Source organism: Macaca mulatta, chromosome X (assembly GCF_049350105.2).
Source record: "Macaca mulatta isolate MMU2019108-1 chromosome X, T2T-MMU8v2.0, whole genome shotgun sequence".
NCBI lineage: Eukaryota > Metazoa > Chordata > Mammalia > Primates > Cercopithecidae > Macaca > Macaca mulatta.
Genome location: NC_133426.1, coordinates 140,627,045 through 140,699,133, shown reverse-complemented (window position 1 = coordinate 140,699,133; position 72,089 = coordinate 140,627,045). Strand labels below are relative to the sequence as shown.

The 72,089-nt window shown below is 39.1% G+C and overlaps 6 non-coding genes across 6 annotated transcripts; all 6 read left to right on the top strand.

The window, feature by feature from the left end:
- The first annotated feature begins 53,392 nt into the window (after nt 1–53,392).
- Nucleotides 53,393–53,473, top strand: MIR106A (microRNA mir-106a). The gene has a single exon (NR_032100.1). It is a non-coding gene; the product is annotated as a microRNA mir-106a (primary transcript).
- An 86-nt stretch (nt 53,474–53,559) lies between these two features.
- On the top strand, nt 53,560–53,630 carry MIR18B (microRNA mir-18b). The gene has a single exon (NR_032372.1). It is a non-coding gene; the product is annotated as a microRNA mir-18b (primary transcript).
- A 163-nt stretch (nt 53,631–53,793) lies between these two features.
- Nucleotides 53,794–53,862, top strand: MIR20B (microRNA mir-20b). Its single transcript, NR_032373.1, has one exon. It is a non-coding gene; the product is annotated as a microRNA mir-20b (primary transcript).
- Nucleotides 53,863–53,904: 42 nt separating this feature from the next.
- MIR19B-2 (microRNA mir-19b-2) lies at nt 53,905–54,000 on the top strand. The gene has a single exon (NR_032101.1). It is a non-coding gene; the product is annotated as a microRNA mir-19b-2 (primary transcript).
- Nucleotides 54,001–54,058: 58 nt separating this feature from the next.
- Nucleotides 54,059–54,133, top strand: MIR92A-2 (microRNA mir-92a-2). The gene has a single exon (NR_032388.1). It is a non-coding gene; the product is annotated as a microRNA mir-92a-2 (primary transcript).
- Nucleotides 54,134–54,218: 85 nt separating this feature from the next.
- On the top strand, nt 54,219–54,293 carry MIR363 (microRNA mir-363). Its single transcript, NR_032488.1, has one exon. It is a non-coding gene; the product is annotated as a microRNA mir-363 (primary transcript).
- Nucleotides 54,294–72,089: the final 17,796 nt, after the last annotated feature.

Sequence of the window (72,089 nt, the reverse complement as noted above, 5' to 3'; positions counted from 1 at the left end):
GGATGGGTAGACAAATTTACTTGATTTTGGTAATTGTGTTGCAATGTACACATGTATCAAAACATCACATTGTATACCATAAACAGATACAATTTTTTTTTGAGACAGTCTCACTCTGTCACCCAGGCTGGAGTGAAGTGGTGGAAACTCGGCTCACTGCATCCTCCACCTCTTGGGTTCAAGCGATTCTCGCGCTTCAGCCTCCTGAGTAGCTGGGATTACAGGCACGGGCTACCACGCCCAGCTAATTTTTTGTGTTCTTAGTAGAGACGAGGTTTCTCCATGTTTCCCAGGCTGGTCTCGAACTCCTGAGCTCAGGCAATCTGCCCACCTCAGCCTCCCAAAGTGTTGGGATTACAGGTGTGAGCCACCACGCCTGGCTCAATTTTTATTTGTCAATTATATCTTATAAAGTTGGAAAAAAAGTTTTGCTGTTTTGCCTATGGATGTCTGATTGCTGCAGCACCATTTCTTGTAAAGGCTTTCTTCCATTGAATTGCTTTTGTTCTTTAGTCAAAAATTAGATGGGTATCTGCTGGGCATGGTGACTCATGCCTGTAATCCCAGCACTTTGGGAGGCCGAAGCAGGTGAATCACTCGAGGTCAGGAGTTCGAGACCAGCCTGGTCAATATGGTGAAACTCCATCTCTAATAAACATACAAAAATTAGCCAGGCACGGTGGTGCACACCTGTAATCCCAGCTACTCAGGAGGCTGAGGCTTGAGAATCGCTTGAACCTGAGAGGTGGAGGTTGCAGTGAGCCAAGATTATGCCATTGCACTCCAGCCTGGGTGACAGAGCAAGACTCTGACAAAAAAAAACAAAAACAAACAAACAAAAAAAAAACAAAAAAAAACCAAACAAACGAAAACAATAAAAACAAGGAGATGGATATCTTTTTGTTGGTGTATTTCTGAGTTTTGTATTCTTTTCCCTTGATGTATTTGTATATCCCTTCTCCAAAACCATACATTCTTGATCACTATAGCCATATAAGACTTAAAATCAGATAGACTGATACCTCTCAGTTGATTTTTTTCAACATTGTTTTATTATTCTACTTCCTTTGCCTTTGCTTATATTTTAGAATAATCTTATTTATGCCTACAAAATATTTTGCTTAAATTTCTGTAGGAATTGCACTCAACCTATATGTCAACTTGGGAACAATTGACACCTTTACTATGTTGGTTCATCCTATTCATGAGCTCATTTGCCTATTCTGGACATTATATACACATGCAATTATAAAATATGTGGCCTCTTAGTCTGGTGGCTTTAACTTAATATGTTTTGAAGGTTGATCCATGTTGTAGCCTGTATCAATACTTCATTCCTTTTTATGGTTGAATAAAATTCCATTGTATGGCTATATCACATTTTCTTTATTCATCCATCAACTGACAAACATTTGGGTTGTTTCCACTTTTTGGTTATTATGAGTAATGCTGCTATAAACATTTGTGTACAAGTTTTTGTGTGAACATACGTTTTCAGTTCTCTTGGGTATATATCCAGGATGGGAATTGCTGGGTTATATGGTAACTCTACATTTTCACTTTTAGGAACTGTCAAACTGTTTTCCAAAGGCACTAAACCATTTCACATTCACACCAACCATGCATGAGGGTTCCAATTTCTCCAAATCTACACCAACACTTATTGTTTTCCATGTTTTTTTTTTGGCGGGGGAGGGGGAGGGACACAGTCTTGCTCTGTTGCCCAGGCTGGAGTGCAGTAGCTCAATCTCAGCATACTGTAACCTCCCTGGGTTCAAGCAGTCTTCCCACCTCAGCCTCCTGAGTAGGTGGGACCACAGGTGCATGCTACCACGCCCAGCCATTTTGTGTGTGTGTGTGTGTGTGTGTGTGTGTGTGTGTAGATGGGGTTTCACTATGTTGCCCAGGCTGTTCTCGAACTCCTGGACTCAAGCAATTGGCCCACCTTGTCCTTGCAAAGTACTGGGATTACAGGCCTGAGCCCAGACTGTATTTTTTTGTTTTCTGTTTTTTGTTTTAATAATAGCCATTTTAGTGAGTGTGATATCTCATAGTTTTGATTTACATTTTCTTAATGACTAATAATAATGAGCATCTTTTCATGTGCTTATTGACCATTTGTATATCTTCTTTGGAGCTATATCAATTCAAATTATTTGCTCATGGCTGCTCTGTCGATGGGGTAGCCATTCTTTTCTTCCTTTACTTTCTTAATAGACTTGCCTTATGAATTCGCCTCGAATTCTTTCTTCTACGAGATCCAAGAATCCTTTCTTGGGGTCTGGATCAGGACCCCTTTTGGGTAACATCTTTTTGGTGACCACAGAGGGACAATAGAGAAGAACCCCCACCCACACACCCAAAGGCTAACTTACAGTAAGTGGTGGGGTCTGGTAACATCTTTCTGGTGAACCATGGAGGGGATGATACTAAGGAGACCCCCGACCCAAAGAAAAATCATCTGCGCCCACCAATTGGCTGACTTTGGGTAAGTGGGGTGGATATACCCAGGTAAAGGATGGGATTGGGTTAGAGGCCCAACTTAGGGGAGTTAAGAGTCTCTCCTAAGACAGAGAGGGTTAAAGGCCCCTCTTAATAAAAGGCAAGGATGATTGACCTAACTTGAAAGGTTAGAGCCCTTCCTATGATTTAGGGGGTTAGAGGCCCCTCTGGGTAAAGTTCCTCTCGGCTAAGAATGGGTTTGGCACTATGGGGTGTTAACTGCTATCCTCTTTGGGTTAATCTGCCTTGCACTCTTTGCTGATGATTATGGGTGGCAGAATTAGGCATGTACAGGACCATGGGACATGGGGGGCTTTTTCCTCCACAAAAGGGGAAACTTGAGAGCTGATGGGACTGCTGGAAAAGATCCCTTCACGACTGACAAGTGGCTGCCTGAACTTTTCAGTGTCGCTGCAATCGGTGGGTCTTTCTCTGGCCTCTGTGAGTTGCTTGCCTTCCGCACCCCACTGCAGGGAAGGCTCTTCTCCCTTTCTCTGCTTTTTCTTTCTTATTTTTTCTATTACTTAGAGCGACCATCTTGCCCAGAGACCACATGATGAAACTCCTAGTCCGAAGTTGGATTGACGATGACAGAGCCTAACTAGGGGCGAGTTTGAGCCTTGCCGGTTTGATATTGGGTGCTAAGCAGAGTGACTAATGTCTATGTTTTGTCACATGTATTTTGCTCTGGCCAGAACGGAAAAACATAATTTTCCTTTATGTTTTGGCGTGGTGATGCAGTCAGCTGGGTCACTAGGGCCACTCAGGGAAAGGGAACCCAGAAGCCTGGCATCACAGCAAAAGGATAAGAATTTCTTACCAGTCAGACTTCTGGCCTCTCTCTCTCTCTCTGTCAGAACCGGTGGAATGAATGGTAAAAATCACTGTTTATCTCCTCTGTAAAGTTTTGATTACTTTGAAAAAGGATTTGTAAGGCTAGTCTCAAGCTGTAGCAAATCTGTTGTACTTTGTGCTATGAATTTGTCTTTCTGTATCTTTCTGTAAGAAAGAGTGGTACCTTATGATAGAACACAGGCCTAGGACCCCATAAGCCTGCTGTTCAAGACAGCCCAGCAAACTGGTCAGTTATAAACTTTGCTGCAGGTCCCTGGGTGGTGGGGAGCGGGGTGGAGTGGAAACAGGATGAGGTTCTCCTCTCGTCTCCTTCTATGTCCTTGGGGAGCTTGACCTTGTAACCACGTGGCAGTACTTCCTCTTGGTCTCAGGGTTCAATCCCTAGCTTAGGGGATGAGCCTTTCTGATTGTTATTTGGGTGACCTTTGCCATGTTTTTATTCTCTTCCCCTCCACAAACTGTCTTGAATTTCTTTTCTCAGCACCTGTGAGGTTACTTTTCATAAAGTTCAAAAGCCAGAAATATTGGTCATTTGGACTGACTAGTTGGGCAATAAAAGATTTAAAAGGACTTTTTTTTTTTTTTTTTTTTTTTAAAGAGTGCTATGGTTAAAAGTCAGCTTAATTAAAAGTGGTTATTCAAGCTGTAACAGCCTGGGACTCCTTGAGAAAAACAGAGGAGGTGCCACAGACTCCATTTTGGGAAAAAACTGTTTTCTTCATGAAACTCCAGGAATTAAAAGTGGATAAATCCCTGTCAAAATCTAAGGCTCTGTTCTGGTTTGTGTTGAATTATCTGATGTTTTTGACTTTGGGGGTGTGGTATCAGAAATTACTTCACATTATGAGAACTTTGTTGTGTAATAACCAGGTAAGAAATATACTTTGAGGGACAGCTAATAGTAGTTATGGGGAGATACTCAGTTCTGCACGTTTGGATCAGAGAAGCACACTCTTGGCCACCTAGGAAATATGGAAATGTCCCCACCCCACAATGAGAGATAAGACTCCTATGGGAGATGGATTAATTCTCTCTTTTGGGGATCCAGGATCTGGTATAAAAATGGGACCCTTAATTTCTGGAGATCTGTTTTGCCTTCCAGCTGTGCCTGCTTATTAGGCCCTACAAACTGCATACTTTAAAAAGAGAAACTTAAACATTGGCAAATGAAACATGTTGCTACTACTGGATCTTCTTCTGTCTGACTGTGTATTTACATGCATTGTGTAAGTGATATGAAATAGCTTTGATTAACTGGTTTAAAAATAGTAAGTGCTTAAATCAAATATTTTGTGAGAAAAGTAAAAAGTGTAATGCCTTTTAGTTCGTGTGAACTAAGTAATCTTTGTGAAATAAAAAGTGATACATATGAGGCGTGTAAAGAAAGTAAAATGTGTTTTTGGTAAAAGATTATAAGAAACCATGGAAACGTGGATTTTTTGGCCTAGACTAAAAGGTTAAAGGATTGTTTTAAGTTAGACAGAATAAAGCTGAGTGTTTAAGCAAGTTGTGGAAGGTTTGTGAAAAATTAATTGTAAAAGAGGTTCTGTGTAAAAACATATTGGCCAAAGTTAAAGGGGTATTACTCAGTTTTTCTGTAAATTGAACATTGGAATAAAGCACAACAGGTTTCCTTAGAGCACTAATCTGCCCTTTCACAAACATTTTTGTAAAGGGTTATAAAAGTTTTATGAAAATTTTACCTTATGGTCAAACATTAAAATTAGGTAAATATGTCCATAAGGTTTTATTAAGAATTCAGTTTAACAGTGATAGTACACTAATGCAAAGGATGAAATTTGTCTTTCTCCCTTGAACAATATTTTCATGTTATATTAAAAAAAGAAAAAAGATTTTGGCTGGGTGCGATGGTTCACGCCTGTCATTCTAGCACTTTGGAAGGCTGAGGCAGGTGGATCACCTGAGGTCAGGAGTTTGAGACCAGCCAGGCCAACATGGTGAAACCCCATGTCTACAAAAAATACAAAAATTAGCTGGGGGTGGTGGCACGTGCCTGTAATCTCAGCTAGTTGGGAAGCTGAGGCAGGAGAATCGCAGGAACCCAGGAGGCAAAGGTTGCAGTGAGCTGAGACTGTGCCATTCCACTCCAGCCTGGGCAACAAGAGCGAAACTCTGTCTCAAAAAAAAAAAAAAATTTTTTTTTTTGTCTGCCCTTTCAAACACATTGTAGGAAAAAGAAAGGAAAAAAGAGACGGATTGTTTGAAAAGCTGAGTCTTCCCTCTATTAATGAGTGAAGGTTTTTGCCTTTTTAAAATTTTTGAGTTGTCATTTTGGCTAAATGAATGACTTATAGTGTGACCTGGGATTCTATTTTGTGACATCCAGTGTTTTAAACCTTTGATATTTGACAAAGTTTCCAAAATCAAATTGTAAAATTTGTCTTTTTCTGACCTAATTAATCTTTTGCATATTACATCACCTTAAGTCCAAAATGACATATTTGGTTTATGTGGTATAAAAATCATATAGGTGGTCTGCACATGTATCTCAGAACTTAAAGTATATTTTAAAAAGTATATAAAAAAAGAAATAAGGCGAGGCAGGGTGGCTCACGCCTGTAATCCCAGCAGTTTGGGAGGCCAAGGCGGGCAGATCACCTGAAGTCAGGAGTTCAAGACCAGCCTGACCAACATGGAGAAACCCCATCTCGACTAAAAATACAAAATTAGCCAGGTGTGGTGGTGGGCGCTACTTTCTGTGAGAAAGTAATCCCAGCTACTCAGGAGGCTGAGGCAGGAGAATCACTTGAACCCAGGAGGCAGAGGTTGCCGTGAGCTGAGATCACACCATTGCACTCCAGCCTGGGCAACAAGAGGGAAACTCTGTCTCAAAAAAAAAAAAAAAAAAAAAAAGAAAGGAAAAAAAATAAATATAAAATTACAGATAGATAATGCTATGCTTTCTTCCCTCTTTCTTTTCCTTTTTTTTCTGCAGAGGAACCGATAAAATTAAGGTAATGTAATATAATGTAATGTAATGTAATGGGCCAGGTACTTGTTTTACTTAAAAATGATATATAGAATTGCTTGTAAACTAGCATTGTCACTCAACATTAAATCATTTTTACTAATAAAAAAAACCATACAGGAAGCATTGTCAAATATAAAATGGTATTTGGCTTTCTTTGGGCTCTATTTTTATAAATATGTTACTCATATGTGTTCCAAAATTATGGAAAACTCCTATAATTCTTTTTTTTTCCCAAGACAGAGTCTCACTCTGTTGCCTAGGCTGCAGTGCAATGGCACAATCTTGGCTCACTGCAACCTCTGCCTCCCAGGTTCAAGCGATTCTCCTGCCTCAGCTTCCTGAGTAGCTGGGATTACAGGCACCTGCCACCACACCCAGCTAATTTTTGTAGTTTTAGTAGAGACAGTATTTCACCATGCTGGCCAGGCTGGTCTCGAATTCCTGACCTCATGTGATCCACCCACCTCGACTTCCCAAAGTACTGAGATTATAGGTGTGAGCCACCACACCCAGCTGGAAAACTCCTATAATTCTAATATGACTTAGTGTGTGTGTTATTAATAATTACCATGGTTATGTCAAATTGTTGTATGCCACAGAAGTAACCAAAATTCTTTGTCAATTGTGGCTTTAGTAGTGGTTGTCCTAAGACTTTTTGTCATTCACAGACAATTGCTATCTTGTTTTGATTCCCTTTAAAAGGTGATTTATAATTAACTATAGAACTCTAACAGTGTTCTTAAATAAAGGTTTCTGATAACTTTGGAAATTGTGATATTTGAATAGAGGAAAAAACTTTCAGGACTCCCTTGGAGAGCTGGAATGTTCATGAATATCAAGCAGAACAGGAGTTAACTGCATGGACTAAACTAGTGGAAGTCTGAAGTAATTTTTTTGATTTTGCTTAAAATGTTTCTGATCGTTTTGTTATTCAGAGTCAAGAAGACTTTTCTTTTGAGCTATATACAGCTTTTAACAACTGAGTAAGGGATACTCCTGTGAACAAAATTTGGAGCATATTTGTTTCTCTCTACCTGATTTCTCCAGAATTTGGGAACTACTTGTGAGTATTCTTAACTTATGGCAACATAATTATTTGCATGAGTGCAATAAGAATCTGTTTTTGCCAGGCGTGGTGGCTCATGCCTGTAATCCCAGCACTTTGGGAGGCTGAGGCAGGTGGATCACAAGGTCAGGAGTTTGAGACCAGCCTGGTCAATATGATGAAACCCCATCTGTACTGAAAATACAAAAATTAGCCAGATGTGGTGGCAGGCACCTGTAGTCCCAGCTACTCGGGAGGCTGAGGCAGGAGAATCGCTTGAACCCGAGAGGCAGAGGTTGCAGTGAGCCAAGATCATGCCACTGCACTCCAGCCTGGGTGACAGAGTGAGATTCCATCTCAAAAAAACAAAATCTGTTTTCTTTTGCAACAGGGCACAATTGGAGAAACTGGTTATCTTACCAAGGCTTTGACTGGAATGGTGTACTTTTCTTTAAGGAATCAAACTTGACTTGTAACACTAATAACAGCGCCTTGGGAAAACTGTCCTCATACCTTGTCTACACAGTCCCCGTGCACAGCTCCTGACCTATGGTAAGTAAAGAATGTCACTTTCTGACATGCCCAGGAGTCCCAGGTTATCTTGGGATCACAAGAGGAGAGAAATTTTCCCAACTCATAGGTATTTGAGGGTACAAATTGATGGCTGGGCCCAGCTTTTTAAAAGTCTTATCTGAGATTCCTTCTATGGAACAGAGTTCCATCAAAGCCAATTTAAAAAGAGCTGATGTAAAAAATAATTATTCTTGCTGCACTTTACACAAATAATCAGACCAAGTAAAATAAAGCAAATCGGTCTTACCATGATTTGTCTTTAGTTAAAATGGGAAACTGCAGAGAGAAATTATTTTTCAAGAACTATGGTACACTTGTTACTCGATTCTAGTCTCATCCGTTGTTTTTGAGGTTATCCCTGCAATTTACACTACCCCTGCTTATTCTTGTGAACCAACCAGTGATCTCTGGCTGCACCTCAGAAGAAACAAAAGGGTTGGGTAATGCAAAAATCTGGATCAATATTCTAATTCTGGGCACATATTGGAATTGGCTAGCAACTCCATATCTGTTTGGTTCCAACAGTTGCCCAATTCATGGAAAGCCTTCTTATTTAGCTTACTTGGGATCATTTTACTTATCTTGCTTTACTCTTGTGGAATATATTGTTGTTGTACTCTTTGTGTAGGAACGCACAATAAGCTCACTGAATATTTTCTTAAACTGAGCACTTATTAATCTTCCAGATACTTTTTTTTTGTTAGAACTTGGAGTTATGAATGGCCCTCACCATACTGGTGCTTTCTGACTGAGCTCCTCTCTACCTGCATACAAGAGACCCTAATAGTTAGGCAGGAATATCGTCACCCCTATTCAGCCTGAAGAAATTACAGTAGATGAATCTTCATTCTCTACAACTCTTAGGATTAAGCATTCTCTTATAAAAGGAAGGGGAGAAATGTCAGAGGTGTTTGAACCAGAGCAACCCCATCTTGAATAGGGGGTGGGTAAAATGAAGCTGAGACCTACTGGACTGCATTCCTAGATGGTTAAGGCATTCTAAGTAACAGGATGAGACAGGAGGTTGGCACAAGATACAGATCATAAAGACCTTGCTAATAAAAGAGGCCACAGTAAAGAAGCCAGCTAAAATCCACTAAAATCAAGATGGCGGTGAGAGTGATCTCTGGTCATCCTCACTGCTACACTCCCACCGGTGCCATGACAGTTTACAAATGCTATGTCAGTGTCAGAGAGTTACCCTATATAATCTAAAAAGGGAAGGCATGAATAATCCACGCCTTGTTTAGCATATAATTAAGAAATAACCATAAAAATGGGCAACCAGCAGACCTTGAAGCTGCTCTGGCTATGGAGTAGGCATTCTTTTATTTCTTTACTTTCTTAATAAACTTGCTTTCTTAAAAAAATTATTTGCTCATTTCCTTATTTGAGTTATTCTTGAGTTGTAAGAGTTATTAATATATTCCAGATACTAGACTCTTGTCAGATCCATTATTTGCAAGTATTTTCTCCTATTCTGTAAATTGTCTTTTCACTTTTTTGATAGTATTCTTGGGAGCGCAAAAGTTTTTAATTTTTATGATGTCCTGCTTCTGCTTGTGCTTTAGGTATTAGATCTAAGAAACTGTAGCTTAATCCAAGGTCATAAGATTTACATCTATAATTTCTTCTGAGAGTTTCATAGTTCTAGCTCTTACATTTTGGTCTTTAATCTCTTTTAAGTTAATTTTTCATTGTCATTTTTTTAAATTTGGAAGGCAGGCTTTAAAAAAATTAACACCTTTATTGTGGTATAATTCATATACAATATAATTCATGCACTTCGAGTGTAGAATTCAATGGTGTTTTAGTCCATTTTTTGCTGCTTATAACACAGTATCTAAAACTGGGTAACTTATAAGGAAAGAATTTTATTTCTTACAGTTATGGAGGCTGACAAGTTCAAGGTCATAGGGCCACCATCTACTAAGAGACTTCTTGCTGGTGGGGACTTAGCAGAGTCCCAAGGCAGTGCAGGGAGTCACATGATGAGGGGGCCAAGCATGCTCAAATGCTTGTTCAGGTCTCTCTTTCTCTTCTTAAAAAGCCACCAGTTCCGTTCCTATGAGAGACTGTTAATACTGTTACCCGTTAAACCGTGATCCGATCACGTCTTAAAAGCCCCACCTTTCAAAACTGCCACATTGGGGGTTAAGTTTTTAACAAATGAAATTTGGAGAACCTATTCAAACCATAGCAAATGGTTTTTTTTTTTTTTTTTTTTTTTTTTTTTTTTGAGGCGGAGTCTTCACTCTGTCGCCCAGGCTGGAGTGCAGTGGCACCATCTCGGCTCACTGCAAGCTCCGCCTCCCGGGTTCGTGCCATTTTCCTGCCTCAGCCTCCCGAGTAGCTGGGACTACAGGCGCCCGCCACCGCGCCCGGCTAATTTTTTGTATTTTAGTAGAGACGGGGTTTCACCGTGTTAGCCAGGATGGTCTCGATCTACTGACCTCGTGATCCGCCCGCCTCGGCCTCCCAAAGTGCAGGGATTACAGGCGTGAGCCACTGCGCCCGGCCAGCAAATGGTTTTTAGTATAGTCATAGTTATGCGATCACCACTGCAATCACTTTTAGAATACTTTTATCACCCTAAGAAGAAATCCGGTACCCATTAGTAGTCTCTCCCTATTTGTTTCCAACCGCTCCCAAGCCCTAGGCAATCATTAATCTGCTTTCTATTTTTATAATTTGCTTATTCTAGGCATTACATATAAATGGAATTCTACAATATGTGGTCCTTTGTGACTGGCTTCTTTCACTTATTAGCATATGTCTTTGTTCACTTAGCATATTTTCAAGGTTCATTCATGTTTTAGCATGTATCAGTAATTCATTTCTTTTTATTGCTGAATATTTCATTGTATCAATATATCACATTTTATCTATGCATTCATCAGTGGATAGATATTTGAATTATTTGCATTTTATAATGCTCTATAAACACTCATATGCAAATTTTTGTGTGGACATAAGGTTTCATTTCACCTTGAAGTGGAAATGCTGCTCATATGGTAATGCTATGTTTAACCTTTTGAGGAATTACTAGATTGTTTTCCAAAGAAGCTAAACCATTTTATATTCCCACCACCAATGTTTTAGGGTTTCAGTTTTTCTACATCCTCACTATCACCTGTCTTTATCTGTCTTTTGATTATAGCTATCTTAGTTGGAGTGAGGAGGTATCTCATTGTTTTGGATTATATTTCCCTTGTAGCTAATGATGTTGAGCATCTTTTCATGTACTTGTTGATCATATGTATGTTTTCTTTTGAGAAACGTCCATTCAGATCCTTTGGCTATTTTTAAATGGATTTACTTTCTTATTACTATTGTAAGAGTTCTTTATATATTAAATATACAGTATTATCACAGATATTTTCTCCCATTCTGCGGGTTGTCTTTTACTTTCATTATGGTATCCTTTGAAGCACAAAAGTTTTAAATTTTGATAATACGATTTTTTTTCCATTGCTTAAGTGTTTGGTGTCATCTAAGAAATGATTGATAATCTATGTTTACATAGGTTTACACCTATGTTTTCTTCTAAGAGTTTTATAGTTATAGGCTCTTAAATTTAAATCTAACATCCATTTTAAGTTAATTTTTGCATGTGATGTGAGGTAGGGGTCCAGTCCTTTTGCAGGTATCCACCTGCAGTGTCCCAGCACAATTTGTCAAAAAGGTTTTTGTTTTTGTTTTTTGGTAACAGGGTCTCGCTCTGTCACCCAGACTGGAGTGCAGTGGCACAATCATGGTTCATAGCAGCCTTGACCTTCCAGGCTCAAACAGTCCTCCTACCTTGGCCTCCTGAGTAGCTGGGACCACAGGCACATGCCACAGTGTCTGGCTAATTTTTATTTTTTTATTTTTTATTTTTATTTTTTTTTTTGTGGAGAGGGTGTCTCCCTATATTGCTCAGGCTGGTCTCAAACTTCTGGGCTCAAGTAGTCCTCCTACCTAAGTCTTGGAAAGTGCTAGGATTGAAGGCATGAGCCACTGTGCCTAACCAAAGCTATTCTTTCCACATTGAATTGTCTTGCCACCCTTGTCAAAAATCAATTGACTATAAGTTTGAAGGTTTATTTTTGGATTCTCAATTCTATTCCATTCATCTATATGTCTATCTTTGTGTCAGTACCATAGGACACTATTACTATAACTCTGTAGTCAGTTTGGTGTGTAAGTCCTTCAACTTTGTTCTTCTTTTTCAGGATTTTTTTACTCTTTTGATTCCCTTGAATTTCCATATGAATCTTAGGATCAGCTTATCAATTTCTGGAAAAAAACATTTGAGATTTTGATGGGAATTGCCTTGAATCTGTGGATCAAGTTGGGTTTGGTTATATTTTGTGGTGTATATTTTGCTATTCTTTTTCTTTCAATCATTTTGCTTCCTTATGCTTTTTATGTGTCTCAGTAAATAACTGATTGTATTTTTCGTAGGTCCAATCTGAAAATCTTTATTTTAGTTACTTAAATATTTGGGTTATATCAACCACCTTATTTTTGTGCTATCAGTCCCTCTTTTTTTCATGTTTTTCCCCTTCTTTCTTGCCTTTTCTTATTCCACAGTTTTTCTGTCTCCTAATTTCAAGGTTATGCCAGCTAATTCTAATTTTTGATGGTTGTCCTAGAAACTGCAATATGCAAACTTATCAAAATTTAATATTCTTTTCCCAGAAAACAGAAGGACCATTAAATACTAGATTTAATACTAAACTCCCTGTCAGTTTATGTTAATCACATATTTTAATTCTATATATGTATATACTTTAACCTTGTAAAATATAGTTAATTTTTTATACAGTTAGTACTCATTTAGATTTATCCACATATTTTTCTCTTGCTTTGCTCTGCTTCCCTGTCTGCATCCTTAGTATCTGCAATAACTTTTATTCTACCTTTGGAATTTCCTTTAATGAGGCTCTACTGCTGGCAATATCTCCCATTGTATTTCATCACCTTATTTGAAGGATTATTTTAGAAGGCATACAGTTAGGTGTTGATAGGTATTTTCACCTTGGCACACTAAAGTGATCATTCAATTGTCTATTGGGTTCCACTGTTGCTGTTGAGAGTCAGCTGTCAATTGGCTATCTAGTGTCTATCCTTTCTTTGAAAGTTATATGTTCCCCCCACCCCCTGGCTGCTTTACTCTAGTGTCCCTCCTTAGTTCTGAAAAGCTCTTAGATACTAATTCTTAAAGTATTGATTCTGCCCTGTTCTTCCAGTCCTTTCTTTCTAGAACTCTGATTAAATGTATATTTTGACTTTCTGACTCCATCACACTAAATTCCAAGTTTCTTTCTTTCTTTTTTTTTTGTTTGTTTTGTTTTTGTTTTTGTTTTGAGATGGAGTTTTGCTCTTGTTGCCCAGGCTGGAGTGCAATGGTGAAACCTCCACTCACTGCAACCTCCGCCTCCTGGGTTCAAGCAATTCTCCTGCCTCAGCCTCCTGAGTAGCTGGGATTACAAGCATGGGTCACCATGCCCAGCTAATCTTTTTTGTATTTTTAGTAGAGACAGAGTTTCTCCATGTTGGTCAGGCTGGTCTTGAACTCCCAACCTCAGGTGATCTGCCCGCCTCAGCCTCCCAAAGTGCTGGGATTACAGGCATGAGCCACCATGCCTGGCGTTTCTTTCTTGTTTGCTTCTCTTTTCTTTCTTTTTTTTTTTTTATTATACTTTAAGTTCTAGGGTACATGTGGATAATGTGCAGGTTTGTTACATATGTATACCTGTGCCATGTTGGCGTGCTGCACCCATCAACTCGTCAGCACCCATCAACTCGTCATTTACATCAGGTATAACTCCCAATGCAATCCCTCCCCCCTCCCCTCTCCCCGTGATAGGCCCCGGTGTGTGATGTTCCCCTTCCCGAGTCCAAGTGATCTCATTGTTCAGTTCCCACCTATGAGTGAGAACATGCGGTGTTTGGTTTTCTGTTCTTGCGATAGTTTGCTGAGAATTATGGTTTCCAGCTGCACCCATGTCCCTACAAAGGACACAAGCTCATCCTTTTTTATGGCTGCATAGTATTCCATGGTGTATATGTGCCACATTTTCTTAATCCAGTCTGTCACTTTTCTTTTCTTTTCTTCTCCTTTTCTTTTCTTTCCTTTCTTTCTTTCTTTCTTTCTTTCTTTCTTTCTTTCTTTCTTTCTTTCTTTCTTTCTTTCTTTCTTTTGTTTTGTGTTTTTGTTTTGTTTTTGCTTTTGAGACAGAGTCTCATTCTGTCACCCAGGCTGGAGTGCAATGGCATGATCTCAGTTCACTGCAACCTCTGCCTCCCGGGTTCAAGTGATTCTCCTGCCTCAGTCTCCTGAGTAGCTGGGATTACAGGCACCTGCCATGACCCCTGGCTAATTTTTGTAATTTTAGTAGAGATGGAGTTTTATCATGTTGGTCAGGCTGGTCTCAACCTCCTGACCTCAGGTTATCCACCTGCCTCGGCCTCCCAAAGTGCTGGGATTACAAGTGTGAGCCACCCTGCCTGGTATTTGCTTTATTTTATTCTTTTTTTTTTCCCATAAACAACTTCATTAACATCTATTAGATACAACTTGAATGGAAACTTACCAAACACTGGCAAAGTTTGTCCAGAAAGTAATTTTGTACCCTCATTCATATATTGCCTTTGCCTCTCTGTGCTGATTTCTGAAATAATTTTTTTCTGAACTGTCTTTCATTCATTAATTAATTGTATCTAAGTTGCTGCTAATTTCTTTAGTTTATTGAGTTATTAATTCCCACCATGGTTTTTATTTTCACTTCCAGAACTTCAATGGGGTAATTTTTCACATGTGATTATTCTTCAGTTTTTTTTTCCTGCATATATTTTTATTTCTTTAAATTCAGCAAGCAGACAGGCATAGTGGTTCATCCCAACACTTTGGGAGACCAAGGGAGGCAGATCGCTTGAGGCCAGGAGTTTGAGACCAGCCTGGGCAACATGACAAAAACCCGTCTGTAGAAAAAAACACAAAAATTAGCTGGGTACGATGGCACACACCTGTAGTTTTGGCTACTCCGGAGGCTGAGGTGGGAGAACAACTTGGGCCCAGGAGGTTGAGGTTGCAGTGAGCTGAGATCACAGTACTGCACTCTAGCCTGGGCGGTACAGTGAGATCCCATCTCAAAAAATAATCAGAATGTGTAGTTCTTCATATTCTGTGTTTAATAATTCTAGTATCTAAATTATTTCAGGGTATAGTTCTGCTCCCTGATACTCTTGTTGATTCTCATTTGGGGGTAATTTATTTCTTTGTTTGATTAACTTTGTTGTGAGCTGCTTAATTTCTTTATAAAATAATTTGAGTAAATTCTTTGAAGTCTAGGACAAAGGTGAATTCCCTCACAGAAAATTTATATTTGCTTTTGTTAGGTGTCTTGGAAAACTAACAGGCCAGGGTCACTTTAAACTTATGACTAGAGGTTTCTCAATTCACCTAGGGACTGTGAATTGGAGCCGAATGATTACAACTTCTAGGTTATTTTTTCCCTCCCTCTCCTGCTCAGCACCACCAAGGAAGTATTCTTTGTAGTCTTTTGGGGTCGGGGTAGTGGATAAGAAAGCAACTTAAGTTTTCCTTTACTGAGGATGTATCCTCCTGGGTACCAATTTAATAGAAAAAGGACCCTTGTTAGACTCTCCACCTTTAGTTGGACCCCAAGCTTGTGTCTTTTACCCTTAAATTTTGAGTGGCTTTTGCAAAGCTGAAATTCTCAACCTCTTCAAATTCTGCAGTTTTCTTCAGTACAAAACTGAAGTACTTCAATTCTCTATGTTCTCACAGTCTCTAGATTTATCCTGATAATTCCTTACCCATCTTTGAGATTTTTAAGATGTTTTCTTATCCATTAATTAAGTGATATAGTCATGCATCACTTAGTAACTAAGATATGTTCTCAGAAATGTATTGTTAGGCAATTTCATCACTGTGCAAGCATCATAGAGTGCACTTCCAGAAACCTAGATGGTATAGCCTCTTACACATCTAGGCTATATGGTACAGCCTATGGCTTCTAGGCTACAAATCTGTACAGCATGTTGCTGTACTGTATACTATAGGTAATTATAACACAATGGTAAGTATTTGTATATCTAAACATACCTAAACATAGAAAAGGTACAGTACAAGTATAAAATAATTTTTTAAATGGTACATCTTTACAGGACACTTACCATGCATGGAGCTTGCAGGACTCACTGGGTGAGTCAGTGAGTGAGAGGTGAGTAAATATGAAGGCCTAGGACATTACTGTACACTCCTGTAGACTTTTCAAACACTGTACACTTAGGCTACACTAAATTTATTTTTAAATAGTTGTTTTATCATCAATAATAAATTAACCTTAGCTTACTGTGACTTTTTAAATTTATAAACTTAATTTTTAAAACTTTTTGGCTGTTTTCTAATAACACAGCATAAAACACACATTATACTGCTGTACAAGCTGTATATTTTATATCCTATCTTATAAGCTATTTTCTATTTTTAAATTTTTTTCTTTTTCTTTTTTACTTTTTAGACTTTTTTTGTTGAAAACTAAGACATTAACATACACATTAGCCTAGACCTACACAGGGTCAGGATCATCAAGATGGCACAAGGCAATAGGGATTTTTCAGCTCCATTATAATCTTATGGGACCACTATTGTATATGCTGTCCATCATTGACCAAAATGTCATTATGTGGTGCATGACTGTATTTTTTTGTTGTTTTCAGCAGTGATCACATGCCAGAAACAGAAAGTCTATAATCCCTCTATGGTCCACTTCAACTTAGCTTTTGGACCCACTAAAATTCCTTTCACAGAGGTCAGAAAAGATCACCAAGCTGCCATATCAATTTGACATACTTTTCATTCCTACCTAATTCAACCTCTCCACAGTTTCTGACAAATGATTATTCCCTTTCTCTCAGAACCAAGTTTTGGCTTCCACAGAGCCTCCTTTTCCTATACAATGCTTAAATGACTATTCCTCAGGGATCAGATCTAGGTCTTTTCATTTCTACACTTCTTCTGCCACCACTGAACTTTATGCTACCAATATCTATCTCTTATATCACTTCAATAGCTTCCTCATTGGATGCTTTCTGCCCACTCTTCTCCTCAATCAATCCCTTCTCCCTCTAGCAACCAAAGTGCTCTTTTAAAAATGAAAATTCGAATGTGTCATTTTGCCTTGGTAAAACCCTTCAAGGTACTGCATTTGAACTTCAAATTTCAAACTACTTAACATTGCCTATAAAACCTTGTATGATCTAACTGCTGCCTTTATACCCCTAATTGTCCTCTTATACTATAGGTGAACTGACTTTTTTTTTGAGACAGAGCCCCCAGGTTGAAGTGCAGTGTTCATAACAGTATCATTGATATATGCTATATGGATATGTGACATATTAATACATAATAATGATATTATTGATAACTTTAGCAAGTTAAGATTAAAATTCTTGCCCAAGACACGTTATTGTTGTTTGATACCCTCTAGGATGTTTTCTCATGTAAGGCAGAGTATGGATTAGAATAAAAATCTTTTCTGAATCTTGATCATAAATTTTCTAATCTGAATCATTATTAGACAAATCAGTAAATGTGTTTTTCATTCTTCTATATTTCAATTCTTCATCGAATAAAATATCAAGTTCTTCTCATTCTTATTACCTTACAGGATGTAGTTGACTTTTCTCATCAGATACAGGCATTGATTCTTTCTATTTCACTGGGGGTGGTTGATGATTCTTCCTTACTTCTTTTTTTTTTTTTTTTTTTTTTTTTGCGATGGAGTTTCGCTCTTGTTACCCAGGCTGGAGTGCAATGGCGTGGCCTTGGCTCACCACAACCTCTGCCTCCCAGGTTCAAGCGTTTCTCTTGCCTCAGCCTCCTGAGTAGCTGGGGTTACAAGCTTGCGCCACCACGCCCAGCTAATTTTGCATTTTTAGTAGAGACAGGGGTTCTCCATGTTGGTCAGGCTGGTCTCGAACTCCCGACCTCAGGTGATCCACCCACCTTGGCCTCCCAAAGTGCTGGAATTATAGGCATGAGCCACTGCACCCAGCCGATTCTTTTTTACTTCTATCCAACTACTGTAGCCTGAATGTTTGTGCCCTTCTCAAACTCATGTGTTAAAATCCTAACGTCTAGGGTGATGGTATTAAGAGATGGGGCTTTTAGGAGGTGATTAGGTCATGAGGGTAGAGCTCTCATGAATGGGATTAGTGTGTTTATAAATGAGTTCCAAGAATGACCCCTCACCCTTTCCACCATATGAAGGCAAAATGAGAAGATGCCATCTACGAAGCAGGCCCTCACCAGACATCAAATCTGCAGGTGCCTTGATCTTGGACTTCCTGGCCTCCAAAACTGTGAGAAATAGTTTATGTTGTTTATAAGCCACCCAGTCTATGGTGTTTTATTATAGCAGCCCAAATGGACTAAGACACCAAGGCTCTGAGTCTAAATGGGGTAAATTGGTAGACAAACTTCTAGATATTTCTTGAAGATTACTTGTTTCAGTATTTTCTTTGGACTCAGTGGACTTCCAATTCTTGGAGAATATAGGACAGACTCTCTGTATGTTAGCCAAAGGCTTGGCCTAGTATGAATTCTGAACAATTGATCAGTTGAAAGAAGTCTGTGGCATACTTGATAGAAGACAATCAGGAAAGGGCTATTTATCTTGTTCTATCTTTTTTCTCATGCTCTCATTCACAATTTCCATTTCTGTGCTATTGCTTAATGTCTCTAAAATAAGATTAAGCTTTATAGTGAGTCTGAATGTGGTGGAAACCAGCTGTCAGGGAAATAGGCAAGAAGCCACGTTCATACATCTTTTTTCTAAGATATTTCCACTCTGAATTTTTTTTTTACCAAAGTAACTTTTTAATTTGGTGCTTAATATACTCTTGATGCAATATTTCTTTTACAGGATATACCTGTATGTATGCCTGTAGTATCATCATAGTAATATATAATCCTGATATTAAGTTCTGCTTGAAATGGTTGATCAACTTTTTTACCACGTTCTTGATAACTATATGAATAATGAAATAATCCTCATTTGAGGATTTCCTCTGCCTCATTTTCATTCTCATCTCTGTCTTTGGCCTGGCCTCGTCCCAAGTCTCTAAAGGAACTTGCCACCCTCATTTATACTGGAAAATTTATATTAATCATCTATTTTTGTCTCTCTTGCCTTCAATTTTGTATAACATTTTGCCTATTGTTATGTGTAATTTATTTGCTTCGGGTTTCGGAATCCTGTGAGATGTTTAGGATACTGGTCTTTATTGATTATGTGGTCCTACATCATCAAAGTGGAGTGGTACCCACTTGTGCTTATTAGTTCTCTTTCCTTAATTATTGACTGAGCCTCGTCTTCATTGATGTTTTCACCAGGGCCATCAAGTTTTCTTTTATGGTTTGTTCTCACTGTGGTTTTTCTCTTCAACCTTCTCTTCTTTTCTATTTTGTGTCTTCTTTTTTTGGCTAATGACCCTCTGACATCTAGTGTTCACCAATTCTCTCCATATTGCTCAATTTGCTATATCACTGAAATCACTAGCCTCATTGTGTTTCTTGAGTTTCCTTTTATAATTTTAGGGGAACTGAGCTCAGCCCCTTCCTTTGCCAGGCCACCACCCATGGTAGCTGGCTGACAAGCCAATTTGCATGCTGCTGGCCTAGGAGCTGGCCCTACCCCTGAGTTAATTTTTTTATGTTGTGAGGAAAGAGTCTGATTTTATTATTTTGCATGTGAACGTTCAGTTGTCCCAGAACCATTTGTTGTAAAGATTGTTCTTTCCCTTTTGAATTGTCTTGGCACCCTTGTCAAAAATCAACTGGCCGTAGAGGTATGAGTTTATTTCTGGACTCTCTATGTTGTTTGGTTGACCTATATGTCTATCCTTATGCCAGTAACACAAAGTCTTAATTACCATAGCTTTATAGTAATTTTTGAAATCAGAAAGTATGAGTCCTCCAACCTGTTTTTGTTGCTTGTTAAATGTATTCCTTAGTATTCTATTCTAAGAATTGTAAATGGGAATGTTTTCTTAATTTCTAGTGTAAATGAGATTGTTTTCTTAATTTCATTTTTGGGGTGTTCATTGCTAGTGTATAGAAATACAAGTGATTTTTTGTATATTGATCTTGTATCCTGCAACCTTGCTGTACTGGTTTACTCATTCTAAGAGGTTTTTATTTTTCTGTTAGTTATTTAGGATTTTCTGTACAAATTTGTAATTTAAAAATTTCCCCCCACCAAAGAAACTCCAGGCCCAGATCGTTTCACTGGAGAATTCTACCAAATGATTAATGATTTAATTCCAATTACGCATAATTTCATTCAGAAAACAGAAAAGGAGGGAACCCTTCCCAATTTATTTTATGGAGCTAGTATTACCTCTGACACCATCCCAACAGGGAAGGGAAGGAGCACCTCACTACTGCTACAAGTGGCAAGTCTAAGCTCTCCATGTGATCTCCGTTGAGATCCTTGGGGGAAAGCTTACTATGGGTCAACAGAGATGACAGTCCTGGCTCCCGACTTAGCATTCTTTGACACTTCCCTGGTGGGGTTGTTGCAGCACCTCTTTACTGCCTTGTTAGCGTGGAATTCTAAGCTCCCCACCTGGCATTTGTTTATGCGGCTGGGGGTGGGACCGCAGTTTTTTTCTGTGGTCTTTGGCTGGAGTACAGTAGTTATTGCAAAATGTTTTCTTTTTTCTTAGGCTATCCCTTTCCTGGTACTTTGACTAGAGAGCACAAGTTTTTACTGGGGCTCTTTTTTATCTGTTCCTATTGGTATTTCCGGGTTGCCAGTTTCTTCATCACCATGTCTAGGATATATGAAGCAAAAAGAAAACCCAGGGAACTCAACACCGTGTTCTTTGTGTCTCAAGATCTCTAGCCAAAAGATCTTGCCTGTCTTCTCTTCAACTTTCAGAGTCTTCTTATGTTTGTTTTATATATAATGTATAGAATTTTTACTTGTACCTAGAGAGAGGAAGAAAGACAAGTGTGTCTATTCCATATTCCTGGAAGAGGATGTCATTTTGATATTTAGCCAAAAGATCTTGCCTGTCTTCTCTTCAACTTTCAGAGTCTTCTTATGTTTGTTTTATATATAATGTATAGAATTTTTACTTGTACCTAGAGAGAGGAAGAAAGACAAGTGTGTCTATTCCATATTCCTGGAAGAGGATGTCATTTTGATATTTTTTAAAACAAAGAAACAAAACACTTTAATTCTCAATATTTCTAATATTGTGTTTAAAATTACAGTATACTAAAGTTTTAAATTATAGTATACTAAATAAATATTCATATATTATAGTTTTTTCATTTCCCTATACATTTATAAATGATAGGCAAGTTTTTAATATTTTGACAAAAAATTTCAGGGTCACTGAACAATTGTAACTTTTTCATTAATTATTAATATCTCTTTGCACAGTTCAGCTTGCATGGTCATTTTTACAGTTTAGCATTACCAAACAAAGAGAAGACTTCCTGTACTACATCTCTTTTGTTTTGTTTTGTTTTGTTTTGTTTTTTTGAGACGGAATCTTGCTCTGTCATCCAGACTGGAGTGCAGTGGCGCGATCTCTGCTTACTACAACTTCTGCCTCCTGGGTTCAAGCGATTCTCCTGCCTCAGCCTCCCGAATAGCTGGGATTACCTGTGTGTGCCACCATGCCCAGCTAATTTTTGTATTTTTAGTAGAGATGTGGTTTCGCCATGTTGGCCAGGCTGGTCTTGAACTCCTGAGCTCAAGTGATCCACCTGCCTCGGCCTCCCAAAGTGCTGGGATTACAGGCATGGGCCACCACGCCTGGCCCTATATCTCCTAAAAAGCAACCACTCAGGCCAGGCGCAGTGTCTCACACCTGTAATCCCAGCACGTTGGGAGGCCAAAGCTGGTGAATCACCTGAGGTCATGGGTTCGAGACCAGCCTGGCCAACATGATGAACCGTCGTCTCTACTAAAAATACAAAATTTAGCCGGGCATGGTGGAGCTTGAACCTGGGAGGCAGAGGTTGCAGTGAGCTGAGATTGTGCCATTGCACTCCAGCCTGGGTGACAGAGCAAGACTCTATCTCAAAAACAATAATAATAATAATAATAATGATAATAATAATAATAAATAAATAAATAGTAAGCCAATAAGGATATAATAAATGAAACATAATCCAAAAGAAGGCAGAAAAAGGAAAAAGGAACAAAACAGAGAGGGGATAAAGAGAGATACATAGTAAGAAGGTAGACTTAAAGCTAAGCCTATCAATAATCACATTAAAAATAAATGGTTAAAACACCTGAATTTTAAAAAGTAAGATTCAAGTATATGCTGCATCCAAGAAATGCTCTTTAATCTAGACACTAATAGGTTAAATCTAAATATATGGATAAAGATATGCCAAGTTGCCACTAATCAAAAGAAAGCTGAAGTGGTTGCATTAATATCAGACAAAGTAGGTTGCAGAGTAAAAACTATTATCAAGGGTAAGAGCACAATTTCATAATGATAAAGGGGTCAATTATTCAAGAGAATGTAATAAGCCTTAATATTTATGTGACTAATAACAGAACTTAAAATTATATGAAGCAAAAACTGATCAAACTATAAGAAAAAAATAAATCCCCAATTGTAGTTAGAGACTTCAACACCCTTCTCTCAATAATTAATAGAACAAATAGGCAGAACACCATTAAGGATATAGGAGACCTGAAAAACACAATCAGCTAACTTCACCTAATTGATGTTTACAGACCATTCCACCACCAGGAGCAGAATATATATATTTTTTAAGTACACACATTGACCAAGATAAGATATGTTCTGAGCCATAAAATAAGTCTTAATAAATTTTAAATGGTTCAAACAAAGTATGTTTTCTGACCACAATGGAATTAAACTAGACATCAGTAACAGAAAGACATTGGGGAAATCCTCAAATATTTGGAAACTAAATAATATACTTTTCAATGACACATAGGTCAAAGATCTCAAAAGAGTTTTAAAAGTCTTTTGAACCAAATGAAAATGAAAACACCAAACATTAAAATTGTAGATATGCAGCTAAAACAGTGTTTAGAAGAAAATTTAGAGTGCTAAAGGCCTATGTTAGAAGAGAAGCCAGTTCTAGGTTCTCAAATCAATGAATTCAACTTCTACCTTAAAATTCTAGAAAAAGAAAAAATAAAGGCCAAAGTAAGTGGAATGAAGAAAATGAAGATTAAAGTAGAAATCAGTAATATAGAAAAGATAAAAACAATAGAGAAAATCAATGAAATTAAAAATTGGCTCTCTGAGAAGATACATAATATTGATAAACTTCCAGCCAAACTGATCAGAAAATAAAGACAGAAGACGCTAATTAGTAATATGGGATGAGAGAAATTATATTACTACCAAGTTTACAGGTATTAAAAGGACAATAAGGGAATATTATTAACAACTTTGTGCCAATAAATTCAACACCTAGATGAAATGAACAAGTTGTTTGAAAGAAACCTCCTGGTCAGGCACAGTGGCTCACACCTGTAATCCCAGCACATTAGGAGGCTAAGGAGAGCAGATTGCTTGAGCTAAGGAGTTCGAGACCAGCCTGGCCAAAATAGGGAGACTCCATCACTACAAATTTTTTTTTTATTATACTTTATGTTCTAGGGTACATGTGCACAACGTGCAGGTTTGTTACATATGTGTACATGTGCCATGTTGGTGTGCTGCACCCATTAACTCGTCATTTACATTAGGTATATCTCCTAATGCTATCCCTCCCCCCTCCCCCCACCCCACAACAGGCCCCAGTGTGTGATGTCCCCTTCCTGTGTCCAAGTGTTCTTATTGTTCAATTCTCATCTATGAGTGAGAACATGTGGTGTCTGGTTTTCTGTTCTTGCGATAGTTTGCTGAGAATGATGGTTTCCAGCTCCATCCATGTCCCTACCAAGGACATGAACTCATCCTTTTTTATGGCTGCATAGTATTCTATGATGTATATATGCCACATTTTCTTAATCCAGTCTGTCATTGATGGACATTTGGGTTGGTTCCCGGGATTGTAAACTAGTTCAACCGTTGTGGAAGACAGTGTGGTGATTCCTCAAGGATCTAGAACTAGAAATACCATTTGACTCAGTCATCCCATTACTGGGTATATACCCAAAGGATTATAAATCATGCTGCTTTAAAGACACATGCACACGTATGTTTATTGTGGCACTATTCACAATAGCAAAGACTTGGAATGAATACAAAATTTTTTTAAAGAAATTACTGGGCGAGCCGGGCGCAGTGACTCACGCCTGTAATCCCAGCACTTTGGGAGGCCAAGGCAGGCAGATCACAAGGTCAGGAGATCGAGACCATCCTGGCTAACACGGTGAAACCCTGTGTCTACTAAAAAATACAAAAAGATTAGCCGGGAGTGGTGGTGGGTGCCTGTAGTCCCAGCCTTGGGAGGCTGAGGCTGGAGAATCGCTTGAGCCCAGGAGGCGGAGGGTGCAGTGAGCCGAGATCGTGCCACTGCATGCCAGCATGTGTGACAGAGCAAGACTCTGTCTCAAAAAAAAAAAAAAGGAAGAAAGAAAGAAAAAAAAAAAAAGAAATTAGCTGGGCGTGGTGGTGCATGCCTATAGTCCCAGCTACTTTGGAGGCTGAGGTGGGAGGGCCTGCTTGAGCACAGTAGGTTGAGGCTGCAGTGAGCTGTGATTGCATCACAGCCTCGACAACAGAGGGACACCTTGTCTCAAACAGAAAAAAAAAAAATAAGGCCATTTCTATTGTAGAAAATCCTCCAATGTAATTGACCAAAAAGCTACTAAAACTGATGAGTGAGCTTAGAAAGCTTAGTAAGCTTAGTAAAGTTGTAGGATGCAATATCAATATCCAAAAATTAATTGTATTTCTACATATTAGCAATGAATAATGGGAAATTCAAATTAAAAGACAATATTTTTGCAATAAGATAAGAAATATGAAATATTTAGAGATAAATCTGGTTAAAAATGTGAAAGATCTGTCCACTGTAAACTACAAAATGGTATTGACAGAAATTTTAAAAGATCTAAATAGATGGAGAGATATATTGTGTTCATGGATTAAGACTCAATACTTTTAAATATCAGTTCTCCCTAAATTGATCTAGAGGTTCAACACAGTTCCAATCCAAATCTCAGCAGAGGTTTCAAATAGAAATTGATAAGCAGATTCTGAAATTCATATAGAAATGTAAAGGACCTAAAACAGTAAAAACAATTAAAAAATGTTGGAGGGCTAACACTACTTGATTTCAAGATATAAAGCTACAGTAATCAAAAGAGTGTGGTATTGGTGTAAAGACAAATAGATCAATGTGACAAAATGTAGACAGAAATAGATCCACATGTATAGGGACGATTGATTTTTTTACAAAGTGCAAATGCAACTCAATGGAGAAAATATCATCTTTTCAACAAATGGTACTGAAACATTTTAATATCCATATGCAAAAAATTTTATCCCTACTTTACTCAATATACAAAAGTTAATTCCAAATGTGTCACAGACCTAGTCTAAACTACAGTCCTAAAACTAAAATTTCCAGAAGGAAACTTTAGAGAAAATCTGTTTTGAACTTGGGTTAGACAAATATTTCTGAGATATAGTAACAAAAGCACATCTACGAAAGAACAAATTAATAGATTGGATTTCATCAAAATCTAAAACTTCTGCTCTTCAAAGTATACTGCTTAAGAGAAAGTAACAAGGCATTGACTAGAAAAAAATAATTGCAAATATTATATTTGATAAAGGACTAGTATAGAGAATATATAGAGAACTCTTACAGCTGAGTAATATAAAGACAAGTAACCCAATTAAGAAAAAAGGGACAAGTTTTTGTTTGTTTTTGTAGAGATGAGGTCTCATTGTTGTGTTGTCCAGGCTGCTCTCAAACTCCCAGCCTCAAGCAGTCCTCCCATCCCAGCCTCCCCAAATGCTGAGATTACAGGCATGAGCCATCACAACCGGCCAGGTAAAAGTTTTGGGTTGTTGTTGTTGTTGTTGTTGTTTTGAAACAGAGTCTCACTCTGTCACCCAGGCTGGAGTATAGGCTGGACCTCCCAGGTTTAAGTGATTCTCGTGCCTCAGCCTCCTGAGCAGCTGGGATTTCCATGCTCAGCTAATTTTTTTTTTTTTTTTTTTTTTAATTTTTAGTAGATGGGCTTTCACCATGTTTTCCAGGCTGGTCTCAAACTCCTGGCCTCAAGTGATCCACCCACCTCGACCTCCCAAAGTGCTGGGATTATAGGCATGAGCCATCGTGCCCGACTCTGAGGCAAAATTTTTGAACAGACACTTTGCTAAAGAAAATATATAGTTCGCAAATGAATACATGGAAAACATGCTCAATGCCATTAGCCATTAACAAAATGCAAATTAAAACCACAATGAGATGTCACTGCATACCTATTAGAGTAACTAAAACTAAAAAGACTGATTATACCAAATGTTGACTAGGATGTGGAAAATCTCTAACTGCTGTATACTGCTGACGGGAATGTAAAATGGTACAACCACTTTGAAAAACAATTTGGCAATTTCTTCAAAAGTTTAATGTATACTTGTTACATGATTCAGCCATTCTACTCCTAGGTATTTATCCAAGAGATATGAAAACATTCAAAGACTTGCACGTGGATAGTCATAACTTTGTTTGTAACAGCCACAAACTGAAAACAACTCAAATGCCCGTTCACAGGTGAATTGATAATTTCTGGAACAGTCACAAAATGAAATACTATTCAGCAAGAAAAAGGAATGAACTTTTGTTACATGCAACAGTATGGATGAATCTCAAAATAATTATCCTCAGTAAAAGAAACCAGACAAGGGGCTGGGCGCAGTGGCTCACGCCAGTAATCCCAGCACTTTGGGAGACCAAGATGGGTGGATCACGAGGTCAGGAGTTCAAGACCAGCCTGGCCAAGATGCTGAAACCCCGTCTCTACTAAAAATACAAAAAAATTTAGCCAGGAGTGGTGGCACACACCTGTAATCCCAGCTACTCGGGAGGCTGAGGCAGGAGAATCGCTTGAACCCAGGTGGCAGAGGTTGCAGTGAGCCAAGATTGTGCCACTGCACTCCAGCCTTGGTGACAGAGCAAGAATCCATCTCAAAAAACAAAACAAAACAACAACAACGACAACAAAAGGAAACCAGACAAGATGACTAAATACTGCATAATTCCAATTATATGAACATTTTTAAAGATGCAAACTAATCTACAATGACATAAAGCAGGTCAGAGGTTTTCTGGGGATGAGGCAGGCAGAAAAGGGGCACTATAGAGGAGCAGGAGGAAAGTTTTAGGGGTGATGAATATGTTCACTATCTTGACTGTGGTGATAATTTCGTGAGTATATACTTATGGCAATAATTATGAAATGATATACTTTGTTTTCTTCAACTTTTTTTTGTTTTTGTTTTTGAGATGGAGTCTCGCTCTGTCGCCCAGGCTGGAGTGCAGTGGCCGGATCTCAGCTCACTGCAAGCTCCGCCTCCCGGGTTTACGCCATTCTCCTACCTCAGCCTCCCAAGTAGCTGAGATTACAGGCACCCGCCACCTCACCTAGTTTTTTGTATTTTTTTAGTAGAGACGGGGTTTCACCGTGTTAGCGAGGATGGTCTCGATCTCGTGACCTCGTGATCCGCCCGCCTCAGCCTCCCAAACTGCTGGGATTACAGGCTTGGGCCACCGTGCCTGGCCAACTTTTATTTTAAATTCAGGGGGCACATGTGCAGGATGTGCAGGTTTGTTACATGGGTAAACAGGTGCCATGGTGTTTTGCTGCACAGATCATCCCATCTCCTAGGTATTAAGCCTGACATCCATTAGCTATTCTCCCTGATGCTCTCCCTCCCCACACTCCACAGGCCCCAGTGTGTGTTGTTCACCTTCATGTGTCTATGTATTCTCAGAAATGATACACTTTTTAAATTAACAAATAAAATTAGATATATTTATGGTATACAATATGTTTTGAAATATATATACATTGGTGGATAGTTAAATCAAGCTGATTAACGTATGCATTACCTCACATACTTGTCAATTTTTGTGTTGACAGTACTTAAAATCTATTTTTTTCAGCAATTTTCAAGAATGCAATACTATATTGTTATTAACTATAGTCACCACGTTGTACAATAGATGTCTTAAATTTATTCATCCTCTCTAACTGAACTTTTGTATCCTTTGATCAAAATCTCTCAATCCCTCCACCGCCCGTGGTAATCATCATTCTACTTTCTGCTGCTATGAGTTTGACTTTTTTAGACTTCTTATATAAATGAGATTGTGTGCTATTTGCCTTTATGTGTCTGGCTTATTTTCTGTAACATAATGTCCTCTAGGTTCATCCATGTTGTCACAAATGACAGGATTTCCTTCATTTTGAGGCTGATTAGTATTTCATTGAATATGTATACCACATTTTCTTTATCCATTCACCCATGGATGGATACTTAGGTTGATTCCATACCTTGGCTATTGTGAATAGTGCTATAATAAACATGAGAATGCAGATATATCTTTGACATACTGATTTCGAAATGATAAACTTTTAATACATACAATTCATTTTATGTCAATTATACCTCAATAAAGCTGTTTTTAAAGTATTGTCGGCTGGGCGCAGTGGCTCACGCCTGTAATCCTAGCACTTTGGGAGGTCGAGGTGGGTGGATTGCCTGAGCTCGGGAGTTCGAGACCAGCCTGGGCAACATGGTGAAACTCCGTCTCTATTAAAATACAAAAGAAATTAGCCGGGTGTGGTGGCGTGTGCCTGTAGTCCCAGCTACTCGGGAGGCTGAGGCAGGAGAATTGCATGAACCCAGGAGGCAGAGGTTGCAGTGAGCTGAGATCATGCCACTGTACTCCAGCCTGGGCAACAGAGACCCCACCTCTAAAAAATAAAAAATAAAAAATAAGTATGTCAAAAGAGGAATAAGGATTTTGAACATTCTAGACAGCCTGATTCTCTTAAAGGAGATTGTAGGATAAGATAGTATTAATCCTAAGAAACATGTGTGTTTTGAAAAGAAAACATTGTTTTGTCACAGTACCATTATTTGTTTGTAGTAACAATATTTCCTTCCCTTCCCTTCCCTTCCCTTCCCTTCCCTTCCCTTCCCTTCTTTTTTATTCAGAGTCTTGCTCTGTCGCCAGGCTAGAGTGCAGTGGCGTGATCTTGGCTCACTGCAACCTCTGCCTTCCCAGGTTCAAACAATTCTCCTGCTTCAGCCTCCCAAGTAGCTGGGATTACAAGCACTGGCCACCATGCCCAGCTAATTTTTGCATTTTTTTTTTTTTTTTTTAGTAGAGACAGGGTTTCTCCATGTTGGCCAGGCTGGTCTTGAACTCCTGACCTTGTGATCCACCCACCTTGGTCCCCCAAAGTGCTGGGATTACAAGGGTGAGCCTCCACGCCTGGCCAACAATATTTATTTTCAAGTTTCAAACAGCACTAAAGGAGGACATGACATTTTTAGATGTATCAAAAGAGCGGCATGGGTTTTAAAGGTTACAAAATTAAAATTAAAAAGAACTTTTTCAGCATCTCTTTTTCTATTGTTTTAGATACATAGGTTTTTTTTTTAAGTTAAGCAATTAAGGAGAAAGAAAAAGAAGAAAGTCTTCCTGTACCGTTTTCCCACTCTAATCTTACCCCTAGAAGTCACCAACATGAATATCCCCCGATTTTCTACAATATATAAGTAGCGAGAGAAAGAACTTTTTTATTTTTGTTTTTGTTTAGACTCCAATGGGATCACACTACACATAGGGCCCAATACATATAGATCACCTTTATTCTGCATGATATTCCAATGCCTGATGTACCATAATTTATTTAACTACTCACTCATTCATGAATATTTAATCTGTTTCTCTCGGTTTGCTATTTCAATATTGCAATGGACATTCTTTTTATATATATACTTTAAATTCTAGGGTACATGTGCACAATGTGCAGGTTTGGTACATAGGTATACACATGCCATGTTGGTTTGCTGCACCCATCAACTCATCATTTACATTAGGTATTTCTCTTAATGCTATCCCTCCCTCGTTTCCCACCCCCTGACAGGCCCTGGTGTGTGATGTTCCCCACCCTGTGTCCAAGGGATCTCATTGTTCAGTTCCCACCTGTGAGTGGGAACATGTGGTGTTTGGTTTTCTGTCCTTGTGATAGTTTGCTGAGAATGATGGTTTCCAGCTTCATCCATGCCCCTGCAAAGGACATGAACTAATCCTTTTTTATGACTGCATAGTATTCCATGGTGTATATGTGCCACATTTTCTTAATCCAGTCTATCATTGATGGACATTTGGGTTGGTTCCAAGTCTTTGCTATTTTGCTCATCTCAGTGATGATGAGCATTTTTTCATGTGTCTGTTGGCTACATGGATGTCTTCTTTTGAGAAGTGTCTGTTCATATCCTTTGCCCACTTTTTGATGGTGTTGTTTGTTTTTTTCTTGTAAATTTGTTTGAGTTCTTTATAGATTATGGATATTAGCCCTTTGTCAGATGGGTAGATTGCAATATTTTTCTCCCCTTCTGTAGGTTGCCTGTTCACTCTGATGGTAGTTTCTTTTGCCGTGCAGAAGCTCTTTCATTTAATTAGATCCCATTTGTCTATTTTGGCTTTTGTTGCCGTTGCTTTTTGTGTTTTAGACATGAAGTGCAATGGACATTCTTAAACAATGTTTACTGTATTTATGGGCATATATTTGTAGAAAGTCATTTGAGAAGTGACTTTAGAAAGACTTTGAGAAAGTCACAAAGCCGGGATAGCAGGGCAATATAGAGTGGTTAAGCGCATGGACACTGGCCTCAAAGAGGTTGCAGGGATTTGCACTGCCTGTATCACCGTTTGGAAAGTGCCCTTCAGTTTCCCCACAACCTTGCCAGAATGGGAAGGTGAATAATATTGTTTGAACCTACATGTTAACTATGAGTGAGGATGAACTTTTTTTAATGCTTTACTGGATATTTGTGTGTCTTTAAAGAAGCACTTTCCTCAAGTGAGCTGGAAATTCATAGAAATATATGCCACTTTAAGGGAATACAGCTATTAGAAAAAATAAAATATGCTTCCATGTTACTTGCATTTTAAAAAATAAAACTTTTCTATTGCAAATATATGTGCTAAATGTATAAAGACACGAACAATAGAAATACGGTTTTCTGTCATTTAAGAAATAGACCAATGATCTGTAATGTGCCATGGGCAGTAAAACATATGGTGGGAATTAAGATTTGCAGAGGGATAGAAAGGATGGCTTGTTTCTTTCACTGGCTAAAAGGTTATGACCCATCATGCACCACGTGACCTGTCAAGACCTACTGACCCACCAATTATCCTGTAGAAAATTGAACTCGCTAACTCTTCCTAACTTTCGCCTAAATCTGCAGCTCTTGCTGTGTTCCTTCTCTGTTAAAGGCATCACATCTACCATGTTGGCCCACGTCGGCCAAGCTAGGAATCGGGGGGTCGTCACCATTTCTTGCTCTGCCCATGCAGCTGTTCCCCACCCTCACCCCTTTCACTGAGTCTTTTGTGAGGAGGAAACAAGGTAACACGTCTAGAATTGCCCAGCATAACTATAGGGAGGCAGTGGTCAGGACAAGGGAAATTTCATTCTGTTACCTTTCACAACACACACAAACAACAGCAGCAACAACAACACATTTTTAAAAAGGCAATGCCTCCTTACCAGTGATCTACAGCTTTCTACACTGTCTACCTGAGGCTTCTGCCCTACTTGTTCAACTGTATACCTGAGTGAATTGGAGTACAGGACACTCACCATTCACTAGGCAGGAATAATGGAGTTGTCCATGTGGAATATATTAATTGAAAAATACCCTAATCTTTTTACTTTATAAATAGAGGATGCTAATGATTTCTTCTCTTCTTACAGATCAGTATTGTTATTTTAAACTTTGGCTTGGAAGGAAAATTAGATGGAATGCTCTCAAAGATTTTGGAGGGGAGGTCATATGAAGGCAAAGGCAGAAGGTCTAAATAGCAGTGGGAAGTGAAATAAAAATCTACAGTCACCACCTCCTGACCTAGTTATAGGTTATCAGAATCTCCTCTACCACAAAGCATATTTCTGGCCCATATGTTCCACCACCTTCTGTTGGTGGGTGCTCAGAGACTACAAATTCACTTTAATATGTCTATTATCCTCAGAAAAACATAATTAAGAACATAAATAGACTGCTTCTAAAAATAATATTGTGCGTTTAAAAACAAAATATTATGAGGTTTGGATTATCTGCTGTTTCAGATTATCTCTGCCACTGCTCTAGAGGGTCGAATTTCCTCTGCAGCTTAGTATCCCTTGAAAACATGTGTTTAGTTATAAACATAAGTCCCTCTGGGGAATCTCCAAATGGAAATGTTTCTCTCATTTGTGAGTGAGAAGTGCATGTCTTTCCTTTGACACAAAGGAGAGCATTAATGCTTGCCAATTTGCAGATAATTTCAAAATGTGTTTTAACCTCCAAACTTTTACTAGTCAGCAAAAATTTTTCTAGCGTCTATTTGGCAATTAGTATGAGCATGAGTCAACTCAAGAACCTCAGTTATTAACTACGGGTATGGGCTATATATTAAAGTGTTAATTAAATGAAAAGCTTTTTTTATTAGAAAAGTAATTAATGTCTCTTTCTTACCCCATTCTCCTATAACACCCAGCCCCTTCTCCAGGGGAAACCACTCTTAGCAATTTCTTTAAAACATTTTTAGAAATAACCTATACAAATCCATGTATACATGTGTATACTTATCTCCCTTTTTTACATAAATGGAAGCATATTATTCATACTGTTTTACATTATGTTTCACTTGCTCTATCTTGGAAGTTGTTCCATATCAGGAGATACACACATATAGCACACACCTCTTCTTAATAATATCATAATATTCCATTGTGTGGGTCTACATTAATTGATTTAGCCAATTCTTATTATAGATATATAAGCTGTTTTTAGATTTCTATTCTATTACAAGGAATATTGACATCAGATGTCAATAGACATTTCCCTTTAAAAGGGAAAATGCAAAAGATATACAATGGTAGAGCAAATAGCACAACTTTAACAATAACCACCTAACTCGTGGGCGAAGTTGTTTCATCTATAGCCCTCCACTCGCCCTAATAGATTATTTCGAGGCAAGCTTCTTCCATAGATATTTAATTATATATTATAAGAACCCTTTTCTTTAACAAAATATACCATTACCATTACTCAGAAAGTTAAAAATAATTCATTGATATCAATAACATCCTGTGTTCGGATTTGCCTTATGAACTATTGTTTAGAGCTGGTATATTAAAATCAGAATGCAAACAAGGTCCACACATTGCATTTGACCGATAATCCTTCTTCAGTTTCTTTTAGTTTATAAATCCCCTTCTTTTATTCCTTGCAATATACTTGTTGACAAATCTGTGTGGTTTGTCCTTCAGTTTTCTACATTCTGAGTTTTGCTGACTGCATTGCGTGGTGTTATTTAACATGTTCTCCTCTCTTCCCTGTATTTCCTGCAAACTAGTGGTTTGATCAGGAGACTATCAGATTCAGGCTTCATGCTTTGGTAAGAATACTTCCTAGATGGTGTTGTGTACTTTTCTCGAGAAACCATAGACATTCTTGTATATAGGTATGAATGTGATTGTACGATAAATTCCTCCAAGTAAAATTGCTTCTTGTATTTTTTATTTTGATAGGTATTAACAAATTACCAAATTGTCCTGCACAGAAATTGTACCAACTTACATTCCCACCTGAAATTAAATGAGAGTTTCTGTTTCCCCATACCGACATTGTTTTATCAAGCTCTTTTTAGTCTCTGCCAATCTGATACATGAAAAATGTTATCTTGTCAAGTACTAACACAGTTTAGATTTGACTAGAACTAGATTTCGTATTGCTGCAGCCCAATTTCTTTGTACATTAGCTCACATGAGTCAGTGTTGTGGGTCAACTTGTTTATAACTGTTGTAACACTGCAAATTATCTATATGAGCCAAAATGAATTGGCAAGGGTAACATATTTGTTACAGCTTAATATCAAAGCGTGTGTGCAATGCTACCGCCTTTGGTTTGTCAGAGCAGATGCAGCTCAAAGAAATCTTGTGTGTATATATATTTAGAAAATTGGTAGAATTTCCTCATTTCAACACCCATGTCTTAAGCATTCGCTCTGTGCCAAGCATGTGGAGGGATCCAATGATAGACTAAGAACAAGGTCTTCGTGCCAATGAGCTTACAGTCTAGTAAGGGAGGTGAGACACTTAATCATAACGCAGTTACAGTTTAGAGAGGGGAGAGGTCACTTCAGCTGCAAGGATAAAGAGGTGGTATTTCAAATGGGCCTTGAAGGATGGCTAAGTCCCAGAAATGCTTATCAGATGGGGATAACATTCCAGATGGCAGGAAGGGCACACATGAAGGCTGGAGATTTACAAAAAAGTGCAGGACATAGTCCGGGAATCCTGAAAAAGCCATTTGGGCTGTGGAGTAGGTAAAGGACCCCTGAGAAATTTGAAGGACCACAATCCTGGGAAACAGAAAACTAACCTAATTAGCATAATTATTTATAAGACACTACGTTTTGAATGAGTAAAAGGAAGTAATTGTTACTATGAAAAGTAAAAGGCCCAACAGGTAGTTTTAAAAAAAATAGTATCACATGAGGCTGGGCATGGTGGCTCACACTTATAATCCCAGTGCTTTGGGAGGCTGAGGTGGAAGGATGACTTGAGGTCAGGAATTTGAGACCAGCCTGGGCAACATAGTGAGACCCTAGTCTCTATAGAAATTTTAAAAATTAGCCGGTTATGGTGACATATGCCTGTAGTCTCAGCTACTCAGGAGGCTGAGGTGGGAGGATTGCTTGAGTCTGGGAGGTCGAGGTTGCAGTGAGCCGAGATCATGCCACTGTACTCCGGCCTGAGCAACAGAACAAGACCCTGTCTCAAAAAATATTAAAGAATAAAAATTTAAAAATAGTATTATTTATGGATGTTTTGAATAGCAGTCACTACAACATGTTACTGTATCTTTTCTTAACAATTTTCAGTGATAATTTTATGTGCATTTAATGAATGCCAACCAAATGCAGTTTCTATAGTGTTCTACATAGCCTGCTTAGGAAAAAAAATGGAGGAAACCACATTTCTTCCTTGCTTAATCAAAGCTAAATGGCATTGAGACACAGAGGTTTTATTATTATTATTACAATTTAAAGTAACAAACAACTCTTGAAGGAAATTTTCAGAATTCTTAATAATTATGCCAAATCCATAGCCTCAGTTAATTTCTCCACATTGTGACTGGGGAGGCGACATCAATCATCTTAGAAAGCTGGGATTCTTTGGACAGCAAGTTATAGCAACAATCAGCGTTTTCTGCGCCAGATAGTAAGATTCATTTCCAAGAATAGGTATCCTTTGAAGCAGTGTTGTCCAGTACAACTTTCTGCAAAGACAGAAACATTCTGTATCTTCACTGTCCAATATAGAAGCCACTAGCTACATGAGGCTATTGAGCATTTGAAATGTGGCTAATACAACTGAGAAACTGGTTTTTTCATGTTATTTGTCATTAACTCAACTTTAAATATAAAATAGCCATATTCAACTAGTGGCTAGTGGTGTAGCATTTAACTAAAAATGGTTATTAACTTTTCCCTGAAAGATTGAGTTATGATTAAAATAACATACACAAATACTGCATAAACTCACAAGGCATTTTAATGTTCATGTTACAACAAGGAAAGATGTAGTCTGGAGCAACAGGACTTTTCACACCCAGAGAATTCCACATAGAGGCAATGGTGATTGACTTCTTTTTGCAAAGTTTACTGAATTCTATTCTTTTAACAAAGGCAAGCATGCACGCCTATGTTGTACAACACACTTTAAAGCACAGATAAAGTTTAAATTTTTAAGTGGCAATAATAAATGTAGTAATAATGCTGTTGAATTCTTTGAGTTTGAATAATTTGGGTTTTCTTTTTCTCCAAGTGCCTTGAAGGCTACCCCTCTGGATGCTTCATGCAGTGGAGATATGCCTTCAGTTATTAATCAAGGGTCTGTTTTGCAGACTTTTTAAAATGGAATTTCAGATTCATTAGAACAAAAGGATGCACTTTTCTCGACCTTGGGAGCTTGTGACTATTTGGAGATGAAAAGCATAGTGACACTAAGGAAAACTATTGTCCAGAAAAATAAGCCTCTCCAAGGGGGCACCAGGAATCCACAATAAAATCCCTGTTTCCAAGAAAATCCAGGCATTTCCATCAAAAAAGCCTGGAAAGATAAATAGAATGTCCTTATAAGCCACAGGTTTTTAATAATACAAAATGTCTAAGTCCAGAGTAAACAAAGAGCTAAGAAAAACTAACATCTACTAACTCAAGTTTCTCAAGACCCAGGTCGTGACCTAGAGCCTGATCACAAGGTATTTTCAAAAGAGCTGCTTTTCCTGCGCCTGCGATGAGTTTATTTTATGGAACTTATTTGGCTACAGAGCTCCACAACTGCACAGAATTTTAGAACCAGGTGAATTACGACAACTCTTCCAATTCACAACAATGAGAAGTGGGATTTGGGGGCTAATTTAAAAAGTGATGCCAATGTCCTCCATGTAGCAACTAAAACAAACCAGGCTGATTTGCTGAATCTGAAGTTAACACTTATTTTCGTCTTATCATTATCCTAATATATTAGTTCCTTTCTCACCTGATTTCCCAAAAGTGATTAGTGAAGCTTTTCAAAATGTGATGAATTTTTCATCTTCAATTCTTTCTGAATGAGCTATTCAAGTATTGTTCTTTCCAGTTTCAACCCTCTAGGAGGCAGAAGTCAACAGATCTCTCTTCCCTTTGTTGCAGGAGCTATTTAAACTTTCTGCTATACCACATCCTTTCTCTGACCGTGCTGACTTCCAGGAACTAACCTGTGGTTTTGCAAACAGAGTATTTTCCATAGCGGTTGTATTAGTTATTACTGACATTCGTGTATTCTGAAGGTGTGCCCCAGGGGTTTTACAATGGGCTACTAAAAAAAAATTCAAAGAGCAATAAACAAAAACCAAGAGTCTTGCTCAACCATCTAAATGTTAATTCATTTGTTTTTTTACTTAGCATTCTGTTCACTGACACAGGCTCAGCAAATGTGAAAAGAAAGAACAGAACTGATTCCCCATGGTCCCTAAAGTGTTTTTCTCATGACTTTTATAAATAATTCAAGAATACATAATTTTTCTTCTTAAAGTTCTGTTAACAGCTCCTGAGAATTAAGCTGTCACTACTGAGTCACTTTTCTGCGCTGGGACTAGCTCTGCTCTGTCTTTCAGTCCCTTTATCCAACAATCAGTGAGACCATCTTCTTTTATAGTTGGGGATTTATTTAATGTAAACTATTTTGATTTTTTAATGATTTAGAATAAATTATGTAGACTGGTAGACTGGCAAAAAAAAAATCATTAAAAAGCAGGCTCTCGTCATGCTTATTAGAAGACCAGTTTTCTGGGCACTTTTAGAAAGTCAGGTTGAGGTTGTGTGTCAGGGCTCAAGTTTCACAGTCATCTCCACTTTGAAACATAATATATAAAAGCTGTGTTTTGTGTTTTTTTTTTTTTTTAACAAGAATTCAAGTGTGTTTTGTACTTAAGTGGGAAACATTTCAACATTTCAACTGTAGTGAAGCTCTTCACTTTGAAATAGAAGGATCCGAGGAAAGAGTGATGGCTAGTTTGCTGCTGAAAGAAAGAATCTCTGTGAGATGTTACTGCTGTCCTTTTGGCTGAAATGGTGACCAGCACTAATCCTAAAGGTCACGCTGATAACAATACTTTTTCCAGTAGGGCGTTTTAATATCATTAAGAAAACTAAATCTATAAAATGAAAGGGCTAAGCTAAGCCCAACCTCTTCATACTGATAATTATGCAATTTCAATTTTGTTACTCACACATAAGGGCTCAGAATTAGGGCAGCAGGGCAGTTCAATTGTATGATAGTATCTTAACCCTCAGATAAGTTAATATGTCCTTGGCCTTTTGAAGCATTTGAGAAACAACGTAAATGCTTAGCCATAGGCATGAACGAGGTAAGGCAGGAGGAATTCACTTTAATTCCAAGTTCTCCAGTTTTAAATTTCTAAAAAGCATACATAGATTTTGCAAATGCTGACGTGCTAAAGGTGGTATTCTGGTAGGGAAGAGAAACACTTGATAAAGTGAGAACAGACGCTGCATTGTTCCATCTCCCACACTTCAACTAGGAAGCCCTAGGCATAAGAAGTATTTAGTACTAGCTGGGTGTGGTGGCACGCACCTGTAATCCCAGCTACTCAGGAGGCTGAGGCAGGAGAATCGCTTGAACCAGGGAGGTGGAGGTTGCAGTGAGCCAAGATCATGCCACTGCACTCCAGCCTGGGCGATGACAGAGTGAGACTCCGTCTCAAAAAAAAAAAAAAAAAAAAGTATTTAGTATATACTAAATTACTTAATTTAGGATTATCTGGGTTCTAGTTCAGCTGTGTAACCTTGGGCAAGTCTCTTGAATGTGCTGCGCTGCACTGTTTTGATAAGATGGTCTTTAAGAGCCCTTCCAGCTCTACAATCCTATGGTTTTTATGAACACTTTCTGTAGTAGTTTGATCTTCTTCATGCGCACGTGTGTGTGTGTGTGTAGGCACAAACCCACACAGATACACACAAACCCTATATATGTGCTATGTACTAGTTGCTATGGGCAACCAACCACAGAAAAGGAAAGCAGTGGTGGCCAAATTTCTCACAGATTTGGAGGACCTAAGAGGAGCTGAGCCCAAGTTGTATCTATTCACTGACTCAAGTGAAACGCTACCTGGTCAGTTCCCTGCAGCCTTGGTTCTAGAGCATGGCAAGGGGTTGGGGTGGGATGTGCATTTGGCTCCTCCACTTGATCCTTGTGTGGGTTTGGTCAGTTAAATAACTTTAGTTTCCTCAATTGTAAAATGAGGAAATGGTAAAAAGCTTAGCTTTTAGGGCTGCTGTGAGGATTTTATGACTTTATATAAAGCGAAAACACTCAGAAGCATGCCTGGCACAAACACATTCAATGTTAGCTGATATCATGAGATGAATGTAGAGTGAACCCCTTACTAATAGGGATGGCTCGATGATCTGGAAACATTGGCAAAAGCAATATTAACAGCTAATAGCCACAGTGTGGATGCTTAATAAGAAAGACGGAGGTACTATTAATAGAAGTGGTTGGTGCCAGAAGACAGCAAAAATCCCGTGTTGTTCAATATGGTCGCCACTAGCCACCCACAGTATTGAGCACTTAAAATGTGCTTAGTCTGAAATGAAATGTACTGCAAGTATAAATGCACATCGGATTTTCAAAGACTTAGTATCAAAAAGGTAAAATGTCTGTGTTTCTATATTTCCATTGGACAGTATAATTCTGAAGTGTTAAAGGAATCAACTGGGGCTGGGCGCTGTGGCTTATGTCTGTAATCCCAGCACTTTGGGAAGTTGAGGCGGGCGGATCACCTGAGGTCAGGAATTTGAGACCAGCCTGGCCAACATGGTGAAACCCTGTCTCTACTAAAAATACAAAAATTAGCTGGGCATGGTGTCAGGCACCTGTAGTCCCAGCTACTCAAGAGGCTGAGGCAGGAGAATCACTTGAATCCAGGAGGTGGAGGTTGCAGTGAGCCGAGATCGTGCCATTGCACCCCAGCCTGGGCAACAAGAGCAAAACTTCATCTCCAAAAAAAAAAAAAAGAGTCAACTGTTCCGTCTCTTACTGTCTCTTACTGGAGGTGAAACCACCACGTGACTCTGTCCCAGAAAATTCCATTTCCCTCCCTCTCTGTCACATGTCTGTGTCATAAGCTTCCCTCGGAAGCTCTGAGGGAAGTCACATTCAATTACTGACACCAGCACTGGGCTGTACTCTGACTTACTAATCCAAATGCTTCCACCATGGCTTTACTGTTCTCATTTGTGGTGAGAATAAAGATTTCTGAAACAGTGCTGAGTGACAGGCTGAACTGGCTTCAAGCACAGCCTCCATCATGTGCCTGCCATGCAATATTACTCAAATGACCTAACCTTTCACAGCCTCTGTTCATCATCTAGAACAGAAGGGTAACATTAATAATTACCTATTTAGTAGGATCATCATGTGAAATATATCTCACATATATCTCTCATATATCCTGTGAGATATATGAGACATATCTCATATACATATATATACACATATATGTATGTGTGTGTGTGTGTGTGTGTATATATATATATATAGAGAGAGAGAGAGAGAGAGAGAGGGAGAGAGAGAGAGAGGGAGAGAGAGAATTTACAGCAGTGCCTGGCACACAGTAAACACTCAATCAATGTAACAGATGATTAATCCCATTTTTGCCTGGAGGGTTTCGCAGGATGAGGTGGGTTGGATTGTTAAATCTCCTCTGAGTTTAGGTTAAAAAAAAAAACAAAAAAACAACTACCCAGGCTATTCTGCTGATGAATGATAAAATGATGGAATCACTAAAGTTAGGATTTCAGGTACTAGTAGGGCCCTATTTAAGGAACTGATGGAGTAGAGATAGCAGCTAAACTCATTTTTAGAGGCCCAGTGGAAGTGAGGAGCAGGCTTCTTGAATGTGACATAATTGAAGGGGCAGGGTTTATACTGAATTGTGGTGTTTGGGATTGCTGAGAAGTGACATATTGAACAAGGTAGGTGGAGACCTGAGTTGTTAACTCAACCTCTGTAGGCCTCATTTTCTGCCAGTGTAAAACAAGGATAACCTCAACCATCTACCTCACAGATTTCAGGTGAATGTCAAGCAAAATAATGTGCATGCTGATGTGCTTTGGAAACTGTCAATGACACCTGTAATCCCAGCACTTTGGGAGGCCAAGGCAGGAGGGTTACTTGAGGTTAGGAGTTTGAGACCAGCCTGGGCAACATAGCAAGACTTTGTCTTTACAGAAAATTTTAAAAATTAGCTGGGCATTGTAGTGTGTGCCTGTAGTCCTAGCTACTTGGTAGGCTGAGGTGGGAGGATTGCTGGAGTCAAGGAGTTCGAGGTTACAGTGAGCTATGATCATGCCACTGCACTCCAGCCTGGGTAACAGAGCAAGATCTCATGTAATAATAATAATAATAATAATAATAATAGCCAAGCACTGAAACAGAGGCTGCGGTTTATTATTCTCTTTCTAAATACCTGAGTATGCAATTGAAGCAGCATGAAACGCAAGTGCTATGGTAGTTCAGGGAAGGCAGAAATCACCATGTGCTGGACCTAAGGGAGCCTTCCTGTGGGAGGTAGGACTCAAAGTGGCCCTTAAAGAATGAGAGGAGAGAGAACTAGAGACCATTGATTTGCGCAAATCTCTGTCACGTGTCCACGTCATGAGGTAAATTACTAATCTACTTAGCACACAATCATAGTCAAAGAGGTTCCCAGAATTCTTCTGTTCACTTACATGAAGGCAAACCCAAACCCTTACTGATAGCATAGAAGATGAAGTAAAATGCAACCAGGGCTGCGGACTCTCATGGCACTTTTGTGGCTCATTTTTCTATATAGCAGGTCTATGTGGAATAATTTCACATTAATTCCTGATTGACTGCACTCTCTGTGACCAAATGTTTTGTGTTAACATGTGCATCCACAAAAGAGACACCTTTTTGGCAGATTATTGGATACTTAAATAAGGACCTTAAATTTGTGAGAAATTATAACTTAGTAAAGAAAATGCAGGGAAATAAAGGAAAAAGTTCATGATACAGATAAAGAGCCACAGTCTAGTCTCCATTAATTCTCTGCACACCATCTCAGTTCTCTCTCCAGAGGTAACTAATTCATTACTACTATTATTGCCAGTTAAAAGGAAGACTGGAGAAGCACGGGGGTGAGGTTGCAGGAAAGAGGAACAAAGAGGAGGGGTACTGAGATAAAAAGCAAAGATTTATGGAGTGGGAAGAGACCTCAGAGGTAATCTAGTAAGTGATTTGCTTAAATGTCATTCAGCTTGTTAGTGACAGAGCACAGACTCAAGCTGAGATCTCCAGCTTCTCACTCCAGGTCCCTTTCGACACTACTGCATAGTTTTGGGAGAGGGAGGTTAGAACAGTCAGTGGGAAGGAAAAAGCCCAAATTCCCAGCTTCAGTCTTCTTAGATTCTCAACCCCTCCCCCTCTTTGAGATGCAAAAACCTCTCTCTGACACACACATTGAACTGGCTTCCCTTAATCTTCCCCTACCCCTTTCTACTCCAAATCACCAAAAGGAACTTCTCTATGAGCTGTCTAGGTCTTTACAAAGAAACTCCCTGGAGTTATCTTTATTTACTAGGGGAACATTGCTTGATCTCTCAGTTACGTATTTTTAGAGAGGGTTAAATAATTGCTAATGTTATCGGGTACTTTACATATGGTTCCTGGTCGGTAGTAAACACTCAGGGTTGAAAAAGAATTTACAAAGTGGAAAGGAGCTGGCATTTCTGATATCCCTCAATGCAAATATTCAACCTAGTCACTAGGCCAACAATGGATGTGTCAACACACTCTGAAAGGGGTCTCATAAAACTACAAAGTTGAGGTTCTCTCCACCATCACAGAATTTACAATCTGGTTGGGCGGATGGACAAAGCTCGATTATTCATAATGACTTCAACAAAGATATGATAATACCTCACCTCATTAGCATGTTAGCATATGCTATCAAATATGATAATTGTAAACTCAGATGAACGATTTTTATTCTTTTTCCCTATAAAAGGCTGGGGTGGGGATCCAATTCATGACATTCCTAAACAACAATGGGGACACTGTTTCCACATTGCTCATTCCGAAAGGCATTTCTGAAAGCTAGAGATAGATGCCTTTTAGAAAGTAGACCACATTTTCTGGCACAATACTTAATTTATTCTCCTTTGATGACACGCCTGGTGGAATGAAGGAAATGGGGGGTGGGCATTCCATAAAACCTGATGAAGCAGAATTATAACACAGATGGTATAACAGTTTATACAATATTAACAGCTCTTTTAATGTTAAATTAGTACATATAAAGGCATCAGGGAGTAAGGTGTGTTGCTCCTTCTTATAGTTGAAGAAAAATCTAAGAAACAATTGACATGTGAGGAAATTGTCAACTTGCAGGTTATGAACGTGAACATAAAGTTACATTTTGATGATCAAATCTTCATTATTCGGTACTTTGCTCTGGGATTCCAGTCTGGACTGGGGATGTGAGTGGGTGAGAAACCAACAAGATCCCCTGTATGACAGCTAGGTTTCTCAGAACACTTGAGGGGGAAGATGGTCGTTACGTGTCTTTTCAGTTGGTACAATCAGATTGTAGTTAAATAGTGAGAATGACTAGATTGTTAAATTTTCTCCTGAAACCCTCTCTCTGTGCCTTGCTTGCACTGCTGGTACCCCAAACTTTGGCAGCAAGAAGTCAGGATCTTGGCAAGGAGTCTAAGAAATATGCATATGGCATCAGCAGGAAAGAGAAAAGCAGGAAAAGAACATTTATTGAGCATGCTGAAGTGCCAAGCATTGTGATCATTTTGTTATCTGTAGATTTCACACATGATCTCATTTAATTGCCTAATGGTCCTCCAGGAAAATCAAGCTTGAAAATAAGTCAAGGACCATTTAAAATTTCTTTTAAAATTGACCATAATAGTGTCTTTCTTTATCCTGGCTCTGTGACAATGAGTGAAGGCATTTTAGGCAAGTCATTTTTGGGGCTTCAGTTTCCTCATCTGTAAAATGAAGTGATTAGGTTAGATGCCCAGTGAGGACCTTGCCAAACCTAACATATTGGTTTAAACCATCCTTTAAAAGATACTCTGCTAAGTCATTTCCATGTTTGATGCTGTTATGTACAGTATTTTGCCACAAACTTAGCATTGAAAGAACCTAAGCACTTGACCAGGAGTCAGACAAAATGAAAGACAAATTGGAATTTGGGATTCTTTTTGCAAATTGTGCTAATCTGTCTAAGGCTGGATATGTAGCTGCAAATGTGGTAGTGTTAAAAGCCAGCAACATTAATTTTAGAATTAATTTGCTGAGAGCTTTAGGTCTTAAATATCATCAAGACTTTTATGTAAACTTGGTAACACTGTTACTGGATTTTTAAAAACATGCAGTGTGCACGCAGGGATTAATCAAGTGTAGAGATTAGTTTAAGAATGGTGGGTTTGAATTGTAAATGAAATAGTTGAAATTGCAGAAAACTAAAGGACTATACGCCAAAACAAGGATAAATAGGACACTTTGTTTATGAACCAAAATATAAAATGAATCCTCTCAACTTTTATATTTAAATTTCTGACACAAAAGTAAAAATTGACTAAATGTAGGACTCCCCCACCCAGCAGATTTTAAAGATGTTATAAACTACTATTTAAAGAAAATCCTTTTGAAACTTACCGAAGAGGGGTAATTAGTTGAGTGGGACAACAAGGACTCCAACCAACAGAGCAAATAAAAATTGGTTCTTGCTTTTGTTAGGTGATTAACCAAACTGATGGGGTCTATTCAATTTCTAGTTTGTTGATTATCTTCAGACAGATTTAATTTTTAAAAATGACTGGGGTTGAGGATATCTAATAAGTAATAAAAGATATAACATTCAGATAACACTGATAAATAATATGTCAGAAGAAAGATTATATTTTTGACAACTGGAAAAAACATGAAAGCACTGCAGAAAAGAACTTAATCAAAACACACAAAGGAAGAAAACAAATTTTATTTCAGATCAAATTGAAGAAAGCCCAGAGTAGTATGATTGGGTGTGAAGGCTATTAGTAATTGCAAGGTGTGTATCTTACTCTTATATATCACTGTTCATCAAGATCTAGTGGTTTCCATGCTTTTGTTTAAACGGTCTTTAAAGCAAAACTGCAAATGAAATAACTATGAAAGGATTTACAGATTAGTCAAGCATTACATTCTAAAAATATAATTTAACCCTAGATATTCACTAGAATTATTTGTCTTGCTGTTTCTCCAAAATCAACAAGCAGACTCTATATTTAAAATGGCTTTGTTTATTAGCCTTGATATCCTCCAAGGAAACACTGAACTTTGGTCTAGTTAATTAATTATAAAAAACATAAAAGTTTAACATGCTATAATGCAGTATTTTTTTGTAACACATACCAACATATAATGTTTGCTTCTTTAACCTTAAGTTCTTGAAAACTTAAAACACATCCTAGAATGATGTTTAGTTCAGCAAGTTTATCAATTTGATATCTAAACATTTTCACAAATATGCAATCCATACTTGATCATAACTTGCACAGTTTCTTCTTGCTTTTATCTACTAGCACATAAACCATTTTAATTCTTAAAGATGCTTTAATAAGTAGCAGCTATAGAAATGGGATCACTGAAAGTTATAAAGGATCCGTTTGTCTTAGGGATGTTAATCATTTTTTAAATTTAGGGAGTAAAGTTTCAAGTAGTAAAATGCATTAGGGTTTAAAAAAGTGAGGGATGAGATGGACAGCTCACTCTTTTCTGAAAGAATAAAAATATGCGCAGAGCTCCAAGTAGGGTCATAAATTATATGATTTTAAATAATAAAAACTGCATCTTTCCATCTTTGATTTTTAAATCAATAGTCTTCCTGTTGACTTAGACATCCTTTCAAAAATTTCAAAAGTAAGCTAGATTACATTTGTTTTGAGAAAATAAAATCTCCCCTTTCATTTTAAAAGTAGATGTCCTCTGTAGGCTGTATCTGTTGAAAGATTCCCTTTTACAGTGAGTGTTAGCCCTGTTATTTAGGTTGTTACAAGCTTTCATTGCAGTCCTTTCAGGCATCTGGATAATTCAACACATTTCTCTGCGCCTTCCTCCTCAGCATAAAAAAGGCCAGACAATAGTTCTACTTCCTTCAGCAATCACAAGTCAGGAGACAGTTAAAGAGAATCTCTAAGCTTGGCAGAGTACTACCAAGCTGAGGATAAATGTTATCTTCGAGGAGAAAAAAAAGAGAGAAGCTCCAAAAAATACCATGTGCCCTCTTTGCACATAGGTAGTGGAAGATTATCATGCTTTATTTTAGTTATAGCATAGAGAATATTAAATAACTTAAAACTTCCTAACTTAAAAGCGTATTTGTCATCTAGAGTTTTTACTTCTCAATCATGACATTGTCAGTAACAGACTTATTGGTGTAAGATTATTAAATAATGAGATAATTTTTAACACCATGATTTACTTGCTTTGGAAGACAATGTTATTATGGTGATGAGATTTTAGAGACTGTGTTTTGAATGTAAAACTTTAACTTTTATTGTGTTCCATACCATGATATATTTTCCACTTAGAAAATTTATAATGGTGCAAAGATGGACAAACTTAATCAGAAAAGTGATTGAAAAAAGTGATCTGTGTAAAACAATTCTGGTTTATAGCTTTTTCTTTGATTATAGTATTACAGTCTGCTAGCAATTTTATGGTTTGTAATACCAGAAGTTCCACTTCTAAGGTCTCATAAACAGGAAAATCAAAGTGTTTCAAACAGAGTGTAAAAATACCTTTAACACTATTTAATCTTAATAGTGAATCACTTTAATGTCTACTGAGTCTATTCTCAAGGTGGGAGAATTAATTTGAGAAATAATTTTTCTACTGATGGCAAGCAGGTTATTCTTGTATCTTTTCAATATTTGCACATGTATTTTGATGTAAAATATTCGACTAAAAAATACAGTTGTTAGTGAAAGTAAATTGTGTTTTAACATACTACTGAGAGAAGGAAAGACCCACACAACAAGGTAATTTTAAGGCATCACGTAATAGCAAAATTAGCTCCATGTTGTAAGTTCTAGTACCAACATATTTCAACTGAATTATGTGAGATGTAATTTAATTGTATTGTAATTTAATTACCCTTTTGATTAAAAATAAGATTAAATCATTACTAGAGATAAGAAATGTTTGTAAATAGACACTTATTCTAAAAGATCAAAGTTAGCAAAGACCAGCTTGTAAAAGTAAAGTTTTACTTACAAGTACAATTTAGTAAAATGTGTATTTTAAATGTATTTGTATATCAGAAAAGTTGATCCACCTCTTGGTGCCATTTGGTCTTCATAAAATCCTTTGAGATTGGAATAAGTATATTTTTACTTTCTACATTTTTTAAACCAAGTTATATTAACTATGCATGTTCAATTAGTGAAATTTTCTGCTTCTTATCAAGTGGCAAATCTTTTGAAATTGATATTTAATTCACATGGACGCTATTTAGTTGAAGATGTATTTATTTTATTTACATGATTTATGTTGGCATATGCTATTGAAAAGAAATAACATTCAGAAATTCATTACTGAGTCTAATTTTTGTCTTTGTTCTGCTGATATAAATTTTCATAAACAAATTAAGGTCTGGTCCAAAAAATTCAAATTTCATTTTTTCAGGCTGATTTGTGTTAATATGATTGCCATTCAAAAGAAGATTGATTCATCTAAAAACTATGAAATGTTTGCAAATAAAGGAATACTTCGTTTAAAAAATAAAGTTAGTAAAGACCGGTTTTGATAGACTTCTAATGAAATCACAGTTCCTGCTCTAGGATCAAATGGCAAAATAGCATTTGAAATATTTCGTTTGGGACCCTCCACCCCTAGTCTGTTTAGTGAGTGTTCTGATCTGCTGGCTTTGTTTTAGGCCTCATGGGCATGCACATGAACACATGAACACACAACCACATAAATGTAGCAAAACACATATTTCAGTGGGACACTAAAGTTCTCATCCTGAGCAAAGCCAGAGTGTAACAGACCTTAACTGCAAGTGTAGTTCAAAAATGTAGAGTAGTAAATACACATAGAACAAAAGCTCTATTCTAGTTGTGTGAGGAACATAATACTCTTAAATTACTTTCTGGTTTCCATGGGGACCTTTTTGTTCTAAGATACCAATCATCAGGTTTAACGCAGCCACTTAATATTATTTCTAAATCAAGTAACATGATTTCTCAACTGGGTAAAATGTCAATTACTAGTATTCTTAAAGGTGTTCAAATTCAAACTACTTGAGATTGCTGCTTTATATGGTATAATTAAATCTAGAGGTCAATACAGAAGAATCCCTTCATCCCTTATCAAGGCAGAGGAAAGCTCAAAGTGGGTCTATTTTGCAGGGAATATTTTGCTGGGGCATTCATCTGCTTTTCTTTGAATCCACCATAAACTCAAAATAGTGTGAAGAATTTAAAGTTGTGATGAGAATCCTTAGGCTCACGAAAGATAACAAGTTCTCCCTCCCTTTGGCCAGTTTCTATACCTTTCTTACACATTCTGATAGAACATCTGGGCTTTCATGTAGGCATGTATTCTATATCATATATACATATATATGTGTATATATGCACACTGGCCAGTCTGTTTGGCCATAAATGATGTGACTGGGGAATAGGAGTTGTGGCTCCTTTATTTTGCAGAATGCCTAAGTATTGTTTGTCTCACAATACTGGGAGCGAGCAGGAGCCCGGTGGGAGCCTGGAGCCTTAAGCCCTGGGCTGTGGTCTGGGGGAGGGGACGGGGTTGCAGGGTCACAAGCTCTTTGCTTTTAGCCTCAGCATGACCACAAGTTTTAAAGCATGAAGGGATCACGTGCTTTTCTTTGAGCTGTTAGTTATTCTGACTTTTTGGGGGTGTGTGTGTGAAATGCTTTGTTCTTTAGATTTTTTTTTTTTTTTATTCTCTAGGTATTTTGGCTGATGATTAAATTTTTTTTTCAAAAGAAAAAGACAAAAATAAATCATTTGGTGTATCAAAATGTCCCAGTTTCTCATAACCTATATCTTGTACTTAGTTAATTTTACCTTGTGCTAGACAGGTACTGAGATGGAATAAATTATTTTCGCCAGTTGGGAACTTGATCCAGGCATTCTATATGTTGCAAACCCTTAAAAAAATTAAGAACAAGAAAATATCCTGGTAAAGCAATCTCAAAATACCTTATTCCGGGTATTGTTCTAGCTTTAAAGGGAAGGAGGGCTGGGAGGAGGGGTGGGAGATGGGGGTGGCGAATAGGAAGACTGGGAGGATGTCTTGTTTAATGAACTGCTAAAACTTTTGGAAAATTTGAAGCTAGTGAGGTCCCTCAACACGGTATTTCCATTTGAAAACCTTTACTCAAATATGTCACTCTTGGGGAGTTACTTCTACTTGTTCCCTTTAATAGGATGATTTCATCTTTTCCAACCCTCTTCTGTATCTCCAACCAAGACACATAGAGTCCGAATGCCAAATAAAGACTTTTGAGGATAATGAGATTTATTTGGGAACATTTTCCAAAATCAGGGTAATGGGTTTTTTTGTTCTGATGTTGAAGAGGTTGAGGATAGTTTACTCATTGACCCGGGAGCTCTGGCTGCAGCTGTAGGACACAATTAATTATGCTAATAGTTTGTGAGGAGCGGATGTAACTCCCCCAACCCCCCTTTTTTCGAGGGGAGGGGAGTTTGGCAAAAGGGGAAGGAGACGCCCTGGGGTCGGATCACATGATATTATCTTCGCGCCACTTTCGCAAAAACCCTTTTTTTTACTCCAGGTTTTGCTCCAGCTCAAAGGTACTGTTCTTATCTTGCTTTAATACAATGCTTCTTAAAGTCGGGTCTAAGTTCTCTTCCCTCCCCCTCCTCTTCTTTCCACTGCTAGTCGTTACCATTAAAGGTCGAAAGTTGCATTGCAGTCGGTGCAGTCTTACAGGAGGAATCTGGTTGGGTAGTAAACTTCGGGCTGCGTAGTTTCTAGAAAGTATCACGCAGACGTGCCAGGGTAGGCTGCAAGGTCTGTTGTATGAAAAAGGGGAGGAAGCCCACCTGTGCGAGTGATTCACGTTGGAGAAATGATTGTGGTTTTCGTTGCATCCACCACTGACTCCTGAGGGGCGCTGGCCCAGTTCAGGTTGGACTATTTCGCGGGCCAGGGGCGGGAGAGGCCAGTCTTTTGTAATCTGTTTGCCTGAGCTACTACTGTGCACCAGTGCACCAGGTTGAGAATCACATGGCGCCCTTGTCCTCTTCTGGGCTTTGGGCTGCCATAACCACCCTGGTAACAATAGTGGAAAGGGAGGGGTCCGGCTTCATTTTGCACCCCTTACCTCCTTCCTTACCAACTCTTGCCTTCCAGGGCTTTCCTCCTCCGACCTAGCGTGCTCGCTGGTCTCTGATTTGTAACCTTGTCCCCCCCTGCACACCTCCGCCCACCCCCCCGCCCACGCTCCCCAAATCCCATCTTGCGCCTGTGTCCGTCAGGGACACGGAGAAAGTATTTAGCCTGTTTGTCTCTCATATTGCCCGGTGTTCCAAGTCTGGTATGCTTAATTCCATTTTGATTGTGCGTCTTAAACTAAGACATCATTTTATTCTACAGAGCGCTGTCGGGCTTTGGCCTTGAAGCAGCCCGCCCTGAATTGGTTCTCATTAGCGGTGGAATGAGAGGAGAAAGCAAGATAATTGCACCGTATCTTCCGCACATTTGCGCGTGTATTCGGTGGCTGCTACCGTTAACGATACCTGCCAAGAAACCCTGATTTAGTGGGTGAGGAGGGCGCCTGGCAAGGGCGAAAGACTTCCAACAGTAGCACAAGGTGCTAGGGGTTAAAACTTTCGCATGTGCATAGAGTAAGTCGTGTGTGTATTTCTTCCCTCCTCGGGCCTTAGGAACACTTTCAATCTAGCGGCGAGGTGGCGCGCATGCGCGCGCCGGGTTGGGGACACCCCTGTCCCACGGCTCCGTGGGCCTCATCGTCTGTCTCCGGTGGGGGGCTGAGGCGAGCGCCGCGGGAGCGAGACGGGACAAGGTGGTAGTGAGTGTGCCATCCTGGCCCGGATGCCGGTGGCACCCGCACCGGCTCCGGCCACGGCCTCTGCCTGGGCCGGTATCTCAGGCGCGCCTTTAATTAAGGACTCCAGCCTGGGGGGAAGAGAGAAGGGAGAATGCCAACTGCGTTCCGCCCGTGGGTAACGGGGTGCTCGGTGGGGTTTTCGCTTTGGCGGGGTGGGGGTTCCGTTTCCTAATTCCTGTGCGGGCCGGGTGGGCGGGGGCGGGCTTTTTTCCCTGGGCTATTAAAGGCAGAGGGGCGGGCTTTTCCCAGGGATATAGCTACGGACAGAGGGCCGAGGGGACGGAGCGCTCCTCAAGTGGTGGCAGGCAGGCTCGTGGCCCCGCGTCGCTCTGGACAGGGGCACTTTGGGGTGAGATGTGCGCTCGCGGCCCTGATCCATTTAGTGGACACTTTTTCTCGCTTCTCTTCCCCCTCTGGCTCCGCGGGAGACTGCTCTCGCACCCGGCCCCGGAGCGCTCGGGCTGTGCGCTGGGACCCGGGGTGTACGTGGGGAGGGGACACCCGGAGAGGGTGGCCCGTGCGGGATCGCCGCGCTCTCCACCTGCGAGGGGCGGGCCGGAGCCGGGTCCCACGCACGGTTACCCGAGCGGGTGGCTGGGCAAGAAGGGATCCCTTCGTTGGGGCAGCTGTGATCCGGGAGAGTTGACTGGTTGGGTGGGAGGGGACGGAGCGGGCGGGACTTGAGAAAAGCAAAGTACCAGAGTGCGGTTGAGGGGTAGCGGGCAGCGCGCGGGAAAAGACTCCCCTATTCTTCTCCACCGTTGACCTTTAGGTTCCTGGAAAACTTTGCTGGTGGGGGTGTGAAACGAGGAGGTGCACGTGGAGGGAAAAAAGGGACTCCCCTCCCCCTTGGCTTCTCTCCCACCAACCCGGGAATGGAGGGGGAGGGAGGCGTGGGCTTGGCGCGTTTTTGGTGCTTTGAATGGAGAACTCCGTTTCCCATGATGCTTTGTTTCTTTCTCTTTAATTTCGGCGGTGGCTGCGGCAGCACGAGGACGGGAGCGCGTGGTGTGAGCAGCTGGAGCACACCCTGGACGCGCGGGCTTCTGGCGGACTTCAACGGGAGCATTAGGTAAGGGTGTGAGAGACGCGGGAAGAGGCAAAAGGGAGCCACAAAGGCATACAGGGAAGGACTTCTTCTTTCTTTTCCTTTTTTTTTTTTTTTTTTGGAGAGTGACTGCCCAGCGTGCGCGAGGTATACCAGATGAACCGGTAATTAGCAAAAGGTAGTAATTAGAAGAGCACCCTGTCTGATGGCTGTGGGGCTCAGTTTGGCCAGGTTGAGTTGGCAAATACTATGCATTTTGAGTCAAGTTTGGCGTATTTTTTTTTAATGGAAAAGAAATCTTTACAGGTGTAGAAACCCAATTTAAAGGGAAAAACGTTATTTTTCTCATTTCTATACTAAATCTATTCTTTCCTAATAGAAAATTGATTCCAGATGGATGTATAAGGTTTCTAAATCAGTTTAGTCTGTAAAGACTGTTAGACTCATTTAGTGGCATGAGGTATCGTGACGAAAGTTCAACATTTAAAATTCCCTCACTCGTTTAACGTATTACAAATTCTGTCCCAAACATTTTTGTTTTTCTTTTAAACAACAGTTACCCCATCATGGAAGAGTTAGGGGAGCCTTTCCACGTAGAGGCTCACCTCCTTGCTGTATGTTCTTAGGTAAAATAAGCACTTGGAAATGGGAGAAGGTTTTCTTATGGAAGATAATGACATGAAGAGAAGAAGAGCTAATCTGCCTACTTTGGTTTAATGGAGAAAATGGGTCCATAAATGTTTAAACAGAAGTAGAGCCCTTTGAAATAGATCAAAATGTGACATCTCTTAGCCATCTGTGCATTATGTGAAGACTGTAAGGCTGTGTTTCTTAAACCAGCTCTAAAATTTCTCTCATTTTCTATTAATGGGGTGGGGGCTGGGAATATTCATTTAATCTAATAGTCACTTTCCGAATGGAGCCCAAAAGCTCTGAATGATCTGAAGACTCGAATACTCACCCTGAGTTTTACATGCTCCTTTCTCTAGGTCCTCCTCTTATAAAATCAGGGTGGATAGAATGGGCCTGCAAATTACTGAGATACAGATAGCAAATTTTCTTAGATGGAGAGGGGGAGTCCAAAATCCTCTTATACGTAAGAATTGGACTTTTTGCAGTTGCCAGTGTTATTTGTGTTCAATTCTGTGTAAATAATTGAGATTATTAATATTTCTCAGGATTTGGTTGAAACCACAAAACCTAGCTTAGACTCTGTAAGCCAAAGGAAAGCCTGTTTCAGGAATATTAACTAGTAGTTTACTTGTTTAGTTTCTAATGTGTGTGTGTGTGTGTTTTGTTGTTTTAACTAGGTGAGTCTGCTTGGATCTGTGAGGACGGAAAAGAAGAGCTCCTAGAAGACTTAAAATCTTGCTACAGGAATAGGCCTTGGCCATGTAAAAGTGCTTACAGTGCAGGTAGCTTTTTGAGATCTACTGCAATGCAAGCACTTCTTACATTACCATGGTGATTTAATCAATGGCTACTGAGAACTGTAGTTTGTGCATAATTAAGTAGTTGATGCTTTTGAGCTGCTTCTTATAATGTGTCTCTTGTGTTAAGGTGCATCTAGTGCAGTTAGTGAAGCAGCTTAGAATCTACTGCCCTAAATGCCCCTTCTGGCACAGGCTGCCTAATATACAGCATTTTAAAAGTATGCCTTGAGTAGTCATTTGAATAGGACACGTTTCAATGGTTTGTTTTTTGCTTTTTTATTGTTTGTTGGGAACAGATGGTGGGGACTGTGCAGTGTACAGTTGTGTACAGAGGATAAGATTGGGTCCTAGTAGTACCAAAGTGCTCATAGTGCAGGTAGTTTTGGCATGACTCTACTGTAGTGTGGGCACTTCCAGTACTCTTGGATAACAAATCTCTTGTTGATGGAGAGAATATTCAAAGACATTGCTACTTACAATTAGTTTTGCAGGTTTGCATTTCAGCGTATATATGTATATGTGGCTGTGCAAATCCATGCAAAACTGATTGTGATAATGTGTGCTTCCTACATCTGTGTGAACACACCTTCACGCGCATCTCCGGCACTCATGCCCATTCATCCCTGGGTGGGGATTTGTTGCATTACTTGTGTTCTATATAAAGTATTGCACTTGTCCCGGCCTGTGGAAGAAAGGAGGATTTTTATCGTCTTCTTATTTTAACTTTTAAAAGCTGTAAGTTCTGATATTTAGTCACTGTAATATGATCTGTTTTGCTGTTGTCGGGTGGATCACGATGCAATTTTGATTAGTATCATAGGAGAAAAATTGCACGGTATCCATCTGTAAACCGCAGGACCTTTGTTGGCAACATTCCCGATCAGCGCTACAGTAAGATAGATGATAAAAAATCCTTAGTTGCTGCTATTAAAAAATAATTTGACATATATTTGGATTTCTAAAAACTATGATAATTAATTTATAAAGTATGTGTTTTGGAACTTTGGTGAATGATCAGATTGTTACTGAATGTGAATGAACCTCAAAATAAATGAAATTTATAGATCTGAAAAAATGACTCTTTTTTTTAAAAAAAATAATTAGCAATGCTAGAGGAGTTTGTAAAATATCTCTCGAGAGGATCCTAAAGGAAAACTTGGACATAGCTGCTTTTCAAGTTTGCATCTACATAAAGCACCAAGATGCCAAATTTTAGGAATTTTATTACCATGACAATATTTGGATGACATGTACTAATTTTGTTTTAGTACATGTGCTCATTCTTAGGAAGGGAATGAAGAGTTGTAAACCAATGGGTCAACTACCTTTAAGGAACTAGGCGCATTTCGAGGTCTGACAGGAGAGAAGAATGAACTTGTCAATCAAACTGTTTTGGGGTTCTCAGAGAAGAGGATTTGGTGGCAGGGCTACTGAGAGGGATAATGGCTGCCTTGCTTTGGAGTCTAGCAGATGGAAACCTGGATGTGAGCCTACTGTTAATATTTAGGGTTCAGGGGGCTCTGTAGGGTGACTAACCTAAAGCAGAAATTTCTCATGTCCAGCTAATTAGTGGTTTGAGACTGATCACCTAAAAAAGGTGATTTGGATCCTCTAGTAGTTCTTAAAACTTTAGCACTTACTAAGACACAGCCAGCCAACCCCATCTCCAGAGATTCATTCAGCAGGTCTGGATGGGGCCTAAGGAACTGCATTTCTTTCTTTTTTCTTTTCTTTTTTTTTTTTTTTTTTTTTGAGACAGAGTCTCGCTCCGTTGCCCAGGCTGGAGTGCAGTGGCCGGATCTCAGTTCACTGCAAGCTCCGCCTCCTGGGTTTACGCCATTCTCCTGCCTCAGCCTCCCGAGTAGCTGGGACTACAGGCTCCCGCCACCTCGCCAGGATAGTTTTTTGTATTTTTTAGTAGAGACTGGGTTTCACCGTGTTAGCCAGGATGGTCTCGATTTCCTGACCTCGTGATCCGCCCGTCTCGGCCTCCCAAAGTGCTGGGACTACAGGCTTGAGCCACCGCTCCCGGCCTAGGAATTGCATTTCTTTATTTTTTTTCTTTTTGAGATGGAATTTCGCTCTTGTCGCCCAAGCTGTAGTGCAATGACCCGATCTCTCATTCACTGCAACCTCCGCCTCCCGGGTTCAAGTGATTCTGCCTCAGCTTCCTGAGTAGCTGGGATTACAGGCAGGTGCCACCACGCTCGGCTAATTTTGTATTTTTAGTAGAGACGAGTTTTATCATGTAGGTCAGGCCGGTCTTGAACTCCTGACCTCAAGTGATCCACCCATCTTGGCCTCCCAAAGTGCTGGGATTACAGGTGAGGAATTGCATTTCTAACCTTTTCCAAGGAGCTGGTGCTGTTGATCAAGACACCATACTTGTAGAACCACTGCTGGAAAACAGCTAACGACCTCAGCTTCTAGGACAAACAAAGTTAACAAAGGAAGTTGTTTATTTTAAACTTCATAAAATTAAAATTACTCGAAGCAGGGACTGGCTTGCTTTCCAGTTCTATGTTTCATATTTTAATGTTAATCTTTAACATCATGTCTTTGGCAATTGAAGAAACAAGGCTTGTGGTAGTTTTACTGTCTGCCAACATGAACATTTAGTTCTCATCAAAAAGGTGCTGCCAAACTAAAAGATGGTATCAGTATGTGTCATTCTTATTTCCTGGTGCCATGGAATTTTCTAATTTTGAAACCCTTTTGATTTTTCCTCATAACATCAGTCCATTTTAATCAGTAAGAGGAACTCTCTCCGAATTGCATTTTAGTCTTGAGCTAGTTGCCTAAGGCTTCAATTTCCTCATTAGGGGAAATACAGTGATAACATTGGTCTACCTCAAGGATATGTGGGTTAAGTAAGTTCTCTTTGGTGGTGGCAGCTGGGGGGATGGATTTTAATTGTTAGTGATGAAGTGAAATCTTAATGAAAAGAGACTTAGGGTAGTAAATTCTGTCGTCCAGTATTAAGTATGTGTGTGTAATTTTTTAAAAGTGACTAATGCTTGAGGCAATTATACAAACATAAAGAACTACAGGTATTTCCTGTGCTGTCTAATGCTGACTACGTTGTTGGTGCCTAATCATAGTTAAGTTTGATGTGGCAGCAAAGAAAAGGGTCTCCCGCCCTTTAATAAAGTAGCTCAGTAAAAGAGGGGATTAAAGCTTATTTGTTGTAATCCTTAACACCACCAAACCTCCACTTTAATAATACAAGTTTATTGTCCTAGTGGTTCACTGGTGCTTTACCTAACGTGGCTAGTATGCAGACAGTTATTGCAGTTTCCACTTTTAATAGGCATGTGTGGAGGGGCTATGTTCCTTAGGGTAGGCCACTCTGCCCACTAGAGTCAATTCCCTCATCTAAAGTTAGGGCTGACCTTGATGATCCGAGGACCCTTTCTAGCTTCAAAAATTCTGATCCTATACTTGCTCAAGTTAGACTTATCCAACAATTCTTCAAATGTTTTGCATTGAAGTCATTTGTCTACAATACTTGGGAATGGGTTAAGTCATTAGTTATGGGCAAAATTAGTAATATCTACACACTGCATATATAGCTTACTCATTTTTAAATAATTACGATAAGTTCAGTAAAAGTACTGCTGGGTATAATTTCTGTCTTTGGTTCAGACGGTAGTTTAATATCCCATGGCTTTCCAAGGTCATCAGTATGGGCATTCATTCCCCTAGACAGAAGAGTCAATGTGGCACATGTATGAATGAGCATAACATATGTTGACTTGGAATTTGCTTTTTTGGCAATTGTCAGTCATACTAGTTTTGAAACAAGGGACAAATAGCAAAAAGGGGGAAGTTATGGTATAAAACTGTAGCTGAAAGAATCCCAACTTACAGATCAGAGTCCAGCTTTATTCTTTAGTAGGTGAAGAAACTGAGACCCAGGAAGAAATGACTTGCTCAAGGTTTGAGTAAATAAACAAATTAGGGACCAATATGACCAATGCCTGCTAGAAGTTTGGAGGCCTGGAGGATGGCAAGTAACCCAGACCAGGGATGGAGTGTGGCTGGGTCAGGAAGTACTTCCCAGAGGCAGTGTCAGGGTGCAGTGCCTGAGGGGTGTTAAGACAGGCAAAGAAGGCCTACGAAGGGTTTTTTAGGCAGAGTCCTTTTGCAAAAAGCGAGGGAAGGAAGACATCAGATGGGAGCTCTTCCAAAGAACAGCATTTAGTTCGGAATGTCTGGTGCATGTGAGAGGACAGGCGGCCCAGGGCCAGATCACAGAACCTTGTCCCGAATGGAAAGGGTAGTCACTTAACAATTTCAAGCAGTGAACCCCCAATTTACCATTTTAATAAGATCTTTCTGACGACAGTGTAGAGTCTGACTGGGAGAGCACTGTCCTGGAAGCCAGTGAGGAGGCTATTTTACAGATGGGAGACGAGGATTTGCATCAGGACAGAGGCAGAGGGAGAAAGACAAGAGAGAGATTTCTCCTACAAATACATGGGCACATTTAATACAATTCCAATCAACATCTCAAAGGGATGGTTTCCAAACCACCGTAATTCTAAAGTTCATATGTAAAAATAAACAGGGAAGAATAGTCAAGAAAATACTGGGAGGCGGAGCACAGCCGCTCACGCCTGTAATCTTAGTCCTTTGGGAGGCCAAGGCTAGAGGATTGTTTGAGCTCAGAAGACCAGACTGGACAATATAGCAAGACCCTGTCTCTAAAAAAAAATGTTTTTAATGAAAAAGAAAATACTGACAAAAAAATCACAAAGAGGAACATGTATTAACGTTTATTAAAACTTATCATAAAGCAGCATTTAAAAAGTGATGCTAATGCAAAAAAAGTCTATTGTTGAGATTTCTGTTTTGATTGTAATATATGTAAGTATTTAGATTATCATTAAGGAGCTATTCAAAATTGGTAAAGAAAAGATGGATTAGTCGATAAAATTTGCTGGAATATTTGGTTAGCTATCTTTGAAAACAAACAAAACAAACAGCTAGAGCTCTCCCACATCCCACACATCAAAATAATTCCAGATGGATAGAGGGTTGAATATAAACAATGAAACTGCACACTGCACGTTACATTATTCTCTCTACTTTTCTTTTTTCATAATTTTTATAACATTTTTAAAAAGGATTAGACTATGAAAGATTAAGAAGAAAATAAGGTGAATATATGACCGTGAGACTGGGAAAAGTGGTTTCAAACATAACATAGGTGACAGAAACCACTGACAAAAATATTAATTTGAACAATAAAACTTCACATCAAAAACTATCTTAAAATTAAAAAGCAAAAGACAAACTAAAAAATCATGGTGTCTAACGTAGGACACAGAATGGTAAATATCCTTTATTCATTCATCCATTGGGAGATATTTATTGAGCATCTGTTATGTACCAGGCACCCTCTTTTTTTTCTTTTTTTTTTCTTTGAGTCTCACTCTGTCACCCAGGCTGGAATGCATTGGTGTGATCTTGGCTCCCTGCAACTTCTGCCTCTGGGGTGTTCAAGCGATTTTCTTGCCTCAGTCTCCTGAGTAGCTGGGACTACAGGGGCATGCCATCACATCCAGCTAAGTTTTGTATTTTTAGTAGAGATGGGCTTCGTCATGTTGGCGAGGCTGGTCTCGAACTCCTGACCTCAGGTGATCTGCCCACCTTGGCCTCCTAAAGTGCTGGGATTACAGGCGTCAGCCACTGCACCCAGCCTCAGGCACTCTCTTAATGCTAGAGAATCAGTATGAACGAAGTCCCTGATCTCACAGATCTTATATTCTAATGAGAGAAAACAGATAATAAACAAAATGAATATTTAGCATGTCAGATGATAAGTGCTATGCAGAAAAATTAGGCAAGTGTATTTGTTTTCTAGGACTGCCATAACAAAGTACCAGAAACTGGGTGCCTTTGAACAACAGAAATGTATTCTCTCACAGTTCCGGAGATGAGAAGTCTGAAATCAAGGTATCAGTAGGGCCATATTCCCTCTGAGAGCTCTAGAGGTTGATCCTTCCTTGCCTCTTCCCCCTTCTGGTGGTTACTGGCAATCGTTGGCATTCTCTGGCTTGTAGACCTATCACTCCAGTGTCTGCCTCTGTTGTCACATAGCAGTCGCCCTGTGTGTCTGTATGTCATTGGATTTAGGGCCTACCCTTACTCAGTGTTACCTCATCTTAACTGGATCCGAACTGCAAAGATCCTATTTCCAGATAAGTTCACATTTAAGATTACTGGGGGTTAAGATTTGGACATATCTTTGAAAGGCCACAACTCAACCCAGTTTCACAAGGTAGGGAAATACTGCTGGGGTTGGTTGCTGTGCGAAAGTTTGATGATCAGGGAAGTTCTCGCGAATGAGGTGACATTTGAATAGATGGGAGAAATTAATGAAGAAATGAGATTTGTGAATATCGAACAGTAATTCTTCTTAATCTATAATAATAATAATAGCAGCTAACATTCACTGAGCACTTTCTATGTGCTCAGTGAACATACTTTCTATGTTTCAGCCACTATAATAATAAATGCTTTACAAATATTGTCTTATTATTTTCACAATCCATTCACAATCCAAAAAGATAGTACTATTCTGTAAGATTAATCTATTATTATTTCCACTTCAAAGATGAAGGAACTGAAGCTCAGGAAGGCTAAGTAATTTGTCCAACTTTGCACATCTAGCAAGCCAAAAACCAAGTCCACATCCTTCTGTCTCCAGAGCCTAGGCCAATAGAAAAATGGAGATAAAAGAAAAAATTTCTTAGGGATACAGTTTTAAAAGTTCATGCTCAGTAATTATCAATTCAAATTAAAACAACGAGAGTTATTTTTCATTTATCAACTTTACCATGGTCAAAATGGTTGAGGTCTCATGCTTGTAATCCCAGCAAATTGGGCGGCTAAGGTGGGAGGATCACTTGAAACTAGGAGTTCAATACCAGCCTGGGCAAAATGGTGAGACCCCCGTCTCTACAAAAAATACAAGAATTAGCCAGGCATAGTTGTTTGCAACTGTAGTCCCTTCCATCTACTCAGGAGACTGAAGGGGGAGGCTCACTTGAGCCCGGGTGTTTGAGGTTATAGTGAGCTGTGATCACGCCACTGCACTCCAGCCTGGGTGACTGAGTGATACCTTGTCTCGATATAATCTTGCTGATAGTTCATTTAATTAGAACGTGGTAGCATCTGGAATAACTTAACCCTCAAAGACCACACACTTTATCCTTACTCCTTTCTAGAATGAATCCCAAATTTCTGGCAAGCACAGATGAAATAATGGAGGAGAAACAGCAGGTGGTGGTGATAGGTCTAGAGGGTTGTGGGAAGTGATGCGGGATAGTGGAGGTGATGGAGAGAGATGATAGATTCACATTGTACATGCAGGTACAAGCGGTCTTGGCTTTGAAGCTTTGGCAGTGAGAAGAGCAGAGAGTGCCCAGGACAGAATTTCATTTAAAGAGCTAATGAATAAAGAGTTATTCAGCCAAGCTGAGGGTAGAAGAAAAAGCAGAAGAGAGAGGTGTCATAGGGCTCAATATTTGTTGAGTATCCCAATTTCATGTCATTTTCACTTAGGAATATTTTTTCTTGCATTGGAGGATACTTGGATATTTCTATACCTAAACAGTTTTATATCACTTATCTTCTATAGGAACATAGGAAAATCTCTCCATGAGTTATAGTCACCATACTCAATGGTGAATATTTTTTAACAAGACAAAGGAAAGTAAGCTAATGTTGGGAACCATAAAATTATTTCTGTTCATAGTGAAGGAGGAGCTCTTCCATATTATTCCAGCAATGCCTCTTGTTTGCCAAAAATTTGTCCAGCCCTAGTTACTTTGATTATGTGCCAGGGCCTTTCTAATGTTTTAGGAGAACCAGGTTGCCAAACTGCGTCTGTTTTACAGTGACTCCTGTTCCTTTGTTACTTTAAGTGATTTATGTAGAATTGTGCTTAAAGGGACAATCCTATTTAAACACTGTATTGTATATTTTAGAGGTCTACGATGGTTTCTCAACTGATTTGTCAGAAGCAATTATAATTACTATCATATTGGCTTTTAAAGTATATAAAATTTGACTTTAGTACAGTCATTTGACAAAACCTTAAGCATCTCTAATTTGCTTAAATTGCTTTGGCCACCAAAGCAGGGATCTATTTCTATGAGCTGCTCGAAAGCATTGACTTGGGAAATAGCTGTTACAGCCATTGCTTCTAATTTATTTCAAGCATACCTCATGGTTTTCTGTATTGAATAATTTGAAAAGAACTATGGTTCAGCTTAATCCTAAGGATGTTATTTTAATTTTGACAGAGCTCTTAAATTTTCGGGTTAGGACTGACAGTATTGAGTATAGATGGAAATGAGTCTACCTGTTTTAGGGTGAAAACACATTTTCAACAATTTTTCAGAGACAAAACTTAGGTATGTTTAGGGGCTGATTTATGTTACACCATGGTTGATTTGGACAAAATTCAAGTTAGAGATTTATAATCTTTCATATGAATAATTGGAAGCAGTACTTGAATAAATAGTAATTCTTTCTTGATCATGAAAAATATCTTAAACAGAAACCAAGAATGTTGCTTTTGCTTCATTAAATTGAGCAGCTTTCACTTCCTTTCTCCCTGGCTGAACAGTGTGATCCTCCTCACATTTCAGACCTTAGCTGAAGCATGGCTTAAACTTTTACTTGTAGGTACATTATTAACAATAAAAACTTAAAAAAGAGTTTGGCTACCTCAGTACTCTCTCTCTCTCTCTCTCTCTCTCACTGTGTGTGTGTGTGTGTAGCATTGTGCTTTTAAAATGTAGTCAGATGAGGTTCTACCAAATGACCTTAGGGACTGGTCTGTCATAATGATAATCTCTATCTTTGCTTTTAGTATAGATTATTTAGAATACTGAATGTCAATCACAAATGATCACATTATTCTTGACAAAATCAGCATCATTCTTTCTATTAATTTGCACTTGCGCGTGCGTGTGTGTGCATGTGCGTGTCTTGTGATAGGATAACCGGTCAGTAGGGGTTTTAGTTCTGCTGAACTGCCTTTTTAATCATCACCCCAGGCAACCACTGGTCTAAGCAGGAAAATAGTGGCAAAAGAATCCATAGCCTTGAGTTCTGGTCTGAGCTTGCTAGCAACGTTGTTATGTGACCTTGAATGTAAAAATTCAACTCTGCTAGTTCCTCACCTGTAAGTGGAGAGAACCACAGCATCCATTCCCTATCAAAGGTCTGTTTCCTTATTCCACCCTAAGGAGAAATCAAGGTGCCATTTCCTTGGGTAGTACAAAGATCCAGTAGTGGATATCTTCCATAACGATTTTGCTGAAGGTTGAGTCAGTGATAGGGAAATCTAGCTGATACCAATTTGGAAAATTGCAGGACATTAATCTGCTGCTTTGTTAGCTGATTATTTTAAGGGAAGGCTAAGCTAGATTTGATGATGGGCAGGCCATATAAATTGAAGGCAACTACGTTCAATTCTAAAGTGTGTGTATTTTTTTGCTAATTTTGAAATGACTTGATTTGTCCTTTAAATTAGCAACTTATTGAACTGATTAAGTAGGTAAATAGCTACCAAACCAGATTGTGTGACCTTAAGCAAATTTCAGGCTGGAGAACACCAACTGCTCCAGCTAGAAGGGGAAATGTATTCATGTTTATAGACTGTTTACTGTGTGTTGGATGTTTGCACATGTCAGCTCACTGGAGCATCACAAGGATTCTGGGAGGTAGGAGGTATGCCCATTGAAGCTCACAAAAGTCACCTATTATAATTTTTAAAAAATTTACTGTAATTTGGCCAAGGTCACAAATCTAGTTTTAAAAAATTGGCTTAAATGACACTTCTTTAGAAAAACTCTGTCTGATCACCCTGTGGAAAATAGTGCCCCTCAACACATACGTACCATTTCTATTATAGTGTTTACTGTGTCACTTATTCCAACTTATAATTACTTGTTTAGTTGTCTTTTGCCTGTTTTTCCAACCAGAATGTAAGCTTCATAAGGGCAGGTACTACCCCAATATCAGTCTTGTTCACCTCTGTGTTCCTAATGTCTAAATGACTGGCACATAATAGACACTACATAAATATTCCCCCCGCCTTTTTTTTTTTTTTTTTTGAGACAGAGTCTCACTCCATCACACAAGCTGGAGTGCAGTGACATGATCTCAACTCACTGCATCCTCCGCTTTTGTAATCTTGGTAGAGACAGGGTTTCACCACGTTGGCCAGACTGGTCTCGAACTCCTGAGCTCAAGCGATCCACCTGCCTCGGCCTCCCAAAGTGCTGGGATTACAGGTGTGAGCCACTGCTTCAGGCCCATAAATATTCCTTTAGTGAATGAAAGAATGAATGAGAAAGTTTGTCTGGGCAGGGCACGGTGGCTCATGCGTGTAATCCTAGCATTTTGGGAGGCTAAGGCAGGAGGATCACTTTAGCTCAGGAGCTGGAGATCAACCTGGGCAACATAGGGAGATCTCATCTCTACAAAAAATTTAAAAAATGAAGGGGGAGGATTGCTTGAGCCTGGGAGGTTGAGGGTGCGATGAGCCGTGATCACACCACTGCATTCTCGCCTGGGTGACAGAGTGATACCCTGCCACACACCGAGAAAAAGAAAGTTTGCCTGACACAAAACACTTTTTTCTTCTGACTAAACAACATTGACTCATATGTTGATAAGAAGGAAAAGCTGAGACTCAGAGATGTTAAATGACTTGCCCAGGAGGCCTGATGTAGGTCAGACCACAAAGGCTTGTCATGGCCCAAGGACCTGTATTTATGGAGATTCACGGTGGGCCCAAGTTTCGTGTACCTTGGTTTACTGTAGAACCATTACATAAACAGCACAAAGGATCTGGGATCAAGGATACAAATGAAGGAGTGGATTCAGTCTCCAGTGACTTACTAGCTCCCTGCAAAGATCTGGTGGATGAGGCAGTCCTCCAGTGGTGAGAAACCTGCCAAGTAGGAGGATCCTTGACTTACTACCTTCTGAAACATTACACTGGGAGCAGCCACATCCTTCTACAGCAGACAATTCTTTGTTGCACTAGGGTCCCATGCTGAGAGTTTCTATTTTTCATCTAGCTTTCTATATGACACAATTGGTAAGTGGCAGAGCAAATTCAGCTCTCCTGGCTAAAAGCCAGGCTCATTTCACAATGCATACTGATACAGTTTGCTATTACTGCCCAGCATAGTAGGATATGATGTGATAATTATCTGGGAAATGCCCATGTAGGAGAAGGAGAGGGTCAAGTTTTGGGGCTACAAGGATAGAGTCAGAATCATGAGGTTATGGTCCAGAAATGGCCTACAGTGGGGGAAAGTGTGTGACCTTAGTCAATTTACTTAATCTTTCTGTGACTCAGTCTCCTTGTCTGTAAAATGAGAGTAAGAAGTGTGTCAAGGCTGGGTGTGTTGGGTCACGCCTGTAATCCCAGCCCTTTGGGAAGCTGAGACAGGAGGATCACTTGAGACCAGGAGTTCAAGACCAGCCTAGGCAACATGGTGAAATCCCGTCTCTACAAAAATTACAAAAATTAGCTAGGTGTGGTGACATGCGCTTGTGGTCCCAGCTACTCAGGAGGCTGAAGTAGGAAAATTGCTTGAGCCCAGGAGGTTGAGGCTGCAGCAAGCTGTGATAGCACCACTGCACTCCAGCCTGGGCAACAGAGTGAGACACTGTCCTCCCGGCCCCCAAAAGAAGTGTTTTATGAGGACTAAATGAAGTAATATCTGTAAAGCACTTAAAATAGTGTCTAACACATAGTAAGTGCCATATTAGCTCTAGTAAATAAAATATGTACAAATAAAAGTAAAGGTGCAGAGGAAGAGTTTTATATAGGGCAGCTTGAGCCATCTCAATGACTTCATCATTAGGTCCCAAATTGGGATTTTATTTTCCCTCAGTAGCAGTGTATCTCTGATTTTATCATTTTCTCCATAGGTTTTCAAAATTGACTTTATAGAAACATACTTTGTAGCCAGCTTTATTAAAACAAGTGATTTCTCCTGACTCTCACACAAGAAAGGTTCAAAGAAGCCGGGAGAGCCCAGGGGTTAAATACCAGAACATCCTGAGAGAGAACAGAGGAAAGCGGGAATGATATGTTTCAACAGGTGTTTGATGATGGAAACTCATTAAAATATATGAATGTGTGAAAATAATACCCTGCACTTGTATGGCACTTTTCACTTTTCCCCACAAAGTCCTTTCATGTCTAGTATTTTATACATTCTCATAATATCTGTATGTGGTAGGGAGAGCAGGTATTCTGATTTGACACATATATATTTAGAATACAGAGATAAATAAATATATATAATTATCTAAATAAAATATAAAATTACAATGTAATTATCTATATTATAACATATTTATATATTATTTCATTTATATAATGTATAAAATATATTTATATAAATATTTTATATTATTATCATATAATAATATTATTTTACATTATAATAATAGAATTATAGTATATAAAATAAATATAAATATTTACATTTATAAAAATAATATATAGATATATATTATTTTTTATATAAATATTTTATAGGAATATATCTTATATAATATATATAATATTCTATAGGAATATCTCTAAACTTGATCAAGTTGTTACAGAAATGAAATGAAATGAAGCTTGTAAAATAGGATCCCAGTAAATCAGAAGATCAAGTATGATGTGGGGAAGAAAATGAGTTTGTGTTTGACTTGAAGTGCCTATGGGATATCCAAGTAGAGATATCTAGTATGCCAACAGAGCCCTGGACATACTAATATTTAAAGGATAATTAAAGAAAGAGGGTCCAACAAAGAAGACTGTAAATGAGTGACCACAAAGATAGGAAAAGGACAAGGAGATAGTGATGTCACGGAAATCACTGCTGAACTTCTTAGCACCACAGCCTCACAGTAAGTTGACTTCAATTCTGTCAATTTCAACATCTATCTTACCATTTCCCAACTCCCTTGTCCCTTTCTGGATACCAATAGCCCCCTTTTCTCTGCTCCTGCACTTGAGTGGCTACACGCTGCCAGAGAACATGACACAACCAAGTGGGAACTGATGTCACCATGGTCTCAGAGGAACCCAAAATGCCACTCTTTAACTGTCCACATCCTAATTTTCCCAAGTTTCTCATAACAGTGGTTTGGGAGAGCAGCTGAATTTTCCTGTAACCTCTAAGAAGGGCACGTAAGTGATCTGAGAGTGGAAGCTGGCAGATCTGAAGAAGTCTGCCCCTCATGATTGTATGCATTTAGGGCATGGCTGTAAGGCTGGAAATAAGATGAGCATCTTTTTATCTCAGTGCAGCACTGTTGAGGAGTAACGCTGGCTAAGCCCTGATGGAATAATACACTCAGAGTCAGAGGCTGATTTACCTTGAAGCTAATGAAGTTTCAGCTTCAGGGCCCCTCATTTGCACAAATGAATTACAAGGCTTTCTACTTAAATTTGTATTCCTAATTGTGTATTATTTTTCTTTAAAAGGTTCTCTAAGTTGCATAAATCGAGCCCCATCAAACCTGGATCAACCTCTGATCTAACTGTTACCAGCTCGAATAGCTGCTTCCCACTGTGGCTATGGGGCGGTGTAAGCCTGCTGGAACTGAGATACCACTCTGGGAGGAAGGAGGATGACAGAAAAATCCTGAACTCACTATGTTTGTTTGTTTATTTAAGTGAAATTTCATTTTTAAATAGGTAACATATGTGGATGGTAGATCATCTACAGTTCAGTAGATACCAAAGAGCATACAGTGAAAATCAAGTCTCCATCTTACTACTCCATCCCTTCCCAGGATACATCTGCTTGTTACCTCTTGTATATCCTTTCAGAGATATAATACATATATGATAATATATAATATATAAATGCATATATATCCATTTATATTAAATATAATAGATCTGTATATTAATTAACACAATTAGTATATTTATATATAATATGTATTTATATAATATGTATATTATAATTATATATTAATATATAATAATGCATGTATACTATGTATGCATTTATATAATATATAAGTACATATATTACAAATACATACATATTATGCATGCATTTATATATTAATATATAAATTAATTAAAATATAATATATAATACAAAATTAAAATATAATATCTTAATATCCATTAATATATAAATGCATATATATGCAAACATGTAGGTCCTTTGTTTTGCTTCTTCTTTTTTACACAAATTATAACATGCTATACCCCATGTTCACCTTGTGGGTGTTTTTTTTTCATTTACAAGGTGTTTTGGAGCTCGTTCTGTATCAGTCCAAAAAGGGCTACCTCATTCTTTTTAAACAGTTATAGTGTGTCCCATTGTGAAGATGGACCATAATTTATTACATCAGCCCCCATTATAGACATTTAGGTTTTTTCAATCTATTGCTATCATTAGCACTAACTAACGATTAGTGTTAACTCATTAGCACTAACTAACTAATATTGACTTAATTGAAACCTTATTATGGCTTCAGATAGAGGCTAAACTCTTATTGAAATAATAAAGTCCCATTTTGTGCACAACTGAACACAAATTGTACTTTAAAATTGTACTTTCTATAATACCTACCTTAAAGTATTGTAAGGATTAGATTAGGTAGTATTTATAACAAATTTAGTACATAGAATGTGCTCAACAAATGTCACTTCTTGTCCTTTTCCTTAGAGCTCACAGAATGAGATGTCTCTGTTCCTATCTGAAGTAAATCCCTCTATCTGTGTCCCATGTCTCTATCCCTCCCATGCCCTCATTAACTTTCATCCATCAGCTGGGTCTTCTATTTCCCTTTTGTAAAAACAAACATAAATAATTTTTGATTGATACATAATAATTGTACATATTTAAGGGGTCTATGTGATACTTTGACACACGCATACAATGTGTAATGATCAAATGAGGGTATTTAGGATATCCATAACCTCAAACATTTATCATTTATTTGTGTTGGGAACATTCCAAATCTCGCTTTCTACTGATTCCTTCTAGCTATAAATATGACCTTACCTTCCCCATCCTAAATAAAACTACCCTTTGCATTTCTTAGAACTGGATTCTGCTATGAGTAACAGAAAAACCTGATTTAACAGTAGCTTAAACAAAATAGAAGTGTATTTCTCATGCAGAAGTCCTGAAGTGGGCAATCCCAGGCTTATGCGGCAGTTGTACAGTTATCAGGGACTCAGGCTTCTTCCAGCTTTTTGCTCTGCTGTCTCCAGAGTGTGCCTCCCTCAACCAGGCTCCAAGATGAAGTGCAAACCATTGTATCCATTTTTCATGCAGCAAAATGTTATGACACAACATTTTTGCTTACACCCCATTGGCCACACAGCGCTGCAAAAGAGGAAATGCAGTCCACTGTAACCCAGATGATCACAAGTCAGCTTAAAAAAATCGGTCTTCTACAAAGGAGAGAATGAGTATTGGGTTAGGCAACTACCAATTTCTGTTATGCCTTCCACAACCTTTCTTTTTTTTTTGGGGAAGGGGTCTCACTCTGTCACCTAGACAGAGTGCAGTGGCATGATCACAGCTCACTGCAGCCTTAACCTCCTGGGCTCAAGCAATCCTCCCACCTTAGCCTTCCAGAGTAGCTGGGACCATAGGTGTGCACCACCATGCCTGGTTAACATTTAAAAAAATGTTTTGTAGAGATGGGGTCTCACTATGTTGCCCAGGCTGGTCTCAAACTCCTGGCCTCAAGCAGTCCTTCCACCTTGGTCTCCCAAAATGCTGGGATTATGGGCATGAGCCACCATTCCCGGCCTTTCCTTTAACTCTTCTCCCTTTTCTTTCATTTCCTTCATAGCCAAACTTCTCAAAAGTGTAGTCTACACTCACCTTCTTCATTTCCTCCCCTTTTGTTTATTTTTTATCCCATTGGAAACCAGGCTTTCTCCTAAACTTGCTTTCTCAAGGTCACCATTTGTTTATAAGTCAATTAATTAATAGCTTATTCAATATACCTTTACTGAATGCATAGTATGCATCAGGCATTGGGATAAATATTGATGATGAAGAGATAAATAAATTGCAGCTGTTCTTGCCCTACAGAAGCTCATGATTTTTTTGAGGGAAACAGAAAATAAAATGAATGTTTAAAATACAGAGTAGTAAGTGACATGACAGGGAAGGCATAAGAGCATCTGAAAGCACAGGAGTAGGTGGTAATGTGGAGTTGAAGAAAATTTTAGAAAATGATGCTTGAAGGCCCAGGGCAGTGGCTCACACCTATAATCCCAGCACTTTGGGAGGCCAAGGCAGATGGATTGCTTGAGGCCAGGAGTTCGAGATCAGCCTGGCCAACATGGGGAAACCCTATCTCTACTAAAAATACAAAATTAGCCAGGAGTGGGGGTGCATGCCTGTAATCCCAGCTACTCGGGAGGCCGAGGCAGGAGAATTGCTTGAATCAGGGAGGCAGAGGCTGCAGTGACCTGAGATCAAGCCACTGCCTTCCAGCCTGGGCCACAGAGTGAGACACTGTCCCTGCAAAAAAAAAAAAAAAGAAGAAGAAAGAGAGAGAGAGAGAAAGGAAGGAAGGGAGGAAGGAAGGAAGGAAGGAAGGAAGGAAGGAAGGAAAAATGATGCTTGAGCTTCTCTCTAAAGATAAGCAATAGTAAGCCAAGTAGATAAGGAAATAAAGGGCTCCTTGGAAGGGAGAGTATATTCTGGGAATTGCAGGTAGATTGAAATATTTAGGTTAGTGCAATAGTAATCGTAGTTTTTGCCATTGTTTTTAATGGCCAAACTGCAATTACTTTTGCACCAACCTAATAACTAGAGTGAGGATTTTTGTAGGAGTCAGGGTGAAGAAGAGTTAGGCAAGGGAGAGATTATAAAGGCCTTGACATATGTAATGCCTGCAAGCTCAGCGGGCTTTGTGCACCTGTCCATGGAGTTTTAACTTTATTGGAAGTATAAGGAGTAACATGGAAAGGTTGTAAACAAGAGAAGGACATGGTCAGATTTGTGTTTGGATAGGTTGCTTTCGCTGCTGGGTAGAGGATGGAGAGTGAGGCAGAAGGGGAAGCACAGAGATCAGTTAAGACTGTACAGCTATAGTCCAAGGGAGAGATGATCGTGGCCTGGACTAAGATGGAGAGAATTTGAGGAGTTTGAAAGACATTTAGGGGTGATAAGGGTAGCACGTGGTTACCTGTGCAAGTAAAGGAGGGGTCAAGAATGATTTTTTGCTTGGGCAAGTGGGTTCACGGTGGTGCCAACCCTGAGTGGTGGAACACTGTAAGAGTAGCAGTTGGTATGGTGAAACAATTAAGAATTCCACTTTGGTTATGTTAAGTTTGAGATCACTGTTAGACAAATAAGCAGAGGACTCAAGTAGGCAGTCACTTAGAGAAGTCTAGGGCTAGCAATATATAAATATATGGTTAGAGATATAAATTTGGGCATCCCTAACATCTAGAAATTGAGCCTTGGTCATTCACGAGACCTCCTTTAAAAGAATACAGACTAACAATAGAAGAGGACGTACGATCAAGTCTTCAGGGTCTTCAACATTTATGGTTTGATAGAAGATGACGCTGAGGAGGAGCAGCCAGAGAAGTGGGAGAAAACAAGGAAACTGTAGTTTCGCGGAGGCCAAGAGGAAGAGGCCAAGGAAAGTGACTTTCAAGAAGGAGAAAGTGGTTTTCTGTCTTGTGTGTATAAGTGTGTATAAGATGATGACTAAAATCATGTCTATTAGACCTGAGGACATTTAAATCACTTGTGACCCTAATGAAAGTTTTTTTGTTTTTTTTATTTTATTTTATTTTTATTTATTTTTTTTTTGAGATGGAGTCTTGCTCTTGTCGCCCAGGCTGGAGTACAATGACATGATCCCGGCTCACTACATCCTCTACCTCCCAGGTTCAAGCGCTTCTCCCACCTCAGCCTCCTGAGTAGCTGGGATTTCAGGCACCCGCCCCCATGCCTGGCTAATTTTTATATTTTTGGTAGAGATGAGGTTTCACCATATCGTCCAGGCTGGTCTCGAACTCCTGACCTCAGATGATCTGCCCGCCTCGGCCTCCCAAAGTGCTGGGATTACAGGTATGAGCCACTGCACCCAGCCGAGAGATGTTTTGGTGGAGTTATGGGAACAAAAGCTCTATTAGAGTGAGTGGAAGGTGAAAAATAAAGACTTTCAGTATAGATAAAACTTTTTAGAAATTTGATTTATGATCAAAAGGATAGAGCTAGAGTAGCAGTAGGAAGGGAATGGAAGGCACTATGGTTAGGATATGGTTTGTTTGTCCCCACCAAATCTTATGTTGAAATTTGATCCCTGGTATCGCTGTGTTAGGAGGTAGGGGCTAGTGGGAGGTGTCCAGGTCATGGGGCAAATCCCTCATGAATTGCCTGATGCCATTCTCGAGGTAGTGAGTGAGTTCTCACTCTGGCTAGATGGGATTAGTTCTGGAGGGAATGGATTAATTAGTTCCACTGAGAGAGAAAGTTGTGAGAAAGCAAGATTCCTTCTCCTGTTTAGCGCCCTCTTCCCATGTGCCCACTTCCCCATTGATCTTCTCCACCATGTTTTGACACAGTACAAAAACCCTTAACAGAAGCTGAGCAAGCACCA